At 47.9% G+C, this 71,235-nt stretch overlaps 1 protein-coding gene across 2 annotated transcripts; it reads right to left on the bottom strand.

Moving 5' to 3' along the window:
- Positions 1 to 24,223: 24,223 nt before the first annotated feature.
- Positions 24,224 to 62,553, bottom strand: Gad1 (glutamate decarboxylase 1). 2 transcript variants are annotated; one of them, XM_006972405.4, is made up of 17 exons: positions 62,403 to 62,553; positions 60,791 to 60,933; positions 57,564 to 57,626; positions 52,352 to 52,510; positions 50,927 to 51,169; positions 45,853 to 45,943; positions 38,945 to 39,057; positions 37,734 to 37,849; positions 37,569 to 37,648; positions 37,287 to 37,341; positions 36,271 to 36,387; positions 34,745 to 34,809; positions 32,372 to 32,450; positions 30,993 to 31,142; positions 28,644 to 28,751; positions 26,606 to 26,695; positions 24,224 to 25,623 (listed from the first exon to the last, which is right to left on the bottom strand). In XM_006972405.4, exons 2-17 carry the CDS (start codon positions 60,867 to 60,869, stop codon positions 25,450 to 25,452), a joined length of 1,782 nt encoding a protein of 593 aa, XP_006972467.1. In that variant the 5' UTR covers positions 60,870 to 60,933; positions 62,403 to 62,553; the 3' UTR covers positions 24,224 to 25,449. The 2 variants fall into 2 exon arrangements, with proteins under 2 accessions (XP_006972467.1, XP_015843250.1); XM_015987764.3 differs by lacking the exon at positions 62,403 to 62,553 and adding an exon at positions 62,065 to 62,157.
- Positions 62,554 to 71,235: the final 8,682 nt, after the last annotated feature.

Raw genomic sequence — 71,235 nt, 5'->3', positions numbered from 1 at the left:
TGGGGAACACAATATCACCACATTCTCTTCTTTTTAAAACACTGTTGAAATGGGGTGTTGGCAGAGTGCTTGTGGTGTCCAGGACTTGGTGATTGGGCACAAAGATGCATCAGCTACCTCAGGTACTAAAGAGAGCCATCAGCCACTGGGCTAGAGTTTTGCTTATGAAATGGAGTTGTGGTTGCCCGGCTCTTGCATTTCATCCACCATTGAAGCCGTCATCCCCATCCATTTCCTTAATGAGCCCTGCTTCAGCCACAGGCAGTAGAGGGAATTCTCCTCCTTCTGAGCTGAATGATGGAGAAGAATTCCAAGAGATCCACTCACAGACACCGGGGAAGCTTAACAGGGGGGAGATGTCTGCTGGGGCCTAGACATGTGGATTTGTCCTGTACCTTTCTAAGAAAGAGGAATGGGCACAGCAGAGCGATGGCAGAGTCAAGAGAAGAGGATGACCGCAGAGAGTCACTGGCACTGGTTAACGTGACCGGGATCTAACAGGTAAGAGCCAGGAGGAGTTGGGGAAGCTGAGTCATGTGAGCAGTGTGCACGGCAGGGGTGGTCCTTGCTTTGAACCCATGTGTTCTGCCAGAGAGTCAGGGTCTACAGCCACCAGAGAGAAAGCCACCACAGCACCTACTCAAGTACAGGGGAGGGGGAGGATGGTACCAAAGGGTAGGCCGTGTCCCAGCCTCCCGTGCCAGGAGAGATGAGAGGGGGGTGTGGGAGCAGCCTTTGACTCCAGTTTGCTTCATTCACAGCTGCTAGGTGACGGGCGATGCTTTCAACCCGACATCATGCTGGAACTTTAGATTTATTAGACATTTAGTAATAGACATGGTCAAAAGGCTGAAGAGACTACCCAGAGTACTTTTAGGACATCCATTACCCTGTGGGCAGTGAGATAAATCTTAACACTCGGAGGGAAGGGGAACCTGAATTGACTTGAAACTTCTTCAGAAAATGATCATTCCGTGTGACTTTTAGGATACCCTCTGTGATATTCACCTCAGCTGGTGTTGGTTTTAGCTTCCCATTGCTGGTAATAGACTCCCCTAACTACTGACAGCCAAGCCCTTCATCCTCTGATAGTTCTGCAGACCAGAGGTCTGGGTGGGCTTAGCTGGACCACCTAGGCTTAGTCTCACACCTCAGATGACATCTGGGCTGACTTCCCATTAGGATGCTCTTGGCTTCCGAGATTCACTTCCGTCTGGGATGTTGACAGAAGCCAGCCCCCTGTAGCCTCCAGTCTAAGGCCCCTCTTTCCCTGCTGCTATTAGTCTAGGGATATCTTTGGCTACTGAGCCAATGATCAGCCTTCTTGCCTAGTCCCCTCCATGTCCAAAACAGCCACTGTGCCTCGACTTCTCCCTGTCCCGAGTCTCCCCAAATCCTTCTGCTTTAGAGGACTCAGGGGTCTAGAGTAGGTCCATCTGGATGATCCAAATGAGTCTCCTTATTTTTGTGTATTTACTATTTAATGTGTGCCTGTGTGTCACATGCATGTGTGCATGCACTGGGGACAGCGGTTGACACCACGGTGTCTTCTGTTGCTCTCCACATTATTTCTTGAGACAAGGTTTTCTCACTAAACCGGAAGCTCACAGATTGTCTGGACTGGTTGGCTAGCAAGCTCCCGGAAATCGGTGCTTCTCAGTCTGATCCACACCCGGGTCACTCACTGGTCTGCGCCACCATCCTGAGCTTTTTATGTGGCTGCTGGGGATCTGAACTGGGCCCTCGTGCATACACAGCAAGCATTTTACCCGCGGGGCCATCTTCCAGCCCCTAGTCTCCGTATTTGAAGGTAAACTGTTAACTTGCTGGTTAGACTATGGATAGGTGCCTGGCCACTGACTACTCCTGGGGGACCAGAAGGACACCATTCCTGTGAATATGGCTGTAATAACAAAACAGAAGCCTGGCTTTCTGGGGGACACTGTAAAGCAGAGCGTCCTAGTCAGGATTTCTATTGCTGTGGAGAGACACCATGACCACAGCAACTTTGATGAAGGAAAACATTTAATTGGGGTGGCTCACATTCTCAGAGGTTTAGTCCGTTATCATCATGGTGGGACATGGTAGCATGCAGGCAGACACGGTGCTGGAGAAATAGCTGAGTGTCCTACATCTTGCAGGCCACAGGAAGTGAACTGTGAGACACTGGGCAGCATTCTGAGCATATATGAGACCTCAAAGCCCACCTCCACAGTGACACACTTGGTCCAACAAGGCCACACCTCCTAATAGTGCCACTCCCTTTGGGGGGCATTTTCTTTCAAACCGCCACACAGAGCGTCACTGGGCTGCTCATTTCTAGACTTTCACATATGTAGGAAACACACTTCTTCCAGCATTAGCTGGTTCCCACACCCCCTCTCTCCACTCCTGCACCTCAACCCGATGCTAATGGATATGTCCCTGGAGTCACAGCTTGATCGCAAACTGCAAATTCCTTTAGTGTTTTCTGGCTGAAATTCTCAAGAGGAAGCTATTTCTTTGTAACTCCATCAGACTCAGAAGGTAGCTGCCCAGCCTGGAATTGTATTTCCTAGTCTACCTCACAAAGAGGCAAAAAGGTGTGTGTTGACAAACTAAAGGCCGGAAGAAGGGCCTGTTCTCATGTTCCCGCCTTTCACTTCCCGGTTAGCCCGCTGCAAGGCCATGGGAGGTGATGGAGTGATCTCACGGGAGGAGACCGGGATCCTAATACAGTACAAATGTGTACCTCGGGGCCTCCCTCCTTGCCTGTAGAATGGCTGGCTGTGGTATCTGGCTCTCCTTCCTGAGGAAGGATCGTCATTGTGTCTCCCCCATGCCACACCTTCATCGAGATGTTTTAGGCAGGACCAATTTTCCGGAAAAGGCTGAGCAGCCGACACATCTTAACCAATGTAATAGACAGCCTTCGATGCGCTAAATCATGTCTCCACTCCTGCTGTGGAAGAAGTGATGTGCCCTGTCAACCCCGCGAGGCCTGTCCAGACGGCCAGTGGGTGGCTCGTTTGCCCACAAGGTGGCGCCCTTGGAGCCCAAGGAAGAGAACGGGTGAGGGGGGGTGGATGAGGTAGGAGGTGGGGCTTTTCCAGTAAGGCACAAAGGAAGGGTTCTTTTACTCTGTTTCCCTGTTTATTCCACCCTCCAACATCACCGCCACCCCCACCCCCAGACCTTAAAAGTAGCACTGAACAAGGTGCCTTTCTTGTCCCCCTCCCAGGGGATGCCCGTGCCTACAGTGAAGCGAGAGGCTGGGCTTTCATCTCAGCCTAAGACCAGTTTCCTTTGCTGCGGGGCTGTAATTGAAACCCGCCGGGCACCTCCCATCCATCTCCTCCTTTCAGCCTCCGAGGCCAGGAGATTAAGAAGTTTGGGGACCGATCCCCTTTCTCTTCGTTCTGTGCCTCCCTCCGTCTCTGTCTCTCTTTCAGGTCTTTCCATTCTCCATTCACTTTGGAAGGAGGACAATGGGAGAGGAAACTGTCTACCGTTAATTAAGCAGGATTTCCCCGCAGGGACAGCACAGCGCTTGAGTGGCCGAGCCGGCAAAGCGGCCCTTTGGCCCTCGTGGGAAGTTTGTTGTCTTTGCTCCTACCGGATGAAAACAGAAGTTGTGTCAGTAAAGGACGCAGCCATTTCCAGGGAGTTCAAAGACGTTCATACTTTAAATAAGGTTTTAAATGTTGGGTGTTGGGGTGGTGGTGGTGGTGGTGGTGGTGGTGGTGGTGTAAGGGGCCTTGAATTTTGCCTTTGAGTTTCTGAAGGTAGTCTTACACGATGCAGGATTTCCACAGCTAAAATCTGCCCAGGTGCTAGAGTCACAACCTCAGCATCAGAGCCCTGTTTCTCTGGGGCTGTCGCCCGGGGAACTCGAGGTCCATTTAAGTTCTTTCTAGTTAGTTCCGAAAGCCCTAGGCAGAGGGTTCACACTTCTCCTCCAGCCAGCCTGGGTCCTCTGACCCAGGTTGGGACAGGCTAAGTTCCGCCTAGTGCTCTCAGCCTTCCATGGTAGAACACGCTTCTGGGGTTCACAGTTCCCAAGAGTCACTTGATCCAAGCAGAGAAGGCATGAAGGCACCCCACCAGTTTCCTTTCCTCTTTCCTTCCAGGGTGGGCACCTAAGAAGCCTAGCCAAGGCCCTCTACCAAAGTGATATCCTCTTTGTCCCTTTTTTTGTGTGCTTTTGTTCATCACAGGTTGGGAGAAATCTCTCCAGTTTTTAGGGAAATTGACCAATACCACCAGTCAACAAAGATGTTGGCCATTCATTGTAAATTAGTTATGAACGGGCTGAGTAGTCTCAACAGCGTGGGGTAAAAGACAAACTGGCGTTGTCTCCCAGCCTCTGGAATCACTGAGTCTTTCTCACCAGTAAGCAGATCCTCTGGTGACCACTTAGGTCCCATGACCCCTGGTCACTCTCGATTAGCATAGCTCTTCCTGACTTTCAGAGCTGTCTACTTTCCTGTCCTGTCAGCGTCATGACTCAGGAAATGACAGGGCCATGGACACATCTCTCCTCCCTCAGCCTCCAGCTCTCGCTGCTCCAGGTCCATTGGTCCCTCACTCCCAACCATGACCTCTCTGAGAAGGTAGTGAGGTTAGTGGGCTGGTTCAAGGCCATGGCTGTTGTTTGAAGGGTCAGTTTGACTCTCCCTGTAGGTTGGCAGCACTCTTTAGAATGTGGGGTGCTGACCACCTTTTGGTCTCCATTGCTGGATTTAAAACACCCAATACTGGGGCTCAGAGAACACCTCACTTGTTAGCAAGCTCCCGAGTACAAAGCATGCTTTTTCATTTTCCACACCTAGACTTTGAGGACTGGGATTGCAGGGAGACCCTGAGATCTTGCTGAGATGGAGCGCCAGAATACTGAGGCAGGCAAGCATAGAGAACAGTTTAGCGACCCGTGACTCCACCTGATGTGGGCTTCACACATGCCTCTTTTCTAACAAAGTTCCTGACAACCTAGGACCTTCTGCCTCATGTACTATGAACATACTCCTCCCTGAACAAGGCAAAGAGCACCCTAGGACCCCCACCCTCATTGAACCACAGGTATATACCCTTTAAAACAATGAAATAAGTCTCTTCTCTACTTAGTTATCATTTGACTTAAATATATTCTTCTCAGTCATACTCTAGTTGTGTATGGGTATGGAATAAGGGAGACTGATCTGGCCTGAACTGGTTTTAAGTGCTAATAAGGCAAATTGTGTCCTCAAAGTGAACTATTAGGGAGAAGCCCTTATTTACCATCTTATGGCTATGCATAATTGGGTGCATCAATGATTAAAATCAGATACATTGTAGGAGGGAACAGTCATAGTAGAAAAGAGATTATGGATCTTAATTTGTCAATTAAGATAAAGAACCACCCACACTATGATTCCCCAACCAGGAAACGCCTCCTCTTGAGCCTCATAAAAAGAAGCCCCAAGCCAGGCTGTAGTGCTGCATGCCTTTAATCCCAGCACTCAGAAGGCAGAGGCAGGTGGATCTCAGTGAGTTCGAGGCCAGCCTGGTCTACAGAGCTAGTTCTAGGACAGGCACCAAAACTACACAGAGAAACCCTGTTTTGAAATACCAAAAATCAAAAACCAAGAAGGAGGAGGAGAAGAAGGAAGGAGGAGGAGGAAGGAAGACGAGGAGGAGAAGGGGAAGGGGAAGAAGAAGGAGAAGAAGAAGGAGGAGGAGGGGGAGGAGGAGGAGGAGGAAGAGGAGGAGGAGGAGGAGGAGGAGGAGGAGGAGGAGGAGGAGGAGAAGAAGAAGAAGAAGAAGAAGAAGAAGAAGAAGAAGAAGAAGAAGAAGCTGCTGCTGCCCCCAGACAGTAATTGGAGCCCTTGAGAACTGCCTTAGTTACTTTTTTATTGTTGTGATAAAACACCATGACCAAGGCAATTTATAAAAGGAAGCGTTAAATTTGGAGTTTACAATTTCAGAGGGTTAGAACCCATGACCATCATGACAGGGAGCATAGCAGCAGGGTGGCATGGCATTTGGCATTGGGGCAATACCTGAGAACTTATATTTTGATCTACGAGGAGGCAGAGAGAGCTAACTAAGAATGCTCTGGGTTTTCAAAAACCTCAGAGCTGGCCTTCAGTGACACACCTCCTCCAAAGGGACACACCTGCTAATCCTTCCCAAACAGTTCCACCACCTGGGGATCAAACATTCAAATATATGAACCTATGGGGGACATTCTCACTCAAACCACCACAAGTGCCTTCACTCATGTGACCCTCTGTCAATCTTGACGTGCATCTCTTTCTAAACAGTAGTATTGCACTGTGGAATATTATTTTAACTGGGCAAAGATTGTTACATTGTTTATGCTGTGGAATATCACTTTAGCTGTGTAAAGGTGTGTTACTTCTGTCTATGCTGCCGTTGTTGAATTCTGTAAAGATGTGCTGCATTTGTTTCACCTTGCCTGCCTAAGGCACCTGATTGGTCTAATAAAGAGTTGAACAGCCAATAGCTAGGCAGGAGAAAGGATAGGTGAGCCTGGCAGGTGGAGAAAATAAATAGGAGGTGAAATCTAGTCTTGAGAATAGAAAAAGGAAAGAGAGAAGAAAGGAACGAGAGGAGAGAAGGAAGGAGACGTCTGGGGCCAGAAGCCAGGCAGACGCCAGCCAGTGAACACGAGAAGCAATAAAGGTAAGAAATGCAGAAGGAAAGAAAAGTGAACAGCCCAGAGGCACAAGGTGGAGAAAGAGAAAGAGGATAATTTAAGTTAAAAGAGCTAGCCAGAAACATGCCTAAGCTAGGCCAAGCATTCACAATTAATAAGACGCTGTGTCATGATTTGGGAACTGGCTGGTGGCCCAAAAGAAAAAGCCTGGTATCGTATTGCTTCACTTTAAATAAAATTCTCTCGTTCTTTTTGCAAATTATTTCAGTTCCTTGAATAAGAGGCCAAGAACCTGGGAACGACTAGTCTAGATCCTGACCGATGGGAACAACACATCCTGCTTCTACCAGGTCTGACTAGTGTTCCTCTGCTCATACCCATTGGAGTGACCAGAGGGATGCTGAGATGGTTGTGTTGTCCTGCATGTGAGCAGGTAATCTGTATCCTTTCCACCCCGTTCTCTTCAGGCCTGGAATTATATCGAGGGATGGGAAAAACACATCCTCAAAAAGGAACTGCTTTGAAGCAATCATCATTAAAGGTTTGAAAAAAACTAATCTTAATTTAATAAGGTGCAAGTTCTTTTTTTAACTTCCCTTTGTATTCTTGGTGTGTTTCACATCATGCATCTCAATCCCATTCATTTCCCCGTCTCTTCATATCCACCCTCTGCCCTACCACCAAAATAAAATAAAATTTAAGAGAAAAAGAAGGGGAAAAAAAAGGCAAAAATCTCATCCCGGAAGCTGTAGTGTGTCACAGTGAGTCACACAGTAAACCCTTTTGTCCATATTGTGTTCATTGCTTAGAGTCATTGGTCTGGTTCAAGGTCTCTTGTTTCTATTACATTATCGATGCTGGGCCCTCACTGGGATGCTTCTTGGATATCCTGTTGCCCTGTGTCATGGAGATCCTGCAGCTTTTGTTCTGCAGGACCTTTCCCTTCATGTGCTCCAGCAGATCACAGATGGGGTAGATGTTGGGGCGGACAAACTCATAACCCTAGTTCTGGGCCTGGGTAGTTGCAGGGTTGGTCAGCCTGCCAGCTCTCGATTGTCCTCACCACCAGGGTGAGCTCTCCAGCATCGCCCCAGCTAGTTCGTCCCTTGCCACAATTAGCAAGGGGCAGGGCCAGTTCTCCTGCTCTCATGCCCTCAGGGTTGGCTCTCCCACCCGTGGACCATCTGGGCCAGCTCTACTGTGTTGCCCAGGCAAGGTATAGTGGCCACTCTCCTGAGTGCTGTGGCTGGTGAGGGGAAGGGGCAGCTCTCCCATCCAACTCAGGCGTGTGTGTGTGTGTGTGTGTGTGTGTGTGTGTGTGTGTGTGTGTGTGTGTAGCATCTCTTCCCTGCCCATGCCACCACATGGCAGATGAGGGGCGAGGCCAGATTTCTCATGCTCACATTCTTGGGGCAGCTCACCATACCTCTATAAACAGGGTCAGTTTCTCTGTGCTACCCAGACGAGGTGCAGGGGCTGCTTCCCTGAGTGTTGCTGCTGGTAAAGGGGAGGGTCAGCGCCCTCGACAGCTGGAGATGATAGGGGAAAGGGGGGAGCGTGTCTTTCCCTCGTTCCCACCATCACACCACAGAGGAGGGAGGCGGTGCCAGCTGTGCCCTTCTCATGGCAGCATCCACAGGCAGCTCACCTGTGCCCCCCCCCCTAATTCCCATCTACAGGGTCAGCTCTGCTGCGCTGCCCAGGCGAGGTGCAGGGTCTGTTCTCCTGAGTGCTGCAGCTAGTGAGGGGCTGGTGGTGCAGGTGGTGAGGGACGAGAGAAGAAGGGCACCTTTCCCTCACCCATGCCACCACATGGCAAACGAGAGGGGTGCAACCCGCTCTCCCATTCTCATACCCTCAGGGCCAGCTTGCCCACGCCCCTGCGAACAAGGTCAGCTCTGTTGTGCTGCCCAGGTGAGGTGTAGGGAGCCCTCTCTCCTGAGTACTTCAGCCAATAGGGGCAGGGCCAGCTCTCCCTAGTGTTACAGCCAGTGAGGGGCGTGGCCAACTCTGTACAGCCCTATCCTCTTGGTCTTTGGTGGTTTCAGGAGCCCCCGGACATCAACAGAGACCGCAGCTGCATCAGATCCATGAACCCAGACGTGGGCCCTGGCAGCAGTCCAGGCCCAGACATCACCATGGCCCGATCCTCACCTTTTCTTGCCTCTTCAGATATGCCTCACAGGACACGAACCACTCCCCCCCACACCCCCCCGCACCACACCATACATTTGCTCACCATCATAGTGTCCATCTACCTGGTGCCGCAAGGTGCTGGTTGGGTCCGAGTTCTCTCCTTGGAGCCTGGGGCAGACTGCTCCAGGCCTGCGTGTGGGTCTCCTTGTCCTGCGCAGTCTGTGGTGGCTCTGGGCAGGATCATGCTTCCTCATCACAGAGATCATAATAGTGCCCAACCGCCTGGCACCAGAGGCAGGCTCCTGGTTGGTGCTGAGGTCTTGATAGCCCGGGACTAGAAGGCCCAGGATTAGAAAGCCTGGGCTGCCCTTGGTTGAGTCCCACATACCCACCCCAGCCTCGTGGTGTGGGGCAGAGGTGTCGCTGGAGTCCTCTCGTGGACCTAATAAGACAAGTTCTAAGCAAGAAAAATGCCCTTTTCCACAGAGCCACTGGACTGCTCCCCCAGACCCTTCACTATACACTCTATTCCCTCTGGGGTTCTAAAGCCGGGCCAGCCTGTACCCCACGTTTCTCAGATCACAGGGAAACAATGCTTCTTCTCACTATCCACTCTTTCACAGATTTCTAGCACCAATTCTTAGGAATAATCTGTCTTTTCTCTTTAAAAAAAAAATTCTCAGCAGGGTGTTTGCAGTTGATTATAACAGATCCCTCTTCGTGCTGACTCACTGTGCCTAGACCATCAAGTAACCAAGTCACTGCATTGTCCTCAGATGAGTTCCATGTCAGACAGTGAGTGCACGTATGCTCACGTCGGATGCTGTCAGTAGGTCAGACGACTGAGTCACGAGCACAAGGGTGCTGCAGCGCTGTCCCTGGAAGCCATGACTTCCAGAAAGTATCACTGTGCGGGTGTGGTTAAGGATTTAGAGTTGGGAGATTGTTTTTGATTTTTCTAGGTAATCTTAACGTGACCACTTGGGTCCTTATAATGAAGGGTACAGGGACAGGACCATGAGCTAAGGGGTGTGGGCTGCCCCTGCAATCTGCAAAGGACAAGGAAACGGATCCTCCCCAAAGCCTCCAGCAGCCGCATAGATATTTCAATAGGGTGATTTCAGCCCATGGGGACTGGTTTCGGGTTCCCTTACAGATCACAAGGAAAGAGTTTGGTATTGTTTTAAGCTAGTAAATCTGTGGCAATTAGTTGCAGCAAGAGCCTTCCAGATAAATGCAGTCCTTGTTAGAGGATGCTGGCGTGAACAGTGTGGATTTGCAAGACGGGGGCGGAGGGCACAGCCCCAACTTTCATCTCAAGCCCAGACCACAAAGGTCTCAAGTGTTGCTTCTTCCTGGACTCCACCTGGGCCTGAGGCTTCATGACTCCAGGTTCAGAATCTCATCAGCCAGCCGAGGGGTGGGTGGAGCGCACTGACTGACCACACCTGGAATCGGAGAGCGGGTGCATTTGCCTTTCCAAATTACTTTGGAGAAGAATGAAGAATGGATAATTTATGCAAAGTAAAATGGAAACAGTGTAACACAATAACAACCCCTCACTCAGTCATGTTCAGTTCCATTGGAACCGAGAAACCAGAGAAGGTTTGAAGTGCTTTTATTAGAATGGGGAAGAGTCTTGCATGCTAAACAGATCACATAAAGCCCCATTCATCTGCTTCCAATACAGTGAGGTCCCTTGCATTCATTTGCTGTATGAAGCATCCTTTACTGTGATGAAGGATGTAAAAATCTCCATATAAGTGTGATGCACATACATGGTTCCCTGACTTCGTGAAAGATAATAGAATCCCTCAGGGTCCAGAAGCAGAGCCTTTTGGTGAGATTAGAATGTTCCCTGCTGAAAACCATCCACATCGGCTAGCACTAGTTACCATCACCATTTGCCAGGTGACCAGTCATCCAAACGACTGTTTCAAGCCTGCTTCACATGGAAGCTGGGAAGCAAATTCAGAGGCTCACCCTAAAGCAGGGCACCTAACAGGCTTTGAGAAAGCTAAGTTCAGACACACAGAGATCAAGGAAAGAGAAAACAGCCCACGTGAAAGGTCTGAGATCTAAGAGGAGTCACACCATCAAAGGTAGCTGGGAATGGATGGGTGCATCTAAGCAAAAACCACCTAAAAAAGATTATTAGTGTACAAATTGTGGGTTAAAAGAGACTTACAATACCGGATGTCACTGGTGTGTAGATGGGAGGCAGACGATAAGAGGGAAACAATTCCAAGGCCCTTATCTGTCGGTGAGAAGAGAGCAAAAACTATGAACCTGTAAACAGCAAAGGAGACGACAGGTTCTCTATATCACCTAGAGTAACCGGAGACAGGTACTCTATGACATCTAGAGTAACCGGAGACAGGTCCTCTATATCACCTAGAGTAACCAGAGACAGGTACTCTATATCACCTAGAGTAACCGGAGACAGGTCCTCTATGACACCTAGAGTAACCGGAGACAGGTCCTCTATATCACCTAGAGTAACCGGAGACAGGAACTCTCTGACACCTAGAGTAACCGGAGTATAACCGTGAAGGTGGCGGGAAAAGAAAACAGCTACCAGAACATACATAGCACTAATCTAAATCGCTTGGGCAAGAAAGGAAAAAAAGAACACACACACGCACACGCACACGCGCACACGCACACGCACACGCACACACACAGTCCTTGTTAGATTTGCAAAATGGGAGGGCAGCACAGCTCCACCTTCCATCTCAAGCCCAGACCACAAAGGTCTCAAGTGTTGCTTCCTCCTGGACTCCACCTGGGCCTGAGGCTTCATGACTCCAGGTCCAGAATCTCATCATCCAGCCGAGGGGTGGAGCACACTGACTGACCACACCTGAAATGACCACATCATTTCAAAATGATGTGAAATTTTCTGGCTTTGAGAACATTATTCCAATTCCATTTGTATCAACCATAATCAATCAGAAAATGAGATTTATAAGGAATGCTATTTAAACATATGACAATATAAGGCACCTAGGAAAGACCCATCAATATAGGGCATATCTGTTATGAAAATTCATTGAAAGGTATTCAAGTTGACGTAATTAAAAGGAGCTCTATACTGTGCTTTAGGTTGCTGTTATGGTTGATTTTAGTGTCAACTTGTCACAAATTTGAACCAACCAAGTAGTGAGCCTTGATGGAAGAATGGTCCTGAGTGCCTTGATTAATGTGGGAAGACCCACCCCAGATCAAAAGGGCGGGCAGGAGGGTCGTCCACCTTCTGCCCACCTGGCCTCCCCTCTGCCTGCCGAGTCGATTCACCTGTTGGAAATGCTGCCGATTCCTCCGCTGACACCAGAACCAGCTAAGGACTGGTGGCTCTCTAAGAGTCTTCCAGGTTTTTGTCACCAGATTAGGACTGCTGAGGAATCCAGCCTCGTGGAGGAAGCAACTGGGTTGTGAGCCTCCCCGGTGTGAGACAGCCACAGGGGGATGACCCCCCCTGCTGAGACACCCAGTATTGCAGGCTTAGCTGCTCAGGGGTGAGACATCTATCATCACTGTTTTAATGTAAGTCAACTAAAAAAGTGTGTGTGTGGTGTGTGTGTGTGTGTGTGTGTGTGTGTGTGTGTGTGTGTGTGGTGGTGGTGGTGGGGGATACCTCTAAAGGTACGTGCACAGTGCTCTGCTCCTTTAGAGGACCCTAATACAATTGTTGCTTTATGCAATGTTGAAAAAGGTGTTGGGGACGGGCCTGGCAGCAGAGACAAGCAGAGGCAGGTAGGCCCGCGGCGGCAGCCAGCAGAGACATACAGGCCTGGCAGTGGCTGGCAGGGACATACAGGCCCAGTGGCGGCCCGCAGAGGTAGACAGGCACCGCAGCAGGCGACAAGCAGAGGCAGGTAGGTCCGAGGCGGCAGCCAGCAGACATACAGGCCCGCAGAGGTAGACGGGCCGGCAGAGGCAGGCAGGCCCGGGGTGGAGGCAGGCAGGCACAGCAGGTGACAGCGGAAACACAGTCAGCAATAAAGATCAGAAACAGAGCTATTACCCTCTGAAGAGCTAGTGAAAACAAGCTCTTAATCAAAAGCTTGGAACAGGGACGCCTCTAACCCCAACACCCGGGGAAGAAGCTATCTCCATGGGACAGAACCTGAACGAATCTGAACACTCTGTCTGAGGACAACCCAGGGCCCAGCTGCTGATCCTGCGAAACCCAACAACTTGGAGGTGTTGGTGAGACTACCCCCACTCAGCTGAAATCCATCCGGGAGAGGTTTCAGATCCCTACAGTTTGAAGTCTGAAGAAACAAGATCAGGTGAGGAGTTGATGAATGAACAAAACATGACCTGGGAACACAGAAGAAGGCACTGCCCAGCCACCAAACCAGATCACCAGAATCATAAGTATATACTTCACCACCTGAGATCAGCTGCCCCTGAAGAAACAGCCCAATAGCACCAATTTAACCAAGAACCCCTACTAAACCAAGACTAAAAATTAGAACAAGGAAGGCACTCTCAGACATAGACACCACCTGCACCGAGCAGAGGAAGAGATGAGTAGGCGCCAGTGCAAAAATACAAGCAACAACATAAAGACCTATATGGCAACATCAGAACCTAGTGATTCTACACCTGCAAGACCTGAACATACCAAGACAGAAGAAACAGAAGAAAACAACCATAAAAAACGACTTTAAGAAGATGATAGAGGCCCTTAAAGAAGAAATAAAACATTCCCTTAAAGAGGAAATAAAAAATTCCCTTAAAGAGGAAATGAAAAACTCCATTAAAGAGGAAATAAAAAACTCCATTAAAGCCGGGCGGTGGTGGCGCACGCCTTTAATCCCAGCACTCGGGAGGCAGAGCCAGGCGGATCTCTGTGAGTTCGAGGCCAGCCTGGGCTACCAAGTGAGTCCCAGGAAAGGCGCAAAGCTACACAGAGAAACCCTGTCTCGAAAAACCAAAAAAAAAAAAAAAAAAAAAAAAAAAAACTCCATTAAAGAAATGGAAGAAAAAACAAACAAAAAAAAAATGGGAAGAAATCAAAGAAAGCCAAGAAAAAGCAATTAAACAGATGAAAGAAACATTCCAAGATCTGAAAAATGAATTTGAGACAATAAAGAAAACACATGCTAAGGGAATGCTGGAAATCGAAATCCTGACTAAACGAACAGGAACTATAGAAACAAGCATAACTAACTGACTGCAAGAGATGGAACAGAGAATCTCTGACACTGAAGACACATTAGAGAAAATAGATTCGTCAGACAAAGAAAACACTAAAGACAAAAAAGTTGTAACACAAAACGTCCAGGAAATTTGGGACACCATGAAAAGACCAAACCTAAGAATAATAGGGATAGAAGAAGGAGAAGAATACCAACTCAAAGGCACAGAAAATATATTCAACAAAATCATAGAAGAAAACTTTCCTAACCTAAAGAAAGAAATACCTATGAAGATACAAGAAGCTTACAGAACACCAAATAGGCTGGATCCAAAAAAAAAGTCCCCTCGCCACATAATAATCAAAACACTAAACACACAGAACAAAGAAAAACTATTAAGAGCCGCAAAGGAAAAAGACCAAGTAACATATAAAGGCAAACCCATCAGAATAACACCAGACTTCTCAATAGAGACTATGAAAGCTAGAAGATCATGGACAAATCTTATGCAGACACTAAGAGACCACGGATGCCAACCCAGACTATTATACCCAGCAAAACTCTCAATCACCATAGGTGGAGTAAACAAAATATTCCAGGATAAAACCAGATTTAATCAATACCTGTCCACAAATCCAGCCCTACAGAAAGCACTAGAAGGGAAAATCCAACCCAAAGAAGCTAAACACATCCATGAAAAATCAAGCAATAGATAATCTCACACCAACATACACCAAAGAAGGACAACACAACACAACCACAAAAAATAACAGGAATTAACAATCACTGGTCATTAATATCCATCAATATCAATGGTCTCAACTCACCTATAAAAAGACACAGGCTAACAGAATGGATAAGAAAACAGGACCCATCCATCTGCTGCATACAAGAAACACACCTTAACTTCAAAGACAGACACTACCTCCGAGTAAAGGGCTGGGAAAAGGCTTTCCAAGCAAATGGACCTAAGAAACAAGCTGGTGTAGCTATCCTAATATCTAATAAAATAGACTTCAAACTAAAATCAATCAAAAGAGACCAGGATGGACATTACATATTTATCACGGGAAAAATCCACCAAGATGAAGATTCGATTCTAAACATTTATGCTCCAAATACAAAAGCACCCACATTCATAAAAGAAACACTACTAAAGTTTAAAACGTACATCAAACCCCACACATTAGTAGTGGGAGATTTTAACACACCACTCTCACCAAAAGTCAGATCTGCCAGACTGAAACTTAACAAAGAAACAAAGGACCTAACAGATGTTATGACTCAAATGGACTTAATAGATATCTACAGAACATTCCATCCTAACACAAAAGAATATACCTTCTTCTCAGCACCCCATGGAACCTTCTCAAAAATTGACCACATGCTTGGCCACAAAACAAATCTCAACAGCTACAAAAAAATTGGAATAACCTCCTATATCTTATCAGACCACCATGCCTTAAAGTTAGACCTCAACAACAACAAAAATTATAGAAAACCCACAAACTCATGGAAACTGAATAATGCCCACCTTTACCCATCAATGGGTCAAGGAAGAAATAAAGAAAGAAATTAAAGATTTCCTAGAATTCAATGAAAATGAAAGTACAGCCGGGCGGTGGTGGCGCATGCCTTTAATCCCAGCACTCGGGAGGCAGAGCCAGGCGGATCTCTGTGAGTTCGAAGCCAGCCTGGGCTACCAAGTGAGTTCCAGGAAAGGTGCAAAGCTACACAGAGAAACCCTGTCTCGAAAAACCATAAAAAAAAAAGAGAAAAAGAAAAAGAAAATGAAAGTGCAACATACCCAAACTTATGGGACACTATGAAAGCAGTGCTAAAAGGAAAATTCATAGCTCTAAATGCACACATAAAGAAGATGGAGCAATCCCATACCAATGAATTAACAGCACAACTGAAAGCTCTAGAACAAAAATAAACAAACTCACCCAGGAGAAATAGACGCCAGGAAATAATCAAATTGAGGGCTGAAATCAACGAAATAGAAAACAAGAGAACAATACAAAAAAATTAATGAAACAAAGAGTTGGTTCTTTGAAAAAATCAACAAGATAGACAAACCCCTAGTCAAATTAACCAAAAGGCAAAGAGAGAGCACCCAAATTAACAAAATCAGAAATGAAAAGGGAAACATAACAACAGACAACGAGGAAATCCAGAGAATCATCAGATCATACTTCAAAAGCCTGTACTCCACAAAAATGGAAAACCAGGAAGAAATGGACAATTTTCTGGATAAATACCATATACCAAAATTAAATCAAGACCAGACAAACCATTTAAATAGACCAATAACCCCTAAAGAAATAGAAACAGTCATCAAAAGTCTCCCAACCAAAAAAAGCCCAGTACCAGATGGTTTCAGTGCAGAATTCTACCAGACTTTCAAAGAAGAACTAATACCAATCCTCTTCAAAGTGTTCCACACAATAGAAACAGAAGGAACACTACCAAACTCTTTTTATGAGGCTACAATTACCCTGATACCCAAACCACACAAAGATGCAACAAAGAAAGAGAACTACAGACCAATCTCCCTCATGAACATTGATGCAAAAATACTCAACAAAATATTGGCAAACCGAATCCAAGAATACATCAAAACAATTATCCATCACGACCAAGTAGGACTCATCCCAGGGATGCAAGGATGGTTCAACATACGAAAATCAGTCAATGTAATACACCATATAAACAAACTGAAAGAAAAAAACCATATGATCATCTCACTAGATGCTGAAAAGGCCTTTGACAAAATCCAACACCCCTTCATGATAAAGGTCTTAGAAAGATCAGGAATACAAGGAACATTTCTAAACATAATAAAAGCAATTTATAGCAAGCCAACAACAAACATCAAATTAATGGAGAGAAACTCAAAGCGATACCACTAAATTCAGGAACAAGACAAGGCTGTCCACTCTCCCCATATTTATTCAATATAGTACTAGAAGTTCTAGCTAGAGCAATAAGACAACAAAAGGAGATCAAAGGGATACAAATTGGCAAGGAAGAAGTCAAACTTTCACTATTTGCAGATGATATGATAGTATACATAAGTGACCCCAAAAACTCTACCAGGAAACTCTTACAGCTGATAAACTCCTTCAGTAAAGTGGCAGGATACAAGATCAACTCAAAAAAATCAGTAGCCCTCCTATACACAAATGATAAAAGGGCTGAGAAAGAAGTCAGAGAAACATCACCCTTTACAATAGCTACAAATAATATAAAATACCTTGGGATAACACTAACTAAACAAGTGAAGGACCTTTTTTGATAAGAACTTTAAATCTCTAAAGAAAGAAATTGAAGAAGATATCAGAAAATGGAAGGATCTCCCATGCTCATGGATAGGTAGGATTAGCATAGTAAAAATGGAAATCTTACCAAAAGCAATCTACAGATTCAATGCAATCCCCATCAAAATCCCAACACAATTCTTCACGGACTTGGAAAGAAAAATACTCAACTTCATATGGAAAAACAAAAGACCCAGGATAGCTAAAAGAATCCTATACGATAAAGCAACCTTTGGAGGCATCACCATCCCTGGCCTCAAACTCTACTATAGAGCTATAGTAATAAAAACAGCTTGGTACTAGTATAAAAACTGACATATGGACCAATGGAATCGAATTGAAGACCCTGACATTAATCCATGCACATATGAACACCTGGTTTTTGACAAAGGAGCCAAAACTATACAATGGAAAAAAGAAAGTATCTTCAACAAATGGTGCTGGCATAACTGGATGTCAATATGTAAAAGATTACAAATAGATCCATATCTGTCACCATGCACAAAACTCAAGTCCAAGTGGATCAAAGACCTGAACATAAATCCAGTTACACTAAACTTAATAGAAAAGAAAGTAGGAAGCACTCTTGAACACATTGGCACTGGAGACTATTTTCTAAATAAAACACCAACAGCACAGACCCTGAGCACAACAATTAATAAATGGGACCTCTCAAAATTGAGAAGCTTCTGCAGGGCAAAAGACACAGTCAATAAGACAAAAAGACAGCCAACAGAATGGGAAAAGATCTTCACCAACCCCACATCTGACAGAGGATTGATCTCCACAGTATATAAAGAACTCAAGAAACTAGACATCAAAGTACTGAACAGTCCAATTAAAAAATGAGCTAAAGAACTAAACAGAGAATTCACAAAACAAGAATCACAAATGGCTGAAAGACATCTAAAGAAATGCTCAACATCCTTAATCATGAGAGAAATGCAAATCAAAACGACTCTGAGATACCACCTTACACCTGTCAGAATGGCTACGATCAAAACCACCAATGACAGCCAATGTTGGAGAGGATGTGGAGCAAAGGGAACACTCCTCCACTGTTGGTGGGAATGCAAACTTGTACAACCACTGTGGAAATCAGTATGGCGGTTTCTCAGAAAATTAGGAATCGAACTACCTCAAGACCCAGCCATCCCACTCTTGGGCATATACCCAAGGAATGCTGATTCATACCATAAAGATACATGCTCAGCTATGTTCATAGCAGCACTATTTGTAATAGCCAGAACCTGGAAACAACCTAGATGCCCGTCAACGGAAGAATGGATGAAAAAAAATGTGGTACATATACACAATGGAGTACTACTTAGCAGAGAAAAACAATGAAAGCATGAAATTTGCAGGCAAATGGATGGAACTAGAAAAAATCATCCTGAGTGAGGTAACCCAAACCCAGAAAGACAGTCATGGTATGTACTCACTCATAAGTGGATTCTAGATATAAAATAAAGAACAATCAGACCACAACCCATAGAACCATGGAGGCTATATATATAGCATGGAGGTCCCTAGGACAACTGTGGCTTATAATAAATTTCGGTTTTACTCAATTATTGAAAAAAATAGCCAAATGAATGGAAACACATGAACTATAAACCAAAGGCTGAGGGGCCCCCAGCTGGATCAGGCCCTCTGAATAGGTGAGACAGTTGATTGGCTTGATCAGTTTGGGAGGCAACTAGGCAGTGGGACCAAGTCCTGTGCTCATTGCATGAGTTGGCTGTTTGAAACCTGGAGCTTATGCAGGGACACTTGGCTCAGTCTGGGAGGAAGGGACTGGACCTTCCTGGACTGAGTCTACCAGGTTGATCACAGTCCTCGGGGGAGGATTTGCCCTGGAGGAGGTGGGAATGGGGGGTGAGCTGGGGGTGAGGGGAGGGAGTGGGAGGGGGGAGAATAGGGGAACCCGTGGCTGATATGTAGAACTGAATGGTATTGTAAAATAAAATTTTAAAAAAAGGGACAGAAAAAAAAAATAAATATAAAAAAAAGGTGTTGGTATTCTTTAAATTGATTCACAGAATTGAGATTCCAGAAAAAAAAATCCAGCAGGCATCATTTTGTGCAAGTTGATGAATTGGTCCTAAAATTTATATGAAAGACTAAAGGGCTAATCACGGGTCTTTCACTCTCATAGAGGAACCAAACACAAAATCAATTCAAGGCATCAAAGTAGACTAAAGATTTAAAGAGAAAGAGGCAGTTCTCAAACCCTAGATGTGAATATCTGGGAATAGCTTTGTGACTTTGGGCCAGGAACGAACTTAAAGATGATGTGTGGAAACAGAAACCACAAATAAAAGCATTGGGAGCTTTATTACATTAAATGTGAGAATGTATGCTTTTCAAAAGAGTATTTACTGAGTGAAAGGCAAACCCCAAATTAGGAGAAGACATTTGCCAAACATATAATTTAGAAAAGAATTAGAAGCAAGGCCTAGTGTGGCTCTTGCCTGCCTTCCTAATACTCAGGATGCAGAGGCAGGAAGTTCACAAGATCGAGGTCAGCCTGGGCTACGTGGTCTTCTCAAAACAAAATAAAACAAAACAAGCATTGGGAAGATAGGAAGACCACCTAACATGAAAAGGAGGAGCCATCTCACTCGAGAATTTGGCGAAGGTCAAGAGTCCTTTAGATCACAGGCGGCTCATAATCATAATAGGGAAGGATGTCCACCTGTATCTGTAGTCAGGGAAGACTTGAAATCCACCACAGTGAAACACTTTCTCAGACTCGCCTGTGCAGTCCCGAGGATTATCTACAATAGCAAGCATTTTGGTTTCGGAGGAGTGGGTTTATTCAGTGTGTGGCAAGCACAAGCATAGGACGAATAGCAATCACGGGTATATAGCAAAGCATCGCCAAATCAGGCGCCTACCACATCCAAAGAAACAACCGGGGCAGCCAGACAGAAAGCCACCGGTGTGCTGGATGGCTTATGTGCACTCGACAAGTTAGAGTGGCTGGAGAGGAGGAACCTCCATTCAGAAAATGCCTCCATGAAATCTGGCTGTAGGGTATTTCCTTAATCAGTGATTGGTGGGAAAGGGCCCAGCACACTGTGAGTGGAATCATCCCTGGGCTGGTGCTCCTGGGTACCAAAAGAAAGCAGGCTGAGCTGGGCGGTGGTGGCACATGTCTTTAATCCCTGCATGCAGGAGGCAGAGGCAGGCAGATCTCTGTGAGTTCAAGGCCAGCCTGGTCTACAGAGTGAGATCCAGGACAGGCACCAAAACTACACAGAGAAACCCTGTCTTAAAAAACAAAAACAAAAACCCCAAGAAAGCAGGCTGAGCAAGCCATGAGGAGCAAGCCAGTAAGCAGCATTCCTCCATGGCCTCTGCATCAGCTCCTGCCTCCAGGTGCCTGCCCTGCTTGAGTTCCTGTCCAGACTTCTTGCAATGGACTATAACCCATGATGTACAAGCCAAATCAGCCCTTTCTGCCCCAAGCTGCCTTTGGTCTTGGTGTTGCATCATAGCAATAGTTATCTCAACTAAGATTAGTGGGTAAAAGAGAAAGACAAGAGAGCAGATGATAACACCAACGGGCACGTCCAACGTCCCACAGAACCAACCGAGGAAGCCCCATTGAAGCAGTCAGCTGGAGTTCTTGGTTAGAGAGTTTTCTCCTAGGGATGAGTGTCCAGCTTCTCGTTCTCCATGCCAGCCTTTCTAGACTATGGGATTAAACACAGCCATCTCTGTTGGAAATGGTTTCCACCTGTTCTCAAGGATGCCATGTTCTTCATACCCTTAGCCGTCTGCTGCTTTTCCTATCTCTCTGTCTTAGACTTGGGGATCCAGACTACCTCAGGGCAGGGGGTTTGGCGGGATATTTGTGATGAACACACTTGAGTCTGGGATAGGAGGACTTCCTGGCTCCCTGAGTCCACTTTCAAAAAGCCTAAGCAGCACACCACTGATCAATCTAATGGCTATTCTGTCTCCAGAGTGCAAAATGTTAGGCCAAGTGATGGTGAGACTATGCAGCAAGGCCCCCGGGAGCTGGACTTGCCACTTCAGCACAACTACTGCTTTCCGTGATTCTGACATTTCCTTTCTAGATTAATCTTAGAAAACCTTTGTACATGGGCACTGGGAAATAGCGATGCTCAGAACATCTGCATAAAGGCTGAAAACTAAACAGACAGACAAAAAACCTGGAAAAAACTCATGATATTTACTCCTAAAAGCATGCTCAAGCCAACTGAAGTATATGCACTAATGCAAATAGCAGGCAGACCACCCGTACACATAAAATTAGAAATAAATACATCTTTAAAAGATGAGTTGTCAGGAGCTGGAGAGATGGCACAGTGCTTAAGAGTACGTTAGGACTCTGGCAGAGGACCTGAGTTCAGTTCCCAGCAACCATGCTGCGTGGCTCACAACTACCTGGGACTCCAGCTCAGGGGAATCCGATACCTTTGGTCTCTTCTGGCACCTGCTCTACACACAGACACACGTACACATACATCAAAATAGTGAAATAAATCTTGAAGGAGTTATCAGAGGTAAACCTCCAACATATGAGGCTTCCACTGGAAGCTGTGTTTACACCTCCATGGGCTAAGCAGGAACCCAAAGCTAGTCCCTACAGGTTTCATTTAATTAGCTCAACAGTTTCTTTTAAACTTAAGCAAGGATCTGGGAATCCTGCACCTACATTGCTATTTACCCAAATTAATTATATCTGTGTTCATCTACATGCTAATGTTTCTAGTAATTTTATTGTATTGCCCCAAACTGGAAACTCCTTAAATTTCAAATAATTTGTAGTTTTCCATATAAGTGGGAGAGCATGGGGATGTAGAAATGGATGCTTACACAGACAATATGCATAGTCCCAAATGCTTTAGGTAAAGAGAAAGAAGCACACTTGAAGGCCACATGGTCTAACATGAACATGAGATGGAAGGCAGAACTCAAGAGGCCAGCAAGCTGGGCTCCAGAGGCTGGGAGGTGAGGGGAGCTCAGGTCAGAGGCACAGGGGGACTTTCTGGGGAGGACTTGATCATGCCGTCAGTGACATGACAAGCTGGGTTGTCAGAACTCACAGAACATCACACAGAACACTACAAAGAATGCATTTACCTTAATTTTAAAATGCCTCCTTAATTCTACTCCTAAATTGTCCCACTAAAAACAAACAAAAACATCCTTTGTGGTCCAGAAGATCTAATGCCAGATGTAACAACTTGGTAAAAGTATGGCTTTGGCATCTGGATGATGGCTCATTGGTTAAGAGTGAACACTGCCTTTCATACTATTGGGTTCTCTGCATTCACATGGTGGGGATGGGGGGTTCACAGTTATCTGCAACTCTAATTCTAGAGGGTTCTATGCTTTTGACTTTCTGGGGCACTTGTACTCACGTGCACAAACTCACACACACACACATCCCTACACATAATTTAAAATGATTTTTTTTTGTTTTTTTTGTTTTTTTTTTTTGTTTTTCAAGACAGAGTTTCTCTGTGTAGCTTTGCGCCTTTCCTGGAACTCACTTGGTAGCCTAGGCTGGCCTCGAACTCACAGAGATCCGCCTGCCTCTGCCTCCCGAGTGCTGGGATTAAAGGCATGCGCCACCACCGCCTGGCTTAAAATGATTTAAAAAGTCTTTAAACAGTTATTCCTTTGTTACTTTAGCCCTTTCTGCCTACAGGTCTGACCTGTATGAGAAAATACAGTTGCTAGAAAAATGAGCTGAAAGAGATTTTAAAGAGAACACACCAGCAGCCCCCATTACCTCTCTACAAGGAGCTTGCAGCCTGAAACAAGGGCAGAATCAGGGGGCAGAGAGGAACTATGCCGCATAAAACTTTTTGTTAATAATGTCACTGGGTGTGGTAACACATACACCTTTTTCTTTTTAATTTATTTGTTTTTATTTTATGTGCTTTGGTGTTTAGCCTGCATGTATGTCTGTGTGGAAGGTATCAGATCTTGGAGCTACAGATAGTTGTGAACTGCCATGTACGTGCTGGGAATTGAACCCAGGTCCTTTGGAAGAGCAGTTAGTGCTCTTAACTGCTGAGCCAGCTCTCCAGCCCCCTTGAAGGCACTCTTACTTCGTGGAACTGGATGCTTGACTGCCAAAACAAGGCACTCCTTGTACCAGAAAGGCCAGAAAAGCTATGGGAATGGACTGAATTCAAATAAGACCATGAAGGGGAGAAATCCACAGGAAGGGTTTGAAAGAATACAAGAGAAAAGAATAACGTGTTTTTCTGACCACTCCCTATGGTCCAGTTTGTTAAATCAATCTCAGTGCTATGTATGAGGGTCACATCTCTATCTCCCACGTGTGCTGTAGACAAAGCCTTGTATTTAGTGAATAAGGTACTGTTTATAGCTTAACAGAATGGTGCAGTAATTGAGGCCTTTTTCCTTATGATCCAGCAACTAACTATGTATTCTAAGGAAGTAAGTTGGAACCACTGTACAAGCACAGATAACAGGAAGCTGTGATTCTGTGACTGAGGCAAAGATGCAGATGATCTAAGGTCCAGACTAGAAGGGGTATTTGTCTGCCACACTCCCCATCGCAACCTCGAGCCCACACCTGTCCCTGAGGTAGAGGACAGAAATATCCGTTCACTGATGAGACATGCAACTCCTGGATGTAGTCAGGAGAGTGAGGAACAGGGATTGCTTTGCCTTCTCTGGGCACAAAGAGCAAATATACTTAAACTACAGACCCAGCGATTTTCTCAATGAAGGCCATAGGAACCTACAACTGTTGATTAAGGCTCAGCTTAACCAGGAGACAGAGCATCACCTCAAGCCAGCTGGTGGGAAATGAATGGGCCATGGATGATCCCACGTAAAGGCTCCTGGAACTCTTTTTTTTTTATTATATATATATATATATATATATATATATATATATATATATATATATATATATATATATATATGAAACACAAACTGGAAGAAAAAAATGGTTCAAGTTCTTCATGGAGAATATTATTTATTTATTTATTTATTTATTTATTTATTTATTTATTTATATTTTTCTTGCATACTCTAAAACGCACAGTGTGGGTTTCATTTCTTCAAAAACACTTGTGGGACTGGTCAGTGTATCGGAGATCTTCGGAAACATTGCCTTAGGTTTCAGCTAAGCGAGTCACAGAGATTGGTCATGTACTACTACAAAATTACAGGATATCTAGTTGTTATTATTCAACAGTTACTAGAAAAGCATTGAGAACACCTGACATACAGCCAGACGGGGAAGAAGAGCGGAGGTTACTGAAGCAGAATTTCCATAGACACGACTCTATGTACAGTATCAGAATTCTTTTCCAGACAGTACACGTAGGTTTAAATCATTATGTTAAGGGCACTCTAATATAAATGCAAGTCTCACTAATTTTCATCTTTTCTCTTTGGCTCACAAATGCACGAAAATACCATAAACAGTATTCAGAACTTACTTCATTAATATATAAATAAGATACATTACAAATGGGAAGAAAATACAAGATGCCTCTTTAACATGGTATATATTCAAATATAAATAAGCAAATCTTTCGCTGACATACAATTAAATCATTATATGTGCTCCCCCCTGCCCGAAGACAGACAACAGTAACATACACGTCTACACGAATTAATCTCTAGAAACACAGCAACGGCACAATTGTGACAGGCTCTGCTACTATTTCCCCTAGCGGGGGACTAATGGGGGGGGCGCGTGACACTTGTCATCTACAGGTGCCTTCTGACATTCGTCATCCCTTCAGGTGGGAACGGCTCTGGCAGGGAGGTAGGCCCCCACCTGCAGCATTTCCCTGGGTCCCTAAGACACAGCAGCGGGGGGGGGGGGGCGCCATCAGTTAACCTCTTCCTAACTTCGGGAGGCGAGGCTAATTCTCTAGGGGACGGGAGACATGCTGTGGTCTGAGACTAAGCCACACTCACGATACATACATATACATAGAGAGGTATATATAACTGTACATATATACTCTGTTCCTAATGTGCAGGTTTTTGTTTTTTTTTAAAGAACATTATATCTTGCTAGCGCAAACAAACAAGCTTACGTGAGGTTGTGACAACATTGTTGAAGAGATTTTCACTTCCTTCAGTGAAATGGCCCGGGTGTGTGAGCTACTGAAGGGTGCCGGAGGGGAGGGGGCATCACGGAGGACTCGGGTTCAGTCAGGGGGGCTTACAGGTCCTGGCCCAGCCTTTCGATCTCCTCAATGAGGAAGTCGATGTCGGACTGGGTGGCAGCTGGGTTGGAGATGACCATCCGGAAGAAGTTGGCTTTGTCCCCCTGAGGCTGGTAGCCAACCATGGTTGTCCCCGACTCCATCATCAGGGCTTTGATCCTGGGGGCCACCTTGTGATGGAGAAGATAAAGCCAGACTCAGCACTGATGGTGACAACCCCTCCCCCCTCTTTTTTTTTTTTTTTTTTTTTTGAGACAGGGTTTCTTTGTGTAGCTTTGCGCCTTTCCTGGAACTCATTTTGTAGACCAGGCGGGCCTCGAACTCACAGAGATCCGCCTGGCTCTGCCTCCCGACTGCTGGGATTAAAGGCGTGTGCCACCACCGCCCGGCCTTTTTTTTTTTTTTTTTTTTTTTTTTTTTTTTTTTTTTTTAACAGATCAACGTGGTTTACTTTTTGCTATTTGTCTACAACAGCAAAATCACTTTTAGAACCAAGTACCTTCCACAGCTAATAGCTCAGCCCACCCAACTATGAGTTTATTTAGAAAGCACCGGGCAATTAAATCTTGAAAGCTAGTCTTGGAACAATGATAATACAATGGAAAAAAGAAATAAAGACAGACAACACTACAAGTTGTGGTTGTGTGTGGCCTGGAGCACAGGACACTCGCACAGCCTGAGCTTATCAAATATCCGTTGAGTGGATGCATGCCTACTGTGTTAATTATGTCAACAACTTGACATATGGATACAACTTGATGTAGGACTCAACAGAGAGGAAGAGTCAGCATTCAAGTCGGTATAAAATGACAGACACAGGGGAATGTGGGACCTTCCAAGGAGGAGGTTTCTCATTCACCTGCTGTATGCACATAGAGCCTCTGTAATGAAATACGCCATTCCAAGGTGGGACTCCATCTTTGAGAGGTTCCTACCGTATCTGAACCACAGCAAGGGGGCAATGCAGCCCCAGAGGTATATATCAAGATATAGCACCCCATTCCCCAGGGCCCCACCCTGAGGCTTTGCTTTTATATCCTTCCCCTTTGAGAAGAGCACAGTGGCAGGAGGATGGCCTGACCAGGGAGGCAAACGGGGGCTGGGGCTGGGGTGGGGCGGGCAGGGCAGATGAGACCGGAAGCGCGTCCTTACCCTGTGCAGTTTTTCTCGCCGCTCAGGGCTATCTGGAACCCCTCGGAGGCTTTGTGGAATGTACCAGAAACAGACGTTTGTGTGCTCAGGCTGCAGACATTTCAAGAGACAATCAAGCAAACAAAATTAAAATGATCAGAACTTGACCAAAAGCCAGCAGTTATGGAGGAAAAAAAAAAACAAAAAACATTTTTTCCCTCCTCAGTCCAAAAGAAAGAGGTCTGAATACCTCCAAAGCAAAGGGGTGCATAAATAGACCAGGCAGGAAACACAGCTTATCCAGTCTCCCCAATCCCCAACCAACTTTCTAGAGTGCCCAAACCTGCTGCCTTTGTACCCTGAAATGCTAAAAATAACGTCATTTGAGTAATTCAGAAAAGGGTGTTACTCTGACGTTTGTGCAGCAGGAAAGCTGCTCAGCTTCCTTTATTGATGATTCGTGTGCTTTTGTTGGTGACAGAGGTCTGCAGTTTTCTCCTTCAATATCACCAGCACTGTGCCTGCTTCTAGGTGGCTGGAGACATCAGTTCTCATTTCAACCTTCTACTAGAAAGTGTAAACCCCAACGTAAAGAAAAGCTCCACAGACGAGGTGTAGGCGCACTACATGCCGACTGTGAGTGTTCGGGACTCTGGTGATCTTTGGTGACTCTCACATGCCATCTTGAGAAGTGTAAATAGACACCTGCCAGCTGTGGGTGGTGCTAGGCTTCAGCGGGTTATGAACAGGCTTTCTTTTTACCAGGACTGGCAGTGATTCCATATTGCTTTATTCTAATGTGAACTCGACCAGGGCAGACACAGTATTTGTTTTGGCTAATAACATGTAACCCAGTTTCTGGCACACGGCTGACACCCAGGAAACATGGGGCTGACAGGTACTTGACTGTGTATAATAAGGGGACTGTGTGAATCTAGGCAGAGGCAGTTTATCTGGCTTTCTTCATAATGAATCCATGGACAGCAAACCCTCATTTAGAGCCAGCCTTGGAAGATGAGGATACACCTGACCTCTAAGCTTCTTAGGTCTGGGAGATACTTATCATGGATAGAGTCCAACTCAAGACAGAGCTGAGAACAACGAAGGGTTAGGACTTGCCGCAGGAAGCACTCTAGGTGTGAAGGGCTGGTGGACAGCCACATCCTTCAGGGCTCAGCACCTCTAACTCTGCACTGTCACTTTATCTGGGGTTGTATGACTGAGTGTGGGGATTGCAAAGACTTACAATGCTAGAATGACCAAAACTTAACTCTGAATTAGAGAATCTGGGCTCGCCGGCAGCACCTGGTGAGTTGCTTCAAGTCACCTCACTACAGACTTGGTTTTGAGCATACAGCATGCATACCTGTACTGCATGTACTGCCACACAGTGTCAAGGAGGGCTGCCTGAAACGGCTCCCCTCAGAATCCAGCCTGCTGCATGCTATGAACAGCAGTGTTTGCACCATACGGATAAAGTGTTCTATGCCTCTAGAAAATGGCTCAATTACAGAAAACAAGGACTTTTACTATTTTCCTAATGACATTCTGCCAGTTTTGTACTATACACACACACACACACACACACACACACACACACACACACACACACACACACACTATATGTTAATGCAAAGCAGCATTCTCTGCATTGGAGATTGTAAAATCAAAATCTCATTCAACTCTGAAAAACTGTTAAGGATCCTCTACATCTTGCAGTATCACACAGCCAGCCGAAATTTAATTCTTCGTGTAAAAATAAACAAGAGCACCCATCTCATTAGTATGAAAATTTGCTTTAGTCTTTAGTACATAGCAAAACTGTCTACTAGAGAATTGTTTTAAAATAATTATCTTTACTATTCATCCTCAATATGTCTATTTTTTGTTTCTATATACCTGGAGTTGTGTAATGATATCTTGGGTGAAAGGGGCCATGCATGGGAAAAGTTTAAGTCCTGTTTTGGATGAGATGATGAGATGTCAATCATCCAAGCTTCTAGAACTCCCCTCCTGGTTTTTCTGGGAGCACCATGTCTGGTCCATGAGGACAACCTACCTCACCATCGAAAACCATCTCGAATTCTTCTCTGGTTTTAATCTTGGCATAGAGGTACTCAGCCAGCTCCAGGCATCTGTTGATCTGATTTTCAAATCCCACAGTACCCTGTTTCAAAGAAGAGAACTGTGTTTGTTGATATCAAGTGGCATTTCCCCATGGAGGTCATTTGGGAAGGCTATGCTGTCCTTGTTTATGGGTCAAATAAGGAAGTGTAGTCTTGGAGACAGTTAGGCAGAACCAGCTAATGAAATCCATGCAGCTTCCTCAAAGCCCTGCGTGCAAGAAAATGCTTTCTCTTCCGAAGACCTTGGTTTGGTCTTTTGGAAGTTGTTCTCAGCAGCACGTTAGTGTCCTACAAGTTAGCCACAAGCTAGTTGCTTTTGGATAGTGCCACTCAATGCGTCATATCTGGACTGAGACCAGACTACAGACTGTAGCAGGTCCAGGATGGAATGAGTAGAGAAGTTGAAATTAAGAGCTTAAAAAATCATTTATTTAATGTCTGTCTGTCCGTCTCCCTCTCCCCTCTCCCCTTCTCTCTCTCTCTCTCTCTCTCTCTCTCTCTCTCTCTCTCTCTCTCTCCTTTCTCTCTCCCCCCCCCTCTGTTCCTATGTGTGAATGAAGGTCAGGTGACAACTCGTGGGAGTCAGGTCTTCTCTTCACCATGTCACTCCTGGGCTCGAACACTTGGTGGCAAGCACCCCCACCTGCTGAGTCACCTCCTGGTTCCATCCAAAAACTTTAAAGCAGGTACCCACACCTACTGATGGTAATAGCAAGTAACGACTCCAGCTTTGTGTTTTACATTTCATTTCCTAACAGCTTCATACTGGTCCGTGAGAGGTCAAAGGACCTATCAACTGGTTCTTCGCCACAGATGCTTTGGAAGACGCTCTCATAGACTGCATCCTCCCCAGCCATATATCCTGGCCACACCTGTCCCCAGTCCTCACAGGCAATCCACCTTTCACAGAACAGTGTTGTTCCCTTGCAGCGACCGGCCAGCAGGCAGGTGTGGAAGGCACGGGTTTCAGTGCACGCCCCAAGACTGCACTAGCTCTAACTATTGACAAACTGGTTGAGCGTGCATTTCAGAAGCCAGCGTGGCTGACTGGCAGAGCAGCATGCAGGCTGCTGAGTGGGTTGGTGTTAGCGAGAGCAGACGCATGAGGCTGGCCTGTAGATGAAGATGAGCCTGGGCAGACCCCAGAGCTGGCAAACAGGAGGCTCTCTAAGTAGTGGCACTGGGGGCTCTCCCTTGCAAAGGAGTTCCACCCCAGGATCCTCCCTCCACAAGCCAGGGGCTGAACCTCCCGGGGACAGTTCAAGAGGCCACTGTTAAGACAAAATGAATCTGTAATTATGGAGACAGACCATGTGGTCATTACAGCAGTGCAAAATGATAGGGCTCTTTCTCTTATAGTGCTGAAGGCATTTATATGCTCAAAACGCCTGCAATTACTTTGTGGGAGAAATCAAATGCAGACTCTTCATTAAGGCAAGATGACTTAACAAGGAAGAAAACTAATCACCTGCCAGTTTTTCCTATAGAAGAAATAAATATCTGACTAGATATTGCTGGAGAGCCTTACTGTTTGGAGGGAAAGTTAGTCCAAATCTGCACTATGGAAATTATTAAAACTGGCAAACAGAAGCTAAATAGAAACAACAGATGTGAGGCAAGGCTGTGAGATCCGAATAGCCTCTATCCAGGCTGCATGAAAATGCTTTGGAAACAGTCACATGATAATCTCCCTTCCTCCTATTTTTTAGCTTTATCATAGATTCAGAAATGCAACCCAAGGGGGTGATGGCTGCAAGCACAGTGTAGTTCAGTTCAGCAGCATGAGTCCCCAGAATCAAGTGTCAAGTTCTAATCCCAGAAGCACCATACACACAGAGTTCCACAAACACATGCACAGAAAATATCATACACACACACACACATACACACACACACAGAGCCTCATACACACACACACACACACACACACACACACACACACACACACACACACGCACATGCATGCAAAATAGATACAAATAACTTTTTTTTAATTTTAAAAAGAATTGTTGTGGAAGTCCTTATCTTGACAACATTTTTAGTAATAAGAGAATTGTAAGGATAAGAAATTTCCATGGTGACTCAAACTAAGGAGAATGGGCTGGAGAAGAGAGGATTGGCACAGGGAGGGAGTTATTCCATTCACAAAGAAAATATAGTTAACTCAGTTATCTGGACACAGTTACACGCGCAGTGGATTTTCTGTGATACATGGCTGCCTGTCCTTCACCAGGATGTCTGTGCTAGCCATAGTTCCGTTTCCTGGATGTCCCCCTTCGTACCTTTGCCTTCCACATCAGCCAGAACTTGAAGATGTCCACGTGACGGCCACACTGAATCGCCTTGTCCCCGGTATCATAGGAGACGTCATACTGCTTGTCCGGCTGGAAGAGGTAGCCTGCGCACATCTGGTTGCATCCTTGGAGTATACCCTGTCACAGAAATCAAGACACAAGCAACCGCATTCGCCAGTCAGAGACGAGGGTGCAAGGATGGATTTGGGAACACGCATCTTTTCTTCTGAGGCCTTTCGTGGCTTCAGATGTCCTTCAAAGCTGCTCTTGGAAACCCCCTGCCTGCCTGCCCCCAACCCTTGCCTTGCCCTCTGTGGCTCCTGTTAGAAAATGTTCTCTCGTGTTGGATGCTTACAAGGGCCTCACTGTCCTCTAAGGGACATGTGGAAATGTGAGTGGGTGCTCTGAGGTTCGTCACATTCAAAGAGGAATTACTTTGTCATTCTTTGGGCAGGGCTGGAGTACAAACTTCAGCAGGTGGGAAAGCTAGTGCTGTGAAGAACTTCCGTTCCCCCAGATGCTACACCCCAAACTCTCCCAATGTATGCAGGACCCTCTATGAAGTTAAGGTAAGTAGAGGAGAGCGTGTGTGAGTTCTGACTCTCACAAGAGACAGGCTGGAGTGGGTACCTCTCCTGCAGCAGGCTTAGGAAGTATCAGTGCACTGGCTGTGGGGAGGAAGAAAATCTGTCTCCAACTCATTTACAGAAGCTTTTTAAAAGATTACATTTATCTTGCATGTGTGCATGCGTGCGTGCGTGCGTGCGTGCGTGCGTGCGTGCGTGTGTGTGTGTGTGTGTGTGTGTGTGTGTCTGCACATACATGTGTACACCATGGCATACATGTGGAGATCAGAAGACACTTGAGGGAATTAGTTTTCTCCTTCCATCATGTGGATTCCAGGGATGGAACTCAGAGCCTCACAACGGTCAGCAAGCGCCTTTACTCAGCGAGTCCTCTTGCTGGCCTCACAGAAGCCTTCTGGCTAACAGTCCCGGTGCCCTAAGCCGGTATTTGTGTTTACGTCTCCATTTTATTTTTTCAGCTATTGAGACTACAACTATCCACTAAGACATCAAAGTATGTGCCAGTGAGCATGGTTTGTTCTCATTGATTGGGTGGCTCAGCAATCCCTCTCAGGTCTGTGCCCACATGAAGAAATATTCAAAGAATTTCACTAAAGGGTCTGTCACCAACAGGGTCCCAAGCACCCTAAGACAAAGGGCAGCCCACAGCAAGAGCCGAGAGGGAAGTAGAGGTTGCTGGGAGGGCAGGCAAGGACAGTCTGCAGGCTCACAATGGGGCTACCAAGTATCCCTTTCTCAAGCTCTGGGATGTGCTTGCTGCCAGAGGGGTACAGTACAAACCTTTTCCTTGACCAGAATGGCCGAACACTGTAGCAACACGCCCATCATCTTGTGAGGGTTCCAGGTGACTGAATTGGCCCTGGAAGACACATGGGAACCTCTGAGAAGATTGGAGGAAGGTAGAGAAGAGCATGTCGTCCTGAGGAACACCCCGCCCACCGCCACTGAAGTCACAGATGCTTTCCTTGCCCGTCTCCTAAATGGACCCTCAACAAGAAACGCGTGCTGCAGGCGGTCTCTCCAGGTATTGCGCTGCTGAATTCTATATAACTGGCCTCAACAACAGCTGCCACTTCCTTGCTTATTATGTGTCCCACTCTCCCAGAGCTCTAGGTGTATAAGACTGGATATGTGGCCACGGACTCAGGCTTTGCAGGTATACGGTGCAAATCTGAATCCTAGTCCTGACATTTCCTAGCTTGTGTACATTGCATAACACATTTGTGCTTCAGAGATTACATCTTTCTCATCAGAGTGGAATAAAAGATCAAACAAGTTCATTAAATACGGAATGCCTATCACAGGGCCTGGTACATGTAGTTCTCACAGCGACACTACGATGCAGATATTCCTGTTACTTCTAGTTGACATAGAGAAACTGCTGCACTAACAGATTAACCACATTAGCAAGTCACAGAGCTGGGAGGTGCTGGATCCAAGGTCCAAGTCCAGGATTCTCTTTATAGAGCCAACACTCACAATCCATACACTAGACTGCCTCCTTCCAGGCGACAGCCTTGGGCTTCTTCCTGCTTTACTGTTTTGGTTTAAAGAAGGGCTGGTGATGAGGAGCTACCTGCTGATGGCTCACCTAAGTGCAATGATCTCCAAGACCTAAGTGCACTGCCGGAGACTTGGACCAGCTAACGGCAGTGATTCAGTGAGAAATGAGCATGGTTTTTGCCAGTCTGGGCTGCAGTGCTCACTTAGCAAGCATGGTCTCCTAGCAACTGCATCACTCTGTCAGACACAATTAGATGACTAAGGAGCACACTGGCTAGGCCATTGCAGAAACAACTGAGTGTAATGTGTAATGATTCAAACTTGGGAAATTTGATTCAGTGGGTTACAGACCCTTTTCTGATGGCCTTGGCCACAGCTGGACTCTGCATTTTAATACGCAAGAAAGGGGTTTCCTCTGATATAACAACTGCCTTGGAATTATACTGTCTGTGCACTCCCAGCACTAAGCCCTTGCTGTGGGTTTTTAGCCTCTTCCTTAGGTCCTTCAGGGTGTGTGTGTATGTGTGTGTGTGTGTGTGTGCTCTGAGTTTCAAGAAGGGGTGGAGGTTGAAGAACTTTTCCCTTACATGCACAAAAAGGAAACCTCATGAAAGAGACCTGGGAGGAATCTCCTGGAAGGTTGACTAAGTGCTGACGTCATAGGAAAGAATCCCTGTCAAGCCACATTTAGAAGGCATGAACTTAACCAATTTTGTCACTGCTGTCACAAATCAAGCCATCAAAAATTGTGCTTAGATCTCATAAGATGTCTATAAAAATGATTTACTGAATGTCCTGAAGGTGTGAAGTAAATGATTCTCTGCTGATGCAAACAGAAGGAAACAGGACACAATGTGGGTTTGGTGCCCTTCAGAAGACTCGCATGCCTTAATGTCAAAAAGAGCAGGTCTAGCGTCAATTCCTTCACCCGGTCCTGGGTCCGAGGTTGGAAAATGAAACCCTCTGAGAAGTCTAAGGTACAGTTGGACTGGCTCATCTATATTCTGTGTATTTCCACCCATATTACAGGGTCCTATATTTCATCTTTCAGAAGCCAGCCTCATGTTGACAGTGGCCTTTCAGAACAGACAGAAGGGAGCAGGCACAGTAGCAGCAGCTATGAAGCCAGAGTCGTGAGTGTTCTGGGGAGCTTGCCTGGCCCAGTTTTCTTACTGGCCGGCTCTTCAGCTCTTTCACTTCGCTCCATGCCCACTGTCCTCAGAACTGTCTCAGAGCCCTTTGTACTGACCATGCCCACTGCCTGAAATATTCTTTTCTACATCTTTGCTCCCCGACTTTCTTTTGCCATAGCTACCGAGATAAGTGAGGGGAGCTGGGTCTATCAGTCATCAGTCACCTTACTGAGGAAGAAGAGCTGAAGGAATCGGAGACCTCCCTGACCCCTTCATCTGTCTTTTCTCCTCCCTAGGCACCCGTGATTGTGAACTGAGGACTCAAATAAAGCATGCAGGAAACAGTCAAGAAGCACCAGGCGAGCTAAAGTTTGCCTAGCCAGATTGAGATCCCCCACTGAAAAATCAGGGCTGGGGGAATTAAGGCTGACACCAAGGTTGGAGGTGGAAGGGCTGGACTGAGGTGTACAGCGTCTCTGATGCAGATGAGGGAAGGCTACCAAGTCCTCCTCCGTACCTTTCTATGCCGCTGAGTTTGTGACGGTGCTTCCGGGACATGAGCAGGCCACCACCCCAGGCAGCCTGCAAGGACAGACAAGAGACAAGAAGAGCTGTGATCCTGAAGAATCTAAAACCAAGCTGGGCATGGCTTTAGTTCCAGCCCTAGGGAAGCGGAAACAGGCAGATCTCTGAGTGCAAGGCCATCCTTGCCTACATAGCAAGTTCCAGGCCAGTCAAGATGACACAAAGGATAGATAGCCTATGGAGTAAGTCCACACTGACAATTCTGGTTGCACAGGTGGCAGGCTCTGCATCACTTACTATTTCCTTGTATAAACTTCCTCCAGAGAATGTCTTAATGATCTAGAAAACTCGGGTGGAGTTTGCGGTGGCTATGGATCAAGATCCAATGGCCCAAAGTGCTGTGGGAAGCCAGGGATTCTCTGAGCCCAACACATGTCTCTCCATTGCCATGGAGGTATTGAAGGCTGTTTAAAAGGCAGGCGCAGCCACCTGCCTCTTCCAAACCAATCCTGAGATACTCAGAAAGCACCAACTCCTGCTGGATTTGGAGACCCCACAAAGTTCCAGTCATAGCAAGACACTCTTGTAGGTACCACGAGACATGTTTTACTGGATAGCCTGGGATAGCATGGGACACAGCACAGCCTTTGTTAGCCATCTGTTCAATAGTGGGACAGACGTTCCTATTGTCTATTTCCAAGAAATCACATCCAGTAAGAGAATGGACAGAAGGGAGGGAGAGAGAGAGAGAGGGAGAGAGGGAGAGAGGGAGAGAGGGAGAGAGGGAGAGAGGGAGAGAGGGAGAGAGGGAGAGAGGGAGAGGGGGAGAGGGGGAGAGGGGGAGGGGGAGAGGGAGAGGGAGAGGGAGAGGAGAGAGAGAGAGAGAGAGAGAGAGAGAGAGAGAGAGAGAGAGAGAGAGAGAGAGAGAAATAAGGCAGGAAAGAAGAAACAAAAGGCTCCAATCACATCTGTAGGAGGTCACAGTTGCTGTTACTGGGAAACTTTGAGACTAACTCTCATAGCTGCTCATGTCTTCTGTGTACTTCTATTTTCCTGCATGCAGCAGGTAGGCTTCTTAGAAGTGTTACAGACGAGGGTGCAGGCAGTGACTGAGTGTTCACACGCAAGGCCACTTTCTGTATGTTATGTATTATTTCTCTCTCTCTCTCTCTCTCTCTCTCTCTCTCTCTCTCTCTCTCTGCTATCAACTATATTTTACTTTGCATCCATTCATCCAAATAAAGCAACCAGGGGAGGCACTGCTCATCATAGTAGATTCTAGAAGGAGCCGCACCAGACATCTATTGGGCAGTAGGACCCGGGATGAATCCCAGAGGGTGACCAGGTTCTGTGGCCGGTACTGTTCATGAATGGCTGGCTGACTAGTGGGGAGGAGCAGGAGCTAACATGTGTAGAAAGAGCCAGGGAGGGTGTTCCGAGCAGCTGGAGGCAAAGCAGAAAGCAGGGCTGTTTCTGCCCCTTAACAGGACAGGGCTGTGTAGGAATGAGGGCACTTACGTCGACGTGGAGCCACAGGTTGTATTTCTCACAAATGTCTGCAATCTCCTGTATTGGATCAAAAGCCCCGTAGACAGTGGTGCCTGCGGTTGCGTTGACATAGAGGGGAACATATCCCTACAAGGTGAAAGAGATAGCTGATTAGTGGATTTCAAAAAAATCTATTTTTATTTGTGCATGCGCGCACCAGTGCCCTCAGAGCATAGAAAAAGATTTCAGACACCTTAGAGCTGGAGTTACAGGTGGTTGTTAAGCCTGGTGTGGGTGCCGGGAATGAAACTCTGGTTCCTTGGAGGAGTGGTATGCCCTCTTAACCACTGGGCCAGCTCCCCACCCAGCCCCTGTGCTATCTCACCCTCCCATCTGCTCATTTCTACGGGAAGTGGAAGGCAACAATATTCATTTCAAACAGTGAGCCGAGCTGGTGTGGATCTGAGCCACAGCTAGAAGTAGTCTTGTTCATTCATTCATTCAACAGGGTTATTTGTTTTGTTTCTTTTGAGTGACTTTTACATGTCAGGCCTTTTGGTGCTGGTAACAGAACACAGCCTTGTTTAGTAGAGTTTTTTGAGCTGGATTTGCCAAGTACTGTGAGCCATCTGCCGGGGTGCGGGAGCACTTCACTAGACAGAGTCCCAAGATAAAATTGTGCTTATTCAAATGAGATTACATCTAACAAGAAATAGGCAAAAAGTTCAATTTGTCTGAATTTTTCTTAATCCCAAGTAGTAGATTTATTGAAGAACGTCAAACAGATGACTTGACATATAATGGCTGATTCTTCATTTACACACACACACACACACACACACACACACACACACACACACACACACACAATGTATGTCTTATAGACTCAGCTTTGAGGGCAAAAGATGGAAAGAAGTGAGTATCTGAGATAGGAATCTGAGAAATAAAATTATCCTAGTATCAAAAATTTTCACTGTATAGGTCAGAAACAAGTCATTTTTTAAAAAGTATTCACTGAAGTTTCAGATGTACCAAATCACACATACCTTTTGCTTGGCTTCAAGAATTTTTGCCTCTAAGTCAGCTGGAATTATCTTCCCCCTGTAATTGTTATAAAAGAAAGACATTAAAATAAAGAATCAACAAGATTATACAAGGAAAAAAATCCCTTATCATCAGCAGCAAAAAGTAATTTAATTGGATATTTTCAACAGACCATTAGCAGCTTGGCACACTGTACTGAGTCAGTCCTTAAGCACAATAAAACAAATTTAACAGATGAACACATTTAATACATCAAGAGCCTAATGCTCGCTTCCCCTGCCTACCTTTCATTGCACTTGATCAAAATCACGTTGTCGGTTCCGAAGCCAAGTGCAGCCCCAGCTTTCTTTATGGAATAGTGACTCTGCAACAGATGGAGGCCTGGGGTTAAAAGTCGGATAGTCCCTTAAAAAACCGCCACAATCTATGAGTCAGAGTCCTCAACTCACGTGTTCTGAGGTGAAGAGGACGAGTTTGGGCACTGCCGCCATGCCCTTTGTCTTAACTTCCGGAAAGTACTTGTAGCGAGCAGCCATGATGCTGTACATGTTCGATATGGCTCCCCCTATCAACAAGCAGACATGGCAGGAGATTGCTGGGGCTCTGTGGTGTGTTCAACACAAAGGCTGAGCTGATATTTCAAGAAGGGAAAGGACAGTATCCTGAAAGTTTTGCTGGCTTCCTTACTCTTAGGGACTTTCCTCTGGACCCTTCGCTTTGAGACTTGAAGGGGTTAGTTACACGTATCTCCAAAGCTATGTAGGCAATTCTGCTGGAGATGATTCGTGTATTTCAGTGCCTATCCAAAACCTATATAGAATACAAGAGGCAGTGGTAGCAGCTGCAGAGACATGGTAAGTTACGGCCTCCCAGCTTCTGTCTTCTGAGCAATCTCTTTACTGAACAAAGCTGAATCTGCTCCCTGAGTTCAGAAAGACAGAGAAAGAGTAATGGAGCTTGCACAAAGAAATAGTGCATCTCTTGGTTACCGGCTTGGGCAGCTCTTCAAAGAACAGCTCGGCTGAGTTAGTGAGTCTAGGAGAGGTCTAAGCTTATTTAAACAGACAAAAACTCACTCCTGTTACTCTAAATAAAGACACAAGAAGAAATAAGGTAACTATCCAAGTCTAGCCAACACAAGCTAGTCGCTTTGGCCTTCCCTCAGTTCCCTGAGAATGAAATAGGCAAATTAGTGACCTGCTGGAGTCGCCTGGCCAGTGGTATTCTTACACTGCCTCTAACACCACCTATCACTGCTTCTTACCCCCCAATAATAGCTGCCTTTGTTTGAAAGATTTTTATTCTATCTACTTTGAATTAGAGACTAAAGTAGATCCAATATTTGGGCTGAAGTCAGTTAAGTGATAATCGGATTCACTGATCCCTAGTTTTGCTATCGTCAGAAGAGCATCATTTAGCATGACCCAGACACAGCCTTAGTTAGTTAGTTGGGGGGGGGGTAGCGGTCTTGCTAGCCTTCATTCTGACAAAGATAGGGAGGCAGAGGTTACGATCATCGACTGTAAGATACGCATATGTGCAAATGTCATAATGAAACCTATTCATTTCTATAATTGACCTATGTTGGTAATTTTAATAAAAAAAGAAAAGATCCACATTGGCAGTACCGAGGGCAACCAACTAGAGGGAAGAAACCTACCAGGAGAAAAGATGCCATCGCCATCTTTACTTGACCACCCAACGATCTCCCTCATCTTCTTAAGGGTGATCTGCTCCATGAGAACAAACACGGGCGCAATCTCATACGTGAACCTGGAGTGGTGATGGGGGGAAGAAGGAAGGCGGAGAAATAAGCCTGCTGACTGATGAACACAGACTGTTCGTTCAGCAGTTGGAGCTAGGTACTAAAAAAACGGATGCTCAAAAACCGCTAAAACGATTTGTTTCCCGAAATCACGTGTCGCCAGTCCTAAAGTGTCAAAAATCAGCCCGGGTTATCAAGAGAGGTGGCGGGAAGTCTGCTGCGAGATATTTCACCAGCAAAAGAGAGTCTCACCTGTCTCAGGTGTGGCCCACCCAGAGGAGAGGATTCACCATCGCTATTTGTAGGGCAGTGCAAATGTTAATTTGAAAAACTGCATATTAGCTTCTACTTACAATTGGTTGAGCCTTTTTTTTTCTTTATTAAATGACTGCCAGTTTCACACTCATAGGCAGGGCTAACGTCTATCTTTTAGAAACAATGTAAACATTTGAAAGCTGACTGTGAAGATAATTGGGAATATTGACCCGTGTTTTAAAGATCTCAATGTAATTATCTACATGTTCTTTCTTCTAAGAATCCCTAAGAACAACCATGTATTTATAACTCCTTGGAGTCAATGTCTGCCAAAAATAATTAGAAGTGATGATTTTCTAATTACAAATTATAAATAACAAGAAGACGGCCAACTTGCATCCGTATCTGACTGCGGGTATCAGATCTCCTGGCAGCTTGCCTCTGTCTCCCAACAAACAGATGTAAGTGAAGCAAGCCATGTTGCTTTAAAAGAAGCTCAAAGCAGTGGTTCTGGCTGGTCAGACAATCATCGCAGATCAGGGTACTAAACAGGGTCCAAGAGAAGTCGAGGAAGACCATCCACAGAAAATTGAGCCTGAAGACAGACTGTCTTTACTAAACTCTGAGGCTCTTTTTCTTGTTTTGGCTTGAACTTCTTGAGCTTTGGTGTCTGTAGGCTGAGCCAAGACCATCCTAGCTGAAAAGAGATGCCTAGATCAACCCAGCCAAGTGATGCAGGAGGCACTGTCATCATTTAGGGGTTTGGGGTTGAATGCCAATGCCAAAGACTAATGGGAATCTTACTTGATGATTTAGAAAAGCTATTTGCAAGGATGAGATAACTATTGCTATAGGTAAAGCACAGGGGAAGCCACCGAGCTTTAATCAGGAGGAAAAAAAGCGGTCACATTAATCACGTGGCAGTACAAGACGACAAAAAAAGACCCGAGAGGACCCTCGGGGGGATATGGCTGGTGGGAGGAGGAGAGGATTCTGTTTCAAAAGGAATATGTCTATTTTCCTTGAGGGGGGGTCCCCTGAAAATATGGGAGGAAGACCCTTGGAAAACATGTGTTCAGTTACCATCACCTCTGGAGGTCACACTCATGCTTTGGTTCTGCTCTGAGCCCCATCACCGTAGCAACCAACACTCCCTCATGTCTGATGGCCTGATGAAGGAAGAAGAAGAGAAGGGTTCCTGGTTTAGCCTGGGATGCTGAGTGTAGCAAGAGGCAAACTCATGGCTTGCATCTCCACATTGCTGAACAAATGTATTATCTGTGGTTCTGCTGACTTTTGGCAATGTTGGAATGGCCAAAGTGTTCTCATGGTGAAGAGGTACTGGGGGCAGTCTGCGTGCTCAGATCTCACACTGTCAAATACCAACAAGAAATCTCCCTGGGCCAAGGAAAGGAACAGTGGAATCACACACTATAATCGCAACACCATCTCAAGGCCTGGATGAGAGTTGAGTTAGAGGCAAGTCAGTATTAGATGGTCAGGTAGGAACCATGTTGGGGAGGGAGAATGTATGGGACTGAAAACCAAGGAGTTGGTTTGATGTGCGTTTCAGGATAGAATCCACTTAGCGCTCATATCTGTACAAATCAGTCTCCCTTGCTAAGGACCAAGAACATGGCCATTCCTTTCAGGACAGGCAAGAAGAATCTAGAGCTCCCTTAGGAGACCATCTGGTCTCATGTACTTCTGAGTCCTTGTCTATGTTGGGTATGTGGTCCCTAAGGTTTCTTTCAGTTCTCTTCACCAGGTACAGAGAGGCTGTTCTGCACTTCACTGTCCCCTATGTTTGGAGGAGACAAAGATGTTACGAGATACTATCCCCAAGCTTAAGATGGACACTTACTAGGGTGAATACAGCATTTGGTCCTTGCCTTGAGCTGCATCTTGTTTGAGGGTTTCTGCCTTGGCCTAGGGGACCACTTATCTCACAGCTAGTGGTATAATGATCCCCAAACTTAATGCTCATATCTTTCCTTTCCTAGAAGCTTTGAAAAATCTTTTAAGGGACAAGAGCTGTGTGTGCCTAGGACAACTACAAATTTGAAAGTTTTTTCTGGATACTTCCTGGTCATGGATGTTGATTCATAATCTGAGAAATGGGCCAATGAGATGTTTCCTTCCAGATACTTCTGACCCTGCCTTCCATTTGGGATCATATTTGTAATTATAGTGAGAGGGCTCTTCCTGTATCCACATTCTTATGAAAGGCTTTGCAGTTAGAGACCCCTTTAGGAACCCTAGGAAAACTATAGCCCCTATCTCCAGGTAAAAGGTGTGGGTATACACATTATTTTGTGTACAACTGTAAGAAATTCTTCCCCTTACAACTTGGACCCCAGGTTAGACACCCCTTCCCTAAATGACCGGTGAAGGATGAAGTCAAGAGACCAAAGGTCAATGCAGATCCAGAAGAAGCCGGTGAGATGCTGAAGTCACAGTACATGGTTACGTTTCAGGATCCAAGATCAGTATAGTAGCTCTGCAAAAGGCCTTGGGCTACAGCGCAAGAAGGCGGATTGGAAGTAAGGATTTAAAACAGCAAGATGCGAGGATGCTAAGGGAGGATTCTGAGCAGGGAGGGAGGTCGGCCCCTCGACCAGCACCTCACCTTGCCGGTGAGATGTACTCAGAATTAGAGTAAACTGATTGTCAAGATGCAGTCTGCCAGTCATTAACCACACTGATTGTCTTTTCTGTCACTACAGGCTGTTCCGAGTTTTGCTTCACCAAGACCGGGGGCTGTCTTTACTAGCTCCCGCCACGCACAACCGTGGGGCTAGCTATGGCCAAACAATTGCTGTGGGAAGAATTTTGTGTGACTTCTGAGATGTGTGTGTGTGTGTGTGTGTGTGTGTGTGTGTGTGTTAATGCTGTCTCTGCTTTGCCTGCCAGTCCTGCTTCCTTCTCTTCCTTTCTTCCTCAGCCCCTCGGTCCATCACGCCCTCCTGTTTCCCTGAGTTTTGAAACAGAAAGTAACCACTTGAACTCCGGCAATCAGCACGCAATGGGAAGTAACTTTGTAGCTGGGAGCTTTATGGTATAATATGAACCAGAAAGGCTCAAAAGAACCTGGGTTTTCTGTGACTTTAACAAAAGACCCTCCCACACTGGCTGTTGTCACGATCTTCTTAGACTTCCCCTCTCTACAGATGTGGCAGGTGGACATAAGCAAGGCACTTAAGGGGAGGTTGCTTAGGGAGGTGTTCTTTTGTCCAGAGATGGCAAGAGTTAGAAACTAGAGCCAGGAGGCTGTGTGTGCCTACCTATCCTGGGGGTGTGGGCATCTTGTATGCTGTAGGCACTTAGGACTGGGTCATTGGTAAGTCCTCAGAACCACTCTGTAGGGAAGACATGACTGCCCCTGCTTTTCCTGACTGAAAGATAGAAACGCAGAGGAACACTTTGATTTGTGTGCGATCTTGGTTGTCGGTTCAGGGTCAGAAATCCCAGTCCTTTATGCCGTTGCTTTTCTTGATGACAAATGGGGACGGCTTGTTGCAGGGTCTGCTCTAACAGCTTGCCCTCAGTGTATGGTGACTGATAACTCCACGGGAAATTTCTCCGGTGCAACTTCCGTGAAAACAAAGCAATAGATGCCCGAGACCCTCAAGCTCACGGCAAAGAAGTGAGGCAGATCTTGCTCTCACAGTTACATATTACACCACGTGCTGTTGCTTATACGACCTGCACAGTTGTTCTTGGTGGACTTGCTTTGAAAGAGAAGAGGGTGATACGCCAAGAACAGCTGCACATTCCCAAAGGTTTTGTTGTGTCCTCATCGATCCTTGCCTAGGAGAATAGGTCCCAGAGCTGTACACACACTGGTATGAAACCATGGACATGAATGTTCTTTCTTTGCTAATCAGTCAGATGCCCGGCACGTCCATCTGAATGGGGATATCGGATCATTCTTGGAAAGGACTTTCCAGAAGGCAGTAATTACACTTTTACCAGGGCTACCCAAACTCAATGGAGGGGGGCGGGGGGGGGGGGGGAGTATGAGCATATCAGTAATTAAATCACAATTGGCCAGAATAAAGCTCTCCTGCCAGTCTCTCTCAGGCTTATTTGGAACAGCGTTCCCAGCTGTGGAAGGAATTGTCACAGGGAGCAAATGTACCTGCATGCCTGCGATTCTGCCACATGTCATGATCTTCCAGGGCACCTGGCTGAGGAGACTGCCGAGAGAACAGTTATCACTTCCTTACACAATGCCTGTCCCCAGAGCTGACAGGAACTCTTTCACTATTTTAAATAACCTTCTCTATCGATCTGTTGGAATCGAATCATATTTTACAAATACCTCCTGTTCAGTGGAGAGGCAATTACTATGTGTCATTTAGCTGGCTTGGCCTTGACCTCAGATGGCTGGGACATATTTTAGTGTTTCATGGCTGAGCTGAGCTAAGGGAAGAGTCAAGGACTTTGATTTTATGAATATAGACCAGAAGAGGGAAAAAAAAAAAAAGAATCCATGAGAGTTTTCTGGTTCAAGAAAAGCTTTTTTTTTTTTTTTTTTGGTTTTTCGAGACAGGGTTTCTCTGTGTAGCTTTGCGCCTTTCCTGGAACTCACTTGGTAGACCAGGCTGGCCTCGAACTCACAGAGATCCACCTGGCTCTGCCTCCCGAGTGCTGGGATTAAAGGCGTGCGCCACCACCGCCCGGCCAAGAAAAGCTTTTAAGAGAGGATTTAATTATAAATGGTTCAAAGGAGTGAACTCTTTATTTACCTTGATATTGACTACACATATATTAGAAGCTACAGCCAGAGGACTATAGAACACATATTTAAAGACTGATGAATGCAGTGTCCATATCACTACGGACATTTGGGCCAAGCTGAACATGTACCTTTTCGGGGGTCAGGGAAGATCAAACCTATGGCCTAGTAAGTGATCTACCCCTGAGCCACACCCCTCAGCCCAGATGCATACACACCCTTCTCTCTGCTTTTCTCACTTACTTCCTAAATTGCTGGGTTAAAACAAACAATGCGTTTTCTAATTTAAGTTGTTCCTTCCCGTTAGATGCTACAATTAAGCATTAGTGTATTTGCTTCTAGTTATAATTAGTATGTTATGATGTTTGTGCTTGTTGATAACTATTTTATTCTACAAACCATAATAGAGCAAGGACGGTGGAGGAGGGCTGTATGTTTGAGGGAGTTACGGGAGGCAGTTGCATCTCTGACCTGAATTCACGCCGTGAAGATGTCGTGACTCTTGAGCCGGGAGTGTGAAGCCACTTTCATTTCCCAATCAGTTCAATTCTTATGCCTTTTACCATAAAAGGCTCCACTTGCCCTATTTGCTTTTAAATTTTTGTCTGAATTTCTGCGTGCAATTTTAGTATTTGGAATCACAGCATTAGGCAGCCTTGGGATGTGCATGAGCAATCCGTAGTTTAAAGCTGCCCTTTTGGTTTGGTAGCTGGTTTAAGAGAAACAGATTGCCGCGCTTTAATAAGCAGTGTTCTGTCTCCTGTCAAGTGGCGCTTCTCACAATCCCACCCATTCACCTAAGTTCATTTTTCAGAATCCATCTACTTTGCAACCAACTTAAAAAGTGAGTCAGGGGCTGAAGCCTGATAGTAGAATGCATGCTTAGCATGCCATAGGCCTGGGTTCGATCCCCAGTGCCACAGAGTAACTCACAAATAACAAACAAATAACTTCTCAACACTGCAGCAGTGACAGACACTCCTGAGGTTCTTTTGTAGTTATTATTAAATTATTGTAATAAATTTGCTTCATTAATTTCCTTTGGATACTTTAATTGAAAGCTATGGCACTGTCTGGATGAAATCGATAGCGGTAAAACACTGTCATTAGTGTTGAGGGAGAAGATAATCATCCTTATGCTATGGTGACCTCCATATCTTGTAACACATTCTTACCCCCGAAGGTACAGGGCATTTTGTGTACATGTGTACAGGAAATTTGGGGCTGAGTGATGAGACTACCCAGGCTGTACTTACACCTTTAAAATCTTGAAATAAGTTTCATATAAATTTGAAAGGTTGCAGAACTAAATGAAAGTGTTGTCTACATAAGAAGCTGAGGTTTCCAAGTGTTAAACTCAGCACAAACCACCAGTTATTCTGAAATGAAAACATGCTTAGCTGCAGTAGATGAATGTTGTTGTGGAATTTTTAGTTAATCAATAGGTTGATTAAACTGATTGGTGGTTAATAGTAGCTTAATTATAGAGGAAATACAGCCTAAGTGGTAAGTACCAATGTGCTTGGGTGGAAAAGGAAACTAAAATCATAGCCCAAAGCATGACCTTTTAAGATGTACATTCAGAGAAACAGTCTGTTAATGCAAGTTCACATAGACATTCAAAGCAAATCATTTCTCACAAGCATGCTCTTATTGCATTATTCGAGAATAGTTTTTTACTTTGTGAAAAATCTAAAAGATTTTATGAGAAGAAAGAACTGTAAGAGAACAGAGCCGTCAGAGCTGAACTTTCTAACAAGCCATATGCATCATGTATGCTTATAGGAAAAGAATACACGGGACTCACATATTGGTATTGGCGGTTGATGTCAGCCATTCGCCGGCTAAACCAATGATATCCAAACCAGTAGAGAGCTGGTTGAAAAATCGAGGATGACCTAGAATGGCAACAGGAAAGCATTAAGGCAAAGCCAGATTTTTTAATCTATGGTCAGAGCAAAAGGGCTGGACCACATGGATGTAAACTCCATCCTATGGTCTGCTAGAGTTCTCCAACGGTACTGGAGAAGGAGAAATTAGCACCCATGATACCCTCAGATGTCTATGTTTCTAAGGCATCATGTTTTTAAATTAAAAATTGAAATTTTGGGGGGTCTGGGATGATGGCTCAGTGGTTAAGAACATTGGCTGCTCTTCCAGAGGACCCACGTTTAATCCCTAGCACCCACATGGTGGCTTGAAACCATCTGTAACTCCAATCCCAGGTGATCTGATGCTCTCTCCTGGCCTCTGTGAACACTGCATGCACATGGTACACAGGCATGCGTATACAGTGTACTATATGCAGGCAAAATACCCATACACACAAATTAATAAAATAGAAAACACACACCCCCAAATCGAGACTCATGAAATGAATTGTGCTTTCCAATCCTTATTTGTTGGCTTTCAGCTGAGCTCTTCTGTCACACTTATTTCTTCAATGACGAGAAGGGATGCAGTAATGCCCTGTGTGGCGATGCACACCTGTGATCTCAGCACTTGGGGGTCAGAGGCAAGAGGATTGTGAGTTCAAGGCCAGCCTGGATTACAAATGAAGATCCTTTCTTAACTACCTAGTGAGGGATGTGGCAGTTCTTATTCTTTTCATATCTGTGGCAACTTTTAATTCACTATCCCAAGGATCTTAACTTCCATGTATGTTGAGACTGGCTAATGGAGAGGGGGCTCTGGGCCTCAGAGTGGATCAAATCAAGCCTGGGAGGAGGCGAGTTTCAAGTCAGACCTGATGCAGAGACTGCCCGCCCGCCCGCCCGCCAGTCTCTGGGACAAATGTGATGCCAAGCTTCACTGTTCTTTGCCCATCTAAAGTCAGGTGCCCATTAAAGGAATGGAGCTAAACTGATGAAGAGCTGAGCTGACCCAGCATCCCCCTGTGAGTAGGCAGATCGGTCCTCACTCAGTTCCTGAGCACAGAAACACATTCTGTGATTCAAAAGTCCCAGGCAGCCCAGAGTGTGCCTCCGCTGCCTTTGCCCTCAGCAAACATATGACCACTGCCAAGTTTTTGCTAACTTGATGTTCCCCCAGAACTCAAGTCCACATCAGCAGGCTTGGCTCAGCTGTCATGAAGGAGTCACCACAACAGACTATCCTGGGAATGGGAGTGACAGCGGACAGTGTTGGGGAGATTTGCTGACTGCTGTGTTCCCAGTGGGAACTGCCTGGTCTGTGAATAACTGTCAGAGATCTAGTGGCTGAGTGTTCCTGGTCTAAGGCTCCTCCCCGAGAACCCGCTCTCCCCTCAATGTCCTGGGAGAGGACGGGTCATTTTTCTTCAGGAACATGGCCGCCGTCAGGTGGAAGGCCCCATACCTGGGCACATTCAGGCAACACTAACTGGACTCAGCAGATTATAAAAAAGAAATAGATGCTGGGTGGTGGTGGCACACACCTTTAATCCTAGCACTTGGGGAGGCAGTGGCAGGCGGATTTCTGTGAATTTGAGGTCAGCCAGTTCTATAGAGAGAGTTCCAGGACAGCAAAGACTACACAGAGAAACCCTGTCTTGAAAAAAAAAAAAAACCAAAATAAAATGAAATAAATAAAAAGACAACTTGAAGTAGGAGTGAGACTTTTAGGGGAGGCAGGGAGAGTGGGATGGGGGAGTTGGGGTGGTTGTAATTAAGACACATTGTCAAATAATAAAAACATTTTAAAGAAATACTTCAGTTGAAATCCACTGAAGTATATGTGCTGTTCACTTGAAAACTTTAGAAAACAATTCTTTCATCCTGAGCTAGTACTGGATTATAAATAAACTCAATCACTGTGTTTGATACGGCATCAAAACCACACAGTATGGCAGAAGAACACAAGACAGAGACTAAGCCAAAGTGAAACAGTCTGTCCACTGAGATAAGCTGCAAAGGTCCCTCAACACCCTTTATCAGATCATGGCTGCACCTCTGCCTCTAGGATCCTCTCACAGGTTCCACCAACAGTTTCTAAGGACAGCGGCCTCGTTTAGGATCAGTTCCTGCTTCTCTTACTTCCTCCCTTCTCATCTCTTGCTCTGTCTGTTACTTTGTAGATAGGTGTTGTTACATAGCCCAGTTCTCAGACCCGGGGCTTTTTAACTTTACCTTTTAAGTATTGGCTTATAGGCACACGCCAGGTCCAACCCCAGATTTTGATTTTCATTATGACAGGACACTGAGTAATGCAGGCATTAATTTCAAGTAAGGCGAGAAAGTCATTTTAAATCGAGGTTTTCCAACAAATAAACTGCAAAGAAGAAAGCTGAAGGAAGAAATCTACTGCATAGGACGTGGGAACTGCAGTGTGTGGGGACCTAACTGGATCCGGATTCGAGAGAACCGAAACATCCTGTAACAAAAGCCCTTCTATATTCATGAAGCAATTGAATATTTCATAGCATTAAGGATCGTAAGTGGGTTTTTTTTTGTTGTTTTGTTTTTGCAGCTGGAACACTGACATGGTTTTTAAAAGAAATTCTTGAAGGTGCGGATAGGTGTTGATGCAATAATATTCTGTTGGGGACTTGCTTCCATACAGTGCAGAAAAGGGGTCAGGGTGAAGTGACGTCAGCAGGAGCTGGGGATAGTTAAAGCTGGGTGTTGGGTGCAGGGGTTCATTATTCAATTCTACTCTGGTATAAGTTCAAAATTTCCATAATGAGAAGTTAAAAAAAGAACCAGCCAGCCATCCATAAGTGGCTGCTCTGATTGAAGGCTGCCTGTCCCTGCGTCAGTTCATGGAAAATCATGTGCTGCTCCTTTGTTAATTCGTAGAACAGTGTCAGATGCCACCGTGTCCCTTCTTAAGACTGTACCTGAAGCAGTATGCTTCATTACTAAAACCCACTTCATTATTTTGGCACGAATACCCTTCAGAATGGTTTCCATGTGTGTCAGGGGGTTAGCCTATCATTTGAAGGTACACTCAAAGTTATAGGCCAGCAACCAGGAGCTGAGTATTGATACAGCAGCAATGGTGTCCTTTAGCCAGCACCAACCCTGTGAAGGGCAGCAGAAAGTTCCACGCAGTATAGAAGATTATGTACTCTATAAATGCAAATGTCTGCCCCTGGAAGCTGCTGTCCCAGTCAGAAGTGGATGGCCGCAGACTAAACATCTCAGTGGATTCATACAATGAGCTAATGATATGCTTTCTCTGACCACAGGGGTGAGATGCTATCATGACACAATTCTGTGTTTTCTTTGGGAGACATTTTGGGCCTTAATGGATGGATAGATAGATAACAGATAGGTAGATAGATAGATGATTCCTTAACACGAAGAAAGTGTATAGAGCAAACTGATGAGCCATAAGCACTGGCCACAGCACGTCAAGCTGAAACAGGGAATTCTGATTCTCCTCTAAGCCAGTGGAACAGCACTTCTCCTCAGGAGTGAGCTAGCCATCAGACTGAGGGGATGCTAGGGGAGCTGAACCGAGAAGTGCTTTCTTCAAAAACGACACAGACTTGGTGCATGGGATTGAGTCCGGTCTATCCAGAAATTATAAAATGAGACTATACTCAGGCCAGTGGGGTTGGCTGGCCTCAAAAGCTGCTTGGAATTCCTTATTTAAACAGCTTCTCTGATTAGCCTCATTAGTTCATTAGCACAGTTTGTTTCCGACGTCCGGTCATCTTACTCAGCTTCATCGCCACCAGCCTCTCTGATCTTGACCTTCAGCCTAACTTCCAGGGGTTTAGATGAGGAGAAACAAAGGTAGAGAGAGAAAGAAGCAGAAAGCACATCATGCCATTCCTCACCCCAAGGCTTCCCCCTGTGAGGGCAACTGGTTTCTAGTACCCCAAATCCCCGAAGATCGAAGATCGGTCTGCCTAAGGTCTCAGTAGAGCCAGGCTGGGAGGGGAAGAGAGTCGCCCAGTGGAGAAACTGTTCTTTATGTCACTGCTAAGAAACAGCTCATGCAGAGGTTTAAAGCGTCTTTGAACTTGGGGTGATTGAGAAGTAACCACTTGAGCCAGGTCTGCTGATTAGAGAGGACTTAGGAAAGGGGAAGAGGGTCGAAAGGACATCTCTAAGTAGGAAACAGGACTTGGTGACTCATTTGGAATAAGTGGGGGAGAGAGGGAGAGGGAGGGAGGGCAGGAGGGAGGGAGACGGGGTGTGTGTGTTCTTTTCAGTGTTCTGGATTGAACTGTATTCCTCAAAAAGATGAATTCAAGGCCCCATCCCTTGTTCCCGTGACTATGACTCTACTTGGTAATAGGGTGTTTGCAGGTGCAAACGAATTAGACAGGCCACTCTGCATTGGGGTGGTTCTTAACCCGAAGGAGGGGTGTCTTTTTGTGAAGAGAGACCATGACCAACACCCACAGGGGACAGGCCATGTGGAGGGAGGCAGAGGCCACAGTGAGGCGTCTTTTCTGAGAGCCTTCCAAGGAAGCACGGCTCTGCTGACACCTTGATTTTGAAGGCTTGGCCTCCAAAACTGTGAAAGAATCAATCCTCACTGTTTTCGATAGTTTGTAACAACAACCCTTAGAAAGAAACTGACAGCAAAAGAGAGGGAAACGGGCCAGTTCCCCAGTGCAAGTGACAGGTAAGGGAGGTAGGAGTCCCCAGAATGAGGTAGAGCTAAGAAAAAAAGTTCTTTTTAGGTTATGAACAGCCTTAAACAAAAACAAACAACAAACAAACAATAAAATGACCTATTACTATATATCTGTACTGTTTTTTAGTTTTAAAAGAAATGATGAGCTTTTGCCAGGGCTGCTGCTGCATCCATTGTGGCTCAGGATGACCTTGTGGTCATTGAGTGCCTGGTGCCCTCCCTCACCAGGACAGAACCTCTTCAACATGATCTGGCTGTGCTCCTGACCAGCTTGGTGAGATGAATGGTCAACCCGTCCTTCCGCTTACCTGTACGAACCCCGTACTTTAGAGTGTCTCTGCAATCGACCAGGATCTGCTCCAGAGACTCAGGGTGGTCGGACAGCTCCAGATTAAAGCCCTCCATGCCTTCCAGCAACTGGTGTGGGTGGTGGAAGTCCAGCACCTTGGTGGAGCGGTCAAAAGTCTTGCGGACGTAGTTGAGGAGGATGTCCACCACCTCCAGCAGGAACTGCACTGTTTGTTCCTCCCCATTCTTAGCTGGAAGCAGATCTAGGCAAAGAAGGGAAGCCAGAGAGTGAGTACCACCTCCCTCACACCTGTGTTTCGCGGGTCAGCCTCTAGAGGGGCTCAGTTGCTTTCTAGGACATGGATCTGCACCCATCTTTGGATACCCAGTCCCCAGAAGGATGCCCTTCTGCCCACACAAAAACATTTGATGCATTCTGAGCGCTTTGCACACTTCCAGATAGTCAGGATCGCTCATATGGGGGAGGAGCGGCGTGCTTAGAGAAACCTTGAGCGGCTGACCCTGGCAGCTGTCCATCTGCTGAATGGACACCTGGGAGGAACACGATGTAAAGTACTTCTGTTAGCCTCCCCGGGACCAGGTGTCCCTGTGCATCTGGTTCGTATTAATGATTTGCTTGATCTGTGGGTAGCAGAAGGTGGGGCTGCTGTGAATATGGGCTCTAGAAGGTGACGGAGGGGACCATTGTCTTTCTGTTGGTGTCATCCTTTGGGGACTGGATTTTTTTTTTTAGGTATCTGGAGATGACTTGGGCTCTCAGCTCTACAGGGTTAGAAAGAGGGGTGAGCAGGAAAAGGAAGAGCCATTGGGGCCCCTGCGTGAAGTTTCCAGGCTAGCACAAGGGCAGCTTGTGTGGCCAGCCACAGCATGGCTGTCTCAAGAGGTTTAATGAAGCTGTGGCTTCTGTGGGTCTGTGGGAGCTGAGGGAAGGGAAGAGTACCTATGAGCTTCTGAGGAGGACCTGGTAAAGCACCTCCCAAGGCCTTCATTTCAGAGGCAGCAGGACCTAACAAAAGACCTTTGGAGGGAAAATGAGTCTCCCGTCTTTGGTCATGAGGCCCAGATACACAGCTTCCCACAGAGCGGGTTGGGTGTTTGGCAGTCGGTAATCTTGGAGGATAAATGCTATTAAGAGAATCATTCAGTTTTCTGATGGTAAGATGCCTTTAGGCTCTGAGATTCTGTGAGTCCCTGTTTGTCTCTGGGAGTGTCTTTAGAACTGAATGATTCACCGACTTCCCTCACCTACCTTTCAAAACAGCAGGGACCTGGACAATAGGGAAGGAGGGGGTCTGTCCCACCACAAAGGTCAGAAAAATGGTTTTGTGAGGGTTCATAGAGTAATGAAAGAAGTAAAATTTCAGGGGGGCGGGAATCAGGACCCTCAAATGAGGCACAGCTAGGTGGGGCTGTGGAGGGACCACCTTGAGCAAACAGGTTGGAGAAGTCGGTCTCTGTGCGCCTGAAGCGGGCACCCTGGTCACTGTTTTCACAGGAAAGCAGGTTCTTGGAGGACTGCCTCTCCCTGAAGGCGCTCACAAGGCGACTCTTCTCTTCCAGGCTATTGGTCCTTTGCAAGAAGCCTAAAGCACAAGAAGGTAGGTCAGAGAGACTAGGAACTACCCAGCTACCAAAGGCCGGCCGCCCGACCCAGCTAACCCTCCGAGCAGGGCTCTCGCTTTTGCCGAGAAGAGAAGCCACTGAGTGTCTGTGGCTTATATACGGTGACTCTGTGACTCTGCACTGCTTGCCTTCAGGCGGGGAGGGGCTGTGTCAAGTGGCATCAGTGGCACCGACCCAGTCATGCAAGAGAGAAGAACAGCAAGTGAGCCCCATCTCCTCCTCTCTGAACGTGACAACAAACTGAATTAAGTTGAAAGGACAGCTTCCACTCCAGTAAACCGCCCCAGGACGGGGTTTGGAAGGAAGGGACCCAGAGAGGATGCTGACCACACTGGGTGTGTGGGCTGTGAAAGCAGTGGGATGACAGCTGAGGGAGCAGGGTGAAGACCAACAGAAGACGGAAGGGAGAGGGCAGCAGAGGGAGGAGGGTGAGGGCATCGGAGGGAGGAGGGCAAGGACAGCAGAGGGAGGAGGGTGAGGGCAGCAGAGGGAGCTGGTTGGAGCAGCAGAGGGAGGAGGGTGAGGGCATCGGAGGGAGGAGGGCAAGGACAGCAGAGGGAGGAGGGTGAAGACCAACAGAAGACGGAAGGGAGAGGGCAGCGGAGGGAGGAGGGTGAGGGCAGCAGAGGGAGGAGGGTGAGGGCAGCAGAGGGAGGAGGGTGAGGGCAGCGGAGGGAGGAGGGTGAGGGCAGCAGAGAGAGGAGGGTGAAGACCAACAGAAGACGGAAGGGAGAGGGCAGCGGAGGGAGGAGGGTGAGGGCAGCGGAGGGAGGAGGGTGAGGGCAGCGGAGGGAGGAGAGTGAGGGCAGCAGAGGGAGGAGGGTGAGGGCAGCAGAGGGAGGAGGGTGAGGGCAGCAGGAGGAAAGATAAGGTCCTGGAAGTTAAGGAAGATGTGGTTTTCTGGCAGCAGGTAAATATAGGTATGATACTTTTGACTCAAATATGCAGATCAGCCTTTCCTGAACCACCGGCCTCCACTGATAAAAGTATTAGAGACAAGACAAGAAAGCCTGAATGTCTTCCAGCCTTGACAAAGGCTTAGCTAACTCTAAGTACTTATGGGCCGCTTGTGGAAGAGCAGCTTGTTATTTATTTGGAATGAGACAGATGACGTGAGACCAAGCTCCCATCCTCCAGAAGCTTCAGTCTGGCAGCAGCCCCCTGCCCCTGTTACAGTACTGACAGGAAGCTATCCAAGAAGCATACTGAAATGAACTCTGAACTCAGGCTGGGGTTCACAGCACCCCATCACTTCCCCTAAGAAGGAGAAGAAAACCCACCTACCCATGGTACACAGTGCAAATACCCCCAGCAGCACTCCAGGGAGCGGGGTTGAACCCAACAGACTGGAGTGCCTGCCAACCTGGAGCATGCCCCCCCCCACCCCGATCAAGCGCTGTACCCTGCTCTCAAAGCTGTCTTGGCAGAAACCGAGATCCTTGAGACATAATTAAGAGTTCAGAGCCAGGAGGCAGCGCTCTTTCACTAGAGGGCTGTAGGGTCCTGTTTTCTGGCATGGTTTCCTGTTGTCAAGAACAACTGTTATAGAGTATGTCTGAAACCAAATCCACGTGGCTCAATCAAGGGCGGTCCTGCCCGTCTGAGGCCCACTCTGTAGTCTCTATCATCTGGTTCAAGCTCCTCTTGGCTCAGAGAGGCTCTGCGAGGATCTACTTGCTTCTCCAGGAATGGTGTGGTGGAGGATGATATAAGATGGAGGATGAAATTAAGTGGAGGACGATCCTGAGGTGAATGCTTTAACAATGGTCTAATAAGAGGTCCTGGCTAGGGGTCCCTGAAACTGCCAGAAGCACCCTATATTCTCTCTTGCTCTGTTCCCCAGTCACCACATAGTGCTGGCCTGTGAGTAGCTGGAGCAGGGAGAGAGCTACTCACCCTTGGTTGGTTCAAGTTATAGATGGCCGTCCACCCACCCTCAGCTGAAGATGAGCAGCATCCTGAGAGGACTCCCCCCTCTGGCCTTGTGTGTGTTCTGCATTCTCATCCCCCAACTCAATGGCCAGGGCCCCAGTGAGCTGTGTAGAAACAGGGAGCACCAGGCTCCAGATGGTTGCTTGCAAGGGAAACTCCAAGCTGGCTGTGTGGCATAAAGACACATGGTCACTGGCACAGGGGATGCTGAAAACCAGCACCAAGCCACTTGGGGAAAGGAGCGCCTTTTTGATCTTTCTGGGCACACGACATCTTAGCAGATCTTCTACAGTGTTCACAAGAAACCAGAGATATGGGGTGCTGGAGGTATCTCTTTAAAACAGGCTATTGGTTAAAAACTTAAAACATGGGTGGAGGGACTGTCTGGGCAGCAAGCTTTGGACCTCTCCAGAGACAAGTGATGGGCGCCCTGGGGACGGGCAGAGCCGGAGCTTAGGCTTGCTTGCCTAAGCCTATCTAGGTCACCCCTCCATGCCTGCAGCCACCCTCCAGCTCTTGGCAGGACCTTGGGTTTCTTCCATCTGATTACTCTCCCAGGGGTTCTGCCTCTAGAGCTGAGGGTATGACTAGGGACACTGTGGCCAGCCTTGCAGATTCCTTCCCTGGAATAAGAAGGAGGGGGGGCATGGTGGGGTGTGGGGGTGTGGGTGAGAGCTGAATCTTAGCAAAGCATGCAGCCGCTGAGGGGACCATCCAGGGTGATGGTTTGAAGGTACAAAGAGACTATTAGATCTTTGGCTGTCTGTTGGTGTTAGGTCAAGAGGGTGCAAACCTCCAGGTGTGAAAAGGTGTGGGATGAAGGGAGTCTGGGAACCGGCTGGAGTGGGGGCTGTGGATTCGGGGTCAACACCAGCTGACCGAGTGCACTCTACTTCCGCTAGCTTAAAATGCAAAGAGTTGACCCGAAGTCAGTGAACGAACTGAGTCCTTACACTGTTTTTGTGTTCTCTCAGTGACAGGCCTGGTGGGAAGTCCTGAGGCCTCCAAAGGCACAGCATTTTAGTAAAGGGTGATTTTTCCCACAGCACTGTCCTCTGCGCCCATCTGTCTCTCACTCAGGCTGCAACTTCTCCCAAAGTGTGTGTGTGTGTGTGTGTGTGTGTGTGTGTGTGTGTGTGTGTGTGTGTGTGGTGTGTGTGTACAGAGAGGAATCTCTTTAAGGATGACAGTCCCTACCCGCCATGCCCCAAACCTCTCCTTGGTGGCATCGGTTTTCAGAGGAGACAAGAATAACAACTTAGAGCCTGGACTCAGGTCTCAGTCAAGCCCCAACTTTATCCTGGCCTCTTTCCCTTTCAGGACATCAGGCCTGTCTCCAACAGGAGCACTTGCACCTCATCTTCCAAGGACCAGTGGCAAGAGCAGGAGGCGGCAGGCAGGGTAGAGACCGTGCCTTTATGCCCTAGCTCCCACAGGGAGCCCTAAGACAAAAAGTGGCTTCACCTGGAACCCGTCCCTACGCGCATCACACGGCCCAGGCAGACCCAAGGGGTCTTTTCCGTTCTGCTTGCCTCCGGGTTGCCAGTGACGGCAGCAGAAGGCTAGAGCCACGGCGCCAAAAGGGACCAGGCGGGAAACGGGCCATTAAGCCAGGAATGGCTGGGTGGGAGTGGGAAGGGGCTATTAATAGAACAAAGCTCTGGGCTGTTGACTGCCCCAGCGTAGAGACCGCTTCTGGTGTTGCCCACCACTTTTGCGTAGTGGGGACTGGGTCTCATCTCCGAGCCGCCGGGTCCTAAGGCCGCGGGGCTGGGCTTTTCCTACCGAGGCGCTAGGTCTCGTTTTCAACGGAGCTCGTTTTCACCCCAGAGATGCAAGGAGGACGATGCGCGGCCAAACGTGGAAGGTCGCCGCCGATGTCCAAAGGCCCTAAATAACCACTCTTCCCCATAGGGAGGGGGAGTTGGAGAGGCGGGAGGGTCAGGCCTAGACAGCACCCACTCCCCTCGGGGTCCCTGAGCTCCCTAGGCTGGGGGGCGGAGCCGCTCGGCTGCTATCTCGCTCGCAGCAGCTGACGGATGACGGGCTCTTTAATAAGCCCCTCGTTAATCTTCCCCCGCCTCTCCACCCCCTGCCCGGGGACACCCGTATTTTCTGGTCCGATAAGGCTAGAGAATTTTAGACGGTGAAATGTAGTCAGTAAAGCAACTCCTCATTGTTCAGCCGGAGCCACTCAGCTGTGTCCCTTCGAACAAATCTCGTTTTTTTTTTTTTTTCTTTAAAAAAAAAAATTACAACCCTTGGGCGTTTTCATTTCAGACCCTCTCGTTCCTTTTCCTCCCCCCCACTCAGATCTGTTTTCCTTCCCTGCTGGCAAATCGTGCCAGACAACCGCCCCCCCCCCCAGCGTCCTCTCCTTCCCTGAAGCTCCCCTCCCACACCTGCCCCCCCTCTTCCTTTCTTTCTGCGGCCGTCGAAGACCTGCCGGGCAAACCGTCCGGCCCACACTGCCCGCACTTCCCCTAGACAGGCCACCCAGGGCTGCAAGCAATCCTTTTCCTTTCTTGGGCCCCCGAGGCCTCAGAAACGAAATTTGAATCACGGTGACAAGTCGGTGCAAACCCCTCGAGCTGGGGAGGTCACTTTCAACTGGGGAGAGAGGATGGACTGGGCAACCACGGAGGGTCAGTAGCAGCCTTGATAAACATTGCGCCTTTGGTCTGCTTGGCCGGAAAATCAGACCAGTTGGCAATTTTTATGCAATTTTTACAGACTCGAGGGCAGAATGCAATAGTCCAAGCAGCCCGCAGCCGGCGGGGACAGCCTGGCTGCCGCTTGGGGGTGCTGTATCCTCTCTTCCAAGGCCTTATTGGGTGAAACGAGTCCCCGTATCTGAGCATTTTCTGGTTATTGGGTCTCCAAAAGAAAAAAACCTCTCCCGCGCCCAGGGCCAGGGCCTCCAAAGGACCGCCTCCACTGGGCGCTGAGACTGTAAAGCAGTCAGAAGACCAGGTCCAAGGGCCAGAGTCCCCCACCGGCCAGACACTCCTGCAAACCCACTGGTACGTTTGTCGCTCCACTCTGAGGAGACCCCCCTCCCCCAGGGGCCTGTTCACTTACCACAGATCTTCAGGCCCAGTTTTCTGGTGCATCCATGGGCTACGCCACACCAAGTATCATATGCTAGGGGCAGAGACAGGGAAAAGAATTAGCCAGGTGCAGGCCGGAGAGAACCGGGTAGAGGGCAATGGTTTTGACGCGGGCTGTGGAGGTCCTCTCCAGCGCACCGCACGAAAAGCTCTGTTTTGGAAGAACAAGCAGCTCCCTGCATCTTTGGTTCACAGACAGAGCTCCCAGCTCTCATCAGGCTTCTGCCTGCTGCTGCCTTCAGGTACTGAACTGTGTTTTAGAGAAGTGAGGCTCATGGACCCCACCCACAAGCGTCTCCACCAGGGCAGACGCTAAACACACACACACACACACACACACACACACACACACACACACACACACACACACACACACACACACCCCTGGCGCTCGTGTGGCTCAGCACCCACCCGCCAGGCCTAACCCCAGGACTCAGTCCTCCGACTTGAAGGGGACCACACAGCAGCTCCGACAGGGAACACAGAGGCATCTGGGACCCAAACGTCTCATAATTTCTTGGCGGGTCTCCAGCCGAGTGGCAGCTTAAAATAAACTGGCATGAAATGGGGTCGCGGAAGAGTTCAGGAATTAATTGGGTGAAAAATAGTATTTGACTAGATGATCGGACTCGCATGGCTGCTCCAGTCAGACTGAGGAGTAGAGAAGACAATGGAGGGCCAGTCGTTCCTGTCCCCTGTCCCCTCAGCCCACCCCTAACCCCCTTCGCAACCTGCCCCTCATTAACCCTTCCTTCCGACTCCCGGAGTCTGGAGCAGGCGGATGCGTGCACCTCTCCTCCGGGTCTGAACCGCGCTCAGGTGTTAACTCCCAGCAAAGAATGCGAAGAGGCAGCCTCCTGCCCCAGACGCCTTGGTGCAGGGTGGGCCCAAGGAGAAATCCCCTCCCCTTCCCTCGGAGCAAGGCGCCGCCCATCCCCCACCCCACCCGGGCCCACTCCTCCAGCGGCGCACGAGTGTTGGCTGTGATAAGCAGAGTGACATCCATTAAACCCCAGGCACAACAGAGCCCCAGCGGGGAGAAGAAACGGCCTGACGTCGTGAGACAGTATGTCACAGATGGAATTCCACTGACAGACAGGAAATCGGTGCAACCATGGCAAACCCCTCATAATAGCACCCTACTTCCTCCCCGTATCTGTGATTTCTCTTTAAACGCCCGCCCGTCTCATCGAACCATCAAAACAACCCACGAAACCCTCAGGAGTGTGGGTCTAAGACTCGGGTGACAAAAACATTTCAGGTCAGAGAGGTTAGAGTTTCCCAAGGTCACTTGGCCTGAGGGTGACGTTTCAGAAACATTCCAGTTTGTTTATCCCCCCCCCCTCAAGTTAGGCGTTATTAAAAACAAGAAAACAGGAAGGGAGAGAGGTAGATGAGAACCCCTTTGTTGGGGCAGGAGTTGAGAACACCTTTTCTGATAGGCGCGAGAGCTCCTGCTTGCTGGAACAAGGTGTGTGTGTAAGGTGTGTGCCGGAGCAGAACGGACGCCTTCCAGAGGGTCCAGCCGAGGCTAAGACCCGCAGCAAGCTGGGGGTGTGTCTTCCGGGGAGGGCGAAAAGTGGACCGGGAGTGGGGTCCGCGCTCCCGGGCTCCCCAGTTAAGGTTAGGGTGTTCCTAGAGAAGGGCATTCTCCCCGGCGGGGGTCCTTAGATCTCTGGCCTCCATTTAGGTAGTTTCCGGAGGCGCCAAGCCGCGTGTGGACTCAGACCATCGCCTCGCCTTTGCCGAGGCTGGACATTTGAGGACTAGGGCGATCTGGCGGGATGTAGGATGCAGGTAGGGGTGCCTAGTGTGGAGGGTTGCCCCCAACCCTGCAGGAGAGGGAATGAAAGCGTGCGCCGTGGGGAGGACTGGAAAAACAATCTATGCAGGCCCGGGCAAGGGACAAAAGGGGCGCAGGCCTCGAGTTCTGCCAGGCCGGCTCCCACCGCTGGCTCCGCCGCCGCCAACGCCTGGCTCACGTGCCGCCGGCGCTGACGATTCTCGGGAGCCCCGCTTTGTTGTGTGTGCAATTGTAGCCTGCCTGCGTGCAGGAAGAGGGGGCTGCTGAGGGAACTGCAAAGTGGCCTGAAGAATTAGGGCCTCCTGCCCCAGAGTCTGCACCAAGAGACTGTAGGGGGGGCTTTCCTGCCTTCTGCTTGCCGCTTGCGTGGATGGGAACAATTGTTTTCACAGGCTTAAAAAAAAAAACGCAGCAAAAACGCACTGTCGACCACCCGGACCTCCCTCAGCTCCTTCCCTGTAGAGATTCTGGGGCCAAAGCTGTCTGGAGCTGATTGATTTGTGGGAGAGGGGTGGGGAAAGACTTCACCCCAATATGGAAAAAAGACAAGCAAATCTCGCGTCTCTGCTCCTCTATATGGAGTCAGAAAGTCAGTCTGATTCAGAGACAGATTGAGTGAGGAAGCATAAATGCCCCCCTTCATCTCCTTTCCCTGATTTCTCCAAGACTTGTCACCTGCTGGCAGGTCTCTCCAGCAGGAGAAAGCAGAGGGGTGCTTTTGCCTCCCAGCTTGGCAAGCCGTTTCTCCTCCTAGTTAGCCCCCCAACATCTTGCCACTCCGGCTGATGCCTAATACCCCTCCCCTCGCCCTTTTTGTCTCTAAGATGTAATTAATTGAATCTCAAGCAGTTTTTGTGCACCTTTCACGCCCCTGGCTTCGCCCTCACTCGTCAATAGCTAGACACAAATTTGGAGCAATTAGGGACCCTGAGTTTTCTAAAAGCTGCAATTAACGTCGAAATTTCCCCTGATTATGGACTGTGAGTACAGCGCCGGGGGCGGGGGAAGGGAGAGGAGAGGAAGAGGTCAGGTCTTAGCTCAAAGCTACAGCAAAAAAAACCCTGTTCTCTCTGGGACTCCGGGTTCCTCACACCGCCCCCCTGTTCTGACCCCTGTTGTCCCAGCAGACAAAAAACACCACCACCACGCCTTGCGCGCCGCTACCCGCCGCTGAGACCCTAAGGATCTAGCCCTCCGGGCCCCTGTGAAGTCCTCGCTCTTCGGTAACCTCATGTCCCTGGCAGCCAAATGACCTCTAAGCAGGAACCTGGGATAGGGCCCCGTTTGTTTCCCAGCCTCCATCATTTCCACCCTCTCCTTTCTCAGCCTCCCGCGGTCCCAGCGCCCCCACCCTCGCTGCAGTCCATTTAATAGGAAACTAGGGCAGGACCTACTTGTAGGGCGCAGGTTGGTAGTATTAGGATCCGCTCCCGCGTTCGAGGAGGTTGCAGAGGAAGGAGTGGAAGATGCCATCAGCTCGGTGGTCCCGGGGTCTCTACTGTTCAAGGGTCCCCTGCGTGTTGGGCGCAGGAACAGGCTGCAAATAGAAAGGAGAGCTGTGCTGGGCAGAGCTTCTGGGTCCAGCGGCCGGGGTCACAGAAGTCTCGGAGACAGAAGGGAGACCAAGGGCAGCGAGCTGGCTAGGTCCCGGTGCGCGGTTGGTGGGAGGGGGTGGGGAGGCGCTCGCTAGCTCCGAGACTGGGGCGCAGGCACAGTAGCCCAGAGCGACTCTCAAGTCTGGAGGCTCAACGGGGTGACCCCAGAGAGCTAAGGGGCTCCAGAGGCGGGTGCAGGACGCAGGGGGATGGGGTGGGGACAGGGCTAGGAGCACTCTTCGAGTGAATTCCAGCCAAGCCCAGACAAACCCCATTGGGCTCCCAGCAGCTTGGCGGACCCGCAGACAAGGGGAGGGCGCGCAGGGCGGGTACGTCTGGTTCGGTGTCTGGTTCCCGTTGTTGTGTCTGGCTAATTCCTTGGAAAGAAGGAAGCTGACAGCGCCGGGGACAGGGACTTTGGTGAGACAAGGTGAGAGGGAAAAGGGATTCATGTTTTTGTTTTTGTTTTTTTCATTTTTCCCCCTAGGACTTGACCCACTAGGAACCAGTCACCTTGCACTCCAGACAGCCAAAAGGCAGCGGGTCGGAACCTTGCTGGTCGGCTTCTTGTCACAACCACCTCGTTTCTAGCTATATCGAAGCCTAGGGCAAGGCTGAGTCCCAGATTCCCTGTTTCTACTCTTCCTAGTCCCCAGAGTTCGTCTCACTGAGCCAGAGAAGGTGGCGGAGGGTAGAAAGGAGACCGTCACCTGGGAGGCGAACTTGCGCCCAGGGCGCTAGACACCTCGGATAGAGCTAAGTGCTCTACTTGGTGCTTGCTTGCGGACAGAGAGTGGGAGAGAGGGAGAGAAAGGAGAGAGGGAAGAGGAGAGAGAGAGAGAGAGAGAGAGAGAGAGAGAGAGAGAGAGAGAGAGAGAGAGAGAGAGAGAGAGAGAGAGAGAGAGAGCGCTAATCTGGGTACATCTAAGACCCCGCAGAGCGCAGCCCACCAGCCGCCGCTTGCACGTCGTCCCCCGGGCTGGGCATCTGTCCCCGCGCGCGCGCTCTCGAAGCTCGGCGGGCGGCGGTGGAAGGCGGGTGCCGGGGAAGTAACAGGTTATCTCTCCTCGCACCTTCTGCCGCCGCTACCCAGGCGCGGATCCGAGAGCCGCGAGCTCCGATCCCCGAAGCGCAAAGGGAAAATGGCTCTGGTGTCACTTCGGCTCCCGTGTGTCCTCCGGAAGAAACCACTGATAATGATTGCAAGAGTGAGGAGGGCCGGGGGGCGGGGGACGCCAAAAGACAGCTGCGACTGGACTGGCGGGAAGCACTAGGCTGTGGAAGGTGGGCGACAGGCGCAGAGTCGGGGTGGGGTGGGATAGGGCTTGACAAGAAGCCGCAGGCTGGGAGGACCGGGTTGAATAACCAAGGCTGGGCGCTGCCAAGTCCCGGCGATCCCGTATTTACCCACCTTGGTTGGGCGATCGCGAGCTGGACCCTCCCGCGGCTCCTCGGCGAAGCGTCCCCGGCTTGTCTCGGCTCAGCCACAGGAGTACGTGCCGGGTGTCACCCCGGGGCTGCTTCCTCGCTTGCACGATCGCTGGTCCGGCACGCGAGAGCCTGGAGAAGACAGAGATCCGGAGAGGCGGCCGCTGGGCTTGGGGGAGGCGGGGGCGGAGTAGGGAGGCGGGGACCCGCTCGGCGGGGGGAATCACGAGGCCGCTGCTCGCGGGGGCAGCTCGTCCGCGGAGCGGTGGGGCTCCTTTGCAGGTGTCTGACCGCCTCCGGAGCTTTACAGGGCGATCATAAATCCAGCTCACGGGTTTTCGATCGGGGGGGGGGGGACGAAGTCCTATGAGTAATCCAGAATGTAATCAGCACGCTCTATTAAAAAAAAATTTTTTTTTGAGATAGGCAATGTTGGGTGAGAGCAGGGAAAAATATAATCCCTACGAAGAATTCTGTTTCAGTGGGTGCTTCCTCGCTTCTTTCCCCCCCCTCCCCCCTTCCCGTCTCTTGGAGAAGACTAGTGTCTTTGCTGATGCTGGTCGGCTGGAGCTAAGAAATGAGCGGCGATTAAGAAGAGGCCAGCATCACCTTAATCCCTTTCCTGTGATGGCCCAGGATCCACCACCCTCCACAGGGTTTTCTATGGGTGGTGTCCTGGGGGGGGGGCACTCTACTGAGTCAGGGTTGCTGTAAAGGCAAACAGACAGAGACAAGGAGACCACCCAGGCCATGGAGTTTCCTCACTCCAGCCTCTTCACCCTGTTAGAGGCATCACCACCTTCGAACACAGCTACCTAGTACCACCAGAGGAAAAGGACCCCATCTCTCTTTCTCTGAGCCATCCCCCCCCGCGCCTCCCTTGAGGAAGGGAGAAGAAATCTTCGTGATTGATCATGTCTGAAGGTTAATAACACGCACGAGTGCCACTCCACACGCCTGGGGAACTCGAGCGTGGAGGTGGCTCCGGGAAGGCAGGACAGAGCACACTCCTCGCCTTGGCCCGCTCTCCTCACTTCTTTTCAATTTCACGGCGTTTAAAGATTCTCTCTTAGCAGTATTTAAGCACCTTGCTGAGCGGGGTGAAGTCCCCCTGCACCCCCACCCCGGCAGGAAAAGGCGGTAACTGAAAAACTTCCACCAGAGGGCGCCAAACGCCCAGGGACCCTGCGCTGGCTGCGTTTTCCCTGGTGCGCCCCGGCCAACACCTGGAGATGCTCGCCCAGCTCTTCACTCGCTGCCCTCTTCGCGCCTCCCTGCAGCTACCTCCTGGCTCCACCTTTTCTTTCCCTCCGTTCCTTATTCTTTGGGGAGGGGGGTGCAAAACAAACTTGATCTTTGGGTCTGTCCGGGTGATGGGGAGTACTCCGTTGATCGCTTTACTCGTTTTCATAGCGATTTCCTTCACATTGCAGTGCAGCAGGCAGGGTTTATTTACGCGCACGTCTGGGTCCTCGATGGTTTACCCAAGACCCGTCTCTTTTCTGTGACTGTCTTATCGATTTTCATCACCAAGCAACGGAAACATTAAAAAAAAAATTGTATAAATTACCGAAATTTCCGTGAGGGAGCTGGAAGAGTCAGGACTGGGAAGATATGGTGTGTTCAACAAAAGAGACTGAAATCGCGTTGCTCCTGCTACCAAAGAAAACACGGCTGCTTTCTCTCCGCCTCACAAAAAAAGCCCCCGCACTTTTTAAAGACAAAAAGCACCCAAAGGGTGGGCTGAGCCATAACCGAAGTCCCGCCGCGTTACAGCTCCCGGTTAGGTAGGTGTGTGTGTGTGTGTGTGTGTGTGTGTGTGTGTGTGTGTGTGTGTGTGTGTGTGTGTGTTTCACGAGGGAAATGTCCCTTCAAACTGCGCACTTCATGGCTTTTCGGAATATCTTGAAACTGTTTACGAGGAGGTGAACTCGGAGTTTCTTCCACGCCCCCTTCTCTGGCCTTCGTTAAAGATGTAGTGACATCAGCTAGGAAGCTGGGTGCCACTGCTTAGTCACTCAAGACCCCCTGGGCCAAAGGGAGGAAGCCACCAATCCTCCTGACCCTAAATACCTAGAGTTCTGCTGGGATGCCGGCCTCCCTCTGTCCCCTTACCCTTCCTCCAAGACTCCCTGCAAAGGAACATGCCTTCGCTTCACCTGTGGCCGCAGATGGAGACATTTTCAACCATGTCTGTCTTTGACCACAAAATTCAAAAGAGCTCACTCGTAGGGCTTTGGCAAAAACAACCATGTTGGAAACAAAAGAATATTTTACAACAATAGTTATCGCAAATTAAACCAGGCTGGGCCCATCTTCGAGGTGGTCCCCCCTTCTTCCTCTGCTCTCTCCTTTGTGATGGGGAGGATGAGAAGGAAGGCTTGTCTTGAGTTTAAAAGCATATGAACAGTAGTCATCAGTTGAACGGATGCTAGCGACCTTTGGGGTTCTATTATCTTTGCGCTCATGAAGGTGGTATCCCGGTGAGCCAGGGGGAAAGGTAGACTGAGAGACTCACGATTGAGTTGATCTCTGATTTTCTCCTGCTCCAACTCAAGACTCTCGGGCTCAGCGGGGTATTAAAAACAGAGGGCCCGGAAATCCGCTCAGTACTGGTACATCGAGTTTTGAGGCGAGGAACAGCCTTCAGCACCGAGGACAGCGCCACTCGTTCAGGGCTTGGCTGGGTATTCATTCACTGCAAGTGCTCGGCCAACCCCATGCCTCTGCCCCAGGCTGGGCCCCACCTTCTTCGCTCCTGGAAGTTACTGTTGTTTATTTTGCCTGGCAGGGGATTGTGCAGCGGAGCGTTTCGCCCACTCCTTCTCCTCCTAAGAATTTGGACGGATGGTAGCTGTCCTTGTCATTTGGCTTTTCAGAAACAATATTTGGACTATTTTTATTTGTGGTTTTCATTCTTTTTATCTTCATACTCCCAGAGGGTGATGCTTAGAAGAATGGGGATGAAAAAAAAAAAAAAAAGACTTCCTCTCTAGGGACTTGAACCGGTGGTGAGGGGTGGCCTGGAAGGGTGTGGTGTCCGGCCAGCTGTTTCGTTTGTATTTTGAACTACGAATTAGCGCTTTGAAGAAATGGGAAAGCAACGCTCTAAGGCTCAAAAGGGCAGGGAATGCCTTCGGCGGCTGCGTTCTTTCTCCCTCCTCCGGGCGTGGGGGGTGGCCGGCAGGCTACTCACCTTACTCTGTCTACCAAGGACGACGTCCCCTAGGTCAACAGTGACAGACACTGACATTCTCCGCCCACAGTGCCCTTTCCCCGGGACATTTAAAGATACTCAGAACGCGTTTGGGGCCCTGGCTTTTTTACAGAAAGGGGAGAAAAAAAAAAAAACCAGGTGGGAGGAGCGTTGGGAAAGAGGTTCCCCAACCCGCTTCCGGGGAGTCCCCCGCCCCCCCTCACCCCTTTTGCTTAAAATATTTTCTGTCAAGGTGAGTAGATAAGACGTCAACTGACTTTTGACGCACTTCGCATAATTAGCTTCCAAGAACGGCAATTTAGAGCCGTGATTTTGGGTTCATTTTAGCTGGGTCATAAAGGGTCTATTTGAAGTATTTAAATTATGATTTTAAAAAAAGAGTAAGAGTGGAAAAGGAGAAATGGCCTCCTTGCTCGCGTTTAAACGTGTCTCCCAGGAGAACGAGGGAGGCGGTTTTAAGTCGGACCGCAGGTCCCCTCGCTCTGTGTCCGTACTTTAAAGGTCGATCCCTGACTCTTTCTGGACTTTCTTTGGAGGGCCCTAACGCACACCCCATCCTAACAGAGAACTGCACTGGTCCCTGGCAGGCTGTGGAAGGGTTAAAGGGGGGCGGGGAGGAAGAGCTCCAGCTGGGCCGAGTCTAGAAATCGCAATGGTTTCTTGTGGAGAGCTGGAGTCTTCAGATAATTGTCATGTGACTGTTCCCCTTTGATAGTCCGAGGCGGCTGAAAACACTCGGGCACAAACCGAGCAGGGAGATTTGCATTTTGTGTGCATCCAGAAACGCCCAGTTCTCGCCACCCCGAGCACGAACGCAGTGACCAGCAGGGGGCGGTAGATTACAATTCCTGAGAACAACAGCACCCCCGCCCCCCCTCACACACACACAAACACAGCTGGTCTTCAAGGAAGCCTGCCGGGCAGGTTCCATTTCGTATGCCTACGCCGTTTATTATTTTATTTTATTTTTTACAAAACAGAACCTTTTTAAACGCTGAGAAATGCCCCAGATGTGACCTCAAACACCCAGGCTCGTGTGTCCCTTTGATGAAAGGGGACAGGCAGCATGGCATCCGTTTCTTTTCCTTGCCGCTGTATCCCAAAGGTGCCTTAAGGAATCCTTTGATTGTAAGCTAGGAACAGCTTTGCGGCAAGATAGCACAGAGCTCACAGACCTGGATCCAGATGTGTCAGAGGGAATTCTATCGCAAAACTGAATTAGGGAAAGAGTACAACTAAGTCATATTTTTATCCATCTCTTTTTCGGTTTAAAATACCAGGTATTTAATCTCTATTTCCTGACTTACGTGTCTGGTACTGTTTTTAAGAAGATTCTGGAGTGTTCTGATTTGGTCAGGGAGAATCTGGTTACTTAATCTTGTGGAGTCAGGTCTGGCTCCTTCCCAGGCATTGACCAGTACTCAAGGAAAGAAAACTGGAGCCTTAATGGGGGGACTCATTCCAACTCACAAAGCTGTCAGTGGTGTTATTTGTTTTTTTACTATTTTGGGGGGCTGCCACCCAGCTCCCCCCCAAAAAAATCACACACAGAGGCTTATTAATTATCAATGCCCAGAATAGTTTGGACTGTTTCTAGCCAGGTTTTATTAACTTAAACTGTGCCGTCTATCTTTGGCCTTGGGACTTTTACCTTTCTCTGTTCCTGTACACCTTTTCTTTCCTTCTTACTCTGTGTCTGGCTGTGTAGGTGAGTGGCTGGCCTCTGATGTCCTCCTCCATCCCTCTTGCTCTTCTTCTCCCAGATTTCTCCTATTTATTCTCTCTGCATGCCAGCCCCGCCTAGCCTTTCTCCTGCCTTGCTATTGCCAATTCTTTATTAGCCCATCAGGTGTTTCAGACAGGCACAGTAACACAGCTTCACCGAGTTAAACAAATGCAACGTAAACAAAAGTAACATACATTAAAGTAATATTCTACAGCATGTCAGTTCATTTTTAAATTACTTTCATTTTACGTGCATTGATGTTTGTCTTGTGTATGCCTGTGTGAGGGTGCTGGGTCCCTTGGAACTGAAGTTAGACAGTTGTAAGATGCCATGTGGGTGCTGGGAATTGAACCCAGGTCCCTCTGGAAGAGCAGTCAGTGCACTTAACCACTGAGCCATCTCTCCAGCCCCTGTCAGTCCATTTTATGTGAAGGGATTATATTGAACAGTTCAGTGGGCTTGCCCCGATCATGCTGTAGGCTTTCCTCACATAGTGAGGGCAGATCCATCGTAGTTCCAGGTGCAAGACCGTAGTCCTGCTTTCTTTGACGGGGTGAGCCAGGGATCCTCTAGATCCATTTAAGCATCTTTCCCCCCTCAAGACAGGGTTTCTCTGTGTAGACCTGGCTGTCCTGGAATTCACTCTGTAGACCAGGCTGGCCTCAAACTCACAGAGATCTGCCTGCCTCTGTCTCCTGAGTGCTGGGATTAAAGGTGTGTGCCGCCACCATTCTGCTGAACTGAAAAATTTTAACAGCTGGTAAATGTAAGGATTAAATGGGAATCATTATCTTCTTACTGGGGTTATAGACTTATTTCAACTCTACAGGTAAGTCCCAGAGTGGGAGGAGCCTTCAAAGTTCCTCACCTCTCTGCCCTCTCCTTCATGTTGAGTTTGGCCATGTGATTTGGTTTAGATGTTGGTATGAAACTGATTTTCAAACTCATGAGTTTTGGGGTGATGTGCTATGTATGCATCAGTATCATGGCTACAGCAGATCGTTATCGTCTTTTACCCTGAGAAGGTTAAGGGGAGCCGTGATGGAATTCAGGGAATTTTGGCATCTCTTGAGACAGGAAGAAGATTCAAGCCTCCCTGAGAGTGTTGGCTAGAGGTCAATTGTTATCGAAATTTCTCAAAGAAAATGTTAATTTCATGGCAAATCTTTATCAACTCAACTTAACATTTTTGCATTTTAAAATGACTAAAGCTAGGCTGCTCATGTTCCAGGGGATGACCCTACACCCTGGCACATACAAAGTGGATTCAGTGGATTTAAAAGAGTGCAGGTGGATAGGAAGGAAAAGTGGTGCCTGGGAGGATTGGAGGAGTCGGAGGGAAGAGAATGGGGAGGTAGATTTAATCAAAATGCATTCTATTCATGTATGTAATTCTTAAACTAAACACAATGGCTGAAGCGGCCAGGCCGGAGCAGTGAGGCTGCCTATGGAGTTGTGGGTCCCTCCCCCTCCATCAGAGGGCAGCTGGAGCAGACGCAGTGTCCAAGGGGGTTGGACAGAACCTCCTGTTGACTCCACAGTTCCCGAGTGCAGCAGGGCTATGAAGGATTTTGTTGCCGCTGCCCTTGGAGAACAGGGCAAGCTCAACCCCAGTCATCTTCACGGTAGGGGGAGGAGCCACTTGGGAGAGTCTCCAAAACCTCGTGGTGACCGCGCCCACCTCTGCTCACACTGCTCAAGCCTGAGCAGAGAAACTGATGCCCCCCTGCCCCATCCCCGCAGACGATTTTGAATGACTGAAGGAGACTGTGAAGCCAGTAGCGGACAAGTCAAAGAGACTTCGTCTCACTTGCGGGAAGGACCGAAGACTTCATGGAAGCCGCCAAGCTTCGGGAGTCTCTGCTTCGTTGGCAGCAGTTTCGAATGCCCGGAAAGGACTCCAGGCGTCTTCGCTTTCACCACAACAACTTCTGATGATCCTCGGGTCGTTCTGCCCGCGGTGATAACAGGATGTCCCCGGGAGGTCCTCAATCTAGGCAGGGAGGACCACCTCCTTCACCCACGCCAGCTGGGGTGGGTGGGTTGAGAATGTCCACTCCAGACTGCATGGCTAAGCAGAAAGGTTGTGGTTAGTAGAAGTTATACAAGTAGCCCTCTCTCATTCTTCTCTGGGTAGGTGGGAGGTATGACACAGTGATCTGGGCCTCATCCAGTGCATTGTTTACCTTGTGTAGCCTACACCCCCCACCACCACTGCCCTTGGTGTTTTTCACTGTCTATAGTCTTTATCTCGGGTGGGTCATTGTCTTAGTCAGGGTTTCTATTGCTGTGAAGAGATACTGTGACCAAGGCAACTCTTATAAAGGAAAACATTCAATTGGGGTGGCTTACATTTTCAGAGGTTCAGTCTGTTATCATCATGGTGATGTAGTGGCGTGCAGGCAGACACGGTGCTGGAGAAGGAGCTGTGTCCTAGTCTTAGCACCTCCACAGGCAACAGGAAATGGCTGTGTTACTGGACATAGCTGGAGCATAGGAGACCTCAAAGCCCGCCCCCCCTGTAACACACTTCCTCCAACAAGGCCACGCCTCCTTATAGAGCCACTCCCTATGAGCTAGTGGGGGCTAATGACATTCAAACTACCATAGTCAGATTGGAGCTGGTAACTGGAGGGATGGATGGACAACTCTTTTTGTTTTGTTTTGTTTGTTTTTTGAGACAGGGTTTCTCTGTGTAGCTCTGGAGCCTGAGTTCCGGAAGGCTAGCTGTAAGGAGCTATATAGCACTGAGAGCAGCAGGTCCCCAAATCCTTAGCCCAGAGGTGTCACACCAGCGGCTGGGGGCTGGGCCATCGCACTTAAAGCCCAGAGCCAAAGACTTCTAGACCCCAACACCAGAAGCTTAGAGACACCACGCTGAGGAGAGTGCTCTTTGTAGCTTCCATCAGAATGGAGCAAAAGATCCCTCAGCTGATTGGTAATAGAATTCCAGGATTGCCTACTGGAAGTGAGTGTTTACAGGAGGGTGTTTAGAGACCTGTGTTTCTGTCTCTCTGTCCCTCCGTCTTTCTATTAGCATGACTAGGAGAAGTAGCAGTCTATATATTACAAAAGATTTATTTTAATGTGTATGAATGTTTTGCCTACATGTATGTATATGTACCACAGGCATGTCTGATGCCCACAGGGGTCAGAATAGGGCATTTGATCTCATGGAACTGGAGTTACAGGCAGTTGTGAGCCGCCATGTGGGTGCTGGGAATGGAACCCGGGCCTCTTGTAAGAGCAGCCAGTGATCCTAACTGTTGAGCGGTCTCTCCAGCCCCGTTTGTCTTCCTGTGTGTTTTAAGGATTCCCATTTAATAATTCCCATATGTCCTCTGCTTTATACCTGAGACAACTTAAGGCCAGACAGGTTCCAGGGCTTAGCAGACCACATGCTGGGGTGGTGGGAAGGCGGTTCTCTCACTTCCTGCATCCCCAGTGCCCTGTGCTCTGCTCTGTGACGCCTCCCGGTTCTGCCCCTAATAACACTTTGACCTGGAAAAAAGCCATTCTCTGAGGGGGTCTGTAAGAAGAGGATTGGGGTTCCGAAGAATCCAGACCAGGCTTCATTCATATGAAATAGTGTTATATTTTTATATCTCTTCTCATGCTGTGATTGTTATGTTCTCCAAGTCCTGGTGGGGTCTTAAAGGGAAGTTAAGTTTCATCTGGAGAGAAAGCAAAAAAAATAACGTTGAAATCAATCAGACTTGAAGTTCACACTTTTTAAAAAACCTCTTTTTAGCATATTTACTTCATTTTTTTTTTTGTGTGTGTATGTGTGTACCAGAGGATGCCCATGTTACAGTACACACATAAAGATCAGGTGACAGAGGACAATTTTTTTCTTTGGGACAGGGTCTCTCC

This window comes from Peromyscus maniculatus, chromosome 4 (genome assembly GCF_049852395.1).
Source record: "Peromyscus maniculatus bairdii isolate BWxNUB_F1_BW_parent chromosome 4, HU_Pman_BW_mat_3.1, whole genome shotgun sequence".
Classification (NCBI taxonomy): Eukaryota; Metazoa; Chordata; class Mammalia; order Rodentia; family Cricetidae; genus Peromyscus; species Peromyscus maniculatus.
The sequence above is the reverse complement of the archived record's forward strand: the minus strand, read 5'-3'. Positions and strand labels throughout refer to the sequence as shown.

What these genes read in the sequence shown, in the direction of transcription:
- Gad1 (XM_006972405.4), bottom strand. Translation starts at nt 60,869, where the DNA reads ATGGCATCTTCCACTCCTTCCTCTGCAACCTCCTCGAACGCGGGAGCG. An exon ending in CTCCAACCTGTTTGCTCAAG is followed by an intron (nt 51,170 to 52,351) that starts GTGGTCCCTCCA and finishes TTCTTTGCCTAG; the next exon opens with ATCTGCTTCCAGCTAAGAAT. An exon ending in CCATTCTGGTCAAGGAAAAG is followed by an intron (nt 31,143 to 32,371) that starts GTTTGTACTGTA and finishes TTTCTGTGACAG; the next exon opens with GGTATACTCCAAGGATGCAA.